Source organism: Gobius niger (assembly GCF_951799975.1).
Source record: "Gobius niger genome assembly, chromosome: 12".
NCBI lineage: Eukaryota > Metazoa > Chordata > Actinopteri > Gobiiformes > Gobiidae > Gobius > Gobius niger.
In genome coordinates this window covers 9415168-9487256 of record NC_136863.1, presented here as the reverse complement: position 1 = coordinate 9487256, position 72089 = coordinate 9415168, and the positions used below count along the sequence as shown (strand labels likewise).

At 41.6% G+C, this 72089-nt stretch overlaps 3 protein-coding genes across 11 annotated transcripts; all 3 read left to right on the top strand.

Annotated features, from left to right (window-relative positions):
- The first annotated feature begins 32804 nt into the window (after positions 1-32804).
- On the top strand, positions 32805-37589 carry skor1b (SKI family transcriptional corepressor 1b). Of its 8 annotated transcripts, none has more exons than XR_013793470.1 (8): positions 32805-33014; positions 33431-35046; positions 35147-35240; positions 35564-35665; positions 35745-35806; positions 35889-35963; positions 36640-36714; positions 37002-37063. XR_013793470.1 is itself a non-coding variant. In XM_079568105.1 (8 exons), exons 2-8 carry the CDS (start codon positions 33445-33447, stop codon positions 37094-37096), a joined length of 2100 nt encoding a protein of 699 aa, XP_079424231.1. In that variant the 5' UTR covers positions 32805-33014; positions 33431-33444; the 3' UTR covers positions 37097-37589. The 8 variants fall into 8 exon arrangements, 6 of the variants coding, with proteins under 6 accessions (XP_079424231.1, XP_079424230.1, XP_079424229.1 ...); XR_013793471.1 differs by having other exon boundaries at positions 36999-37047; XM_079568105.1 differs by having other exon boundaries at positions 35745-35798; positions 36999-37589.
- Positions 37590-37868: 279 nt separating this feature from the next.
- Positions 37869-45673, top strand: pias1b (protein inhibitor of activated STAT, 1b). The gene is made up of 14 exons (XM_079567498.1): positions 37869-37898; positions 38892-39324; positions 39892-39976; positions 40062-40109; positions 40210-40300; positions 40382-40516; positions 40594-40699; positions 40782-40855; positions 41213-41373; positions 41783-41916; positions 41984-42149; positions 43370-43506; positions 44030-44067; positions 44141-45673. The coding sequence occupies exons 1-14, from the start codon at positions 37875-37877 to the stop codon at positions 44465-44467; spliced, it is 1959 nt and encodes a 652-aa protein (XP_079423624.1). The 5' UTR covers positions 37869-37874; the 3' UTR covers positions 44468-45673.
- A 1200-nt stretch (positions 45674-46873) lies between these two features.
- Positions 46874-53923, top strand: morf4l1 (mortality factor 4 like 1). Of its 2 annotated transcripts, XM_079568070.1 has the most exons (12): positions 46874-47006; positions 47532-47578; positions 47666-47733; positions 47826-47912; positions 48232-48309; positions 48398-48423; positions 49606-49697; positions 49788-49889; positions 50218-50306; positions 50552-50724; positions 52528-52612; positions 53612-53923. In XM_079568070.1, the coding sequence occupies exons 1-12, from the start codon at positions 46967-46969 to the stop codon at positions 53694-53696; spliced, it is 972 nt and encodes a 323-aa protein (XP_079424196.1). In that variant the 5' UTR covers positions 46874-46966; the 3' UTR covers positions 53697-53923. The 2 variants fall into 2 exon arrangements, with proteins under 2 accessions (XP_079424196.1, XP_079424197.1); XM_079568071.1 differs by lacking the exon at positions 47532-47578 and having other exon boundaries at positions 46880-47006.
- The last annotated feature ends 18166 nt before the right edge of the window (positions 53924-72089 follow it).

Here is a 72089-nt window from a genome sequence, read left to right as displayed (position 1 = left end):
GATTAGCATGTTTGCCAATACAAATCTTTTTCTGTATTTTGGTCTGCTGATCACCGGAGAACAAAAAAAGGGTAGTCTGCCCTCTTGTAGCCTTTAGTATAACTGCATTTTCAAACAAAGGCATTTTTTCTAGGTGCACGAAATTTCCAGTTGTACAACAAAAAACTGGCTAAGGGGTGTAGAGTTATAATAGCTGAACTTTCACCTTAAAAATAAGTTAAAATAATTAAAATAAGGAGACAGACAAGCAAATGGACCTATGTTCAACAGTCAAAGCAGCAAATACCTCTTTCCTTTTAGATTGGATTAGTTTATTGGAACGAGACAGTGTAATTTCATAAAACACATGATTATACAGTATATGGTTAAAAATGCCAAAATTATCCAGAAAGCATTATTTAAGTTAGGTTAGTATTGCATACATCAATCATGACATATAAATAACAAACTGTCAAGTAGTGTAACACACACAATTTCTGCAGTTAGAATAATAATAATAATTTAAAAAAACACTTCTACAGTACAAATATACATTTACAATACAGCACAACAGGCTTGTCTTTTACTGTTGGCAGACGTAAATGTTTTTTCCTTTTATTTAGACCTGCAATATGATATTTTGCATTGGCAGGCTTTATATTTGTCTATTTGTTTATTTGGTCGGGACAGTGCATGTCAATGAACATACATGGATGCATGCATGTAAACACGCCGCGCCAGATTGTAGCCAAAGGTTAATTTCCAAACACACTCAGTCAGTAGATTGTACATGTTTTTAGTGGTGGGGAAACCTATGCAGACACGGGAAAAATATGCAACCAGGGAACTTCGAGCTGTGAGGCACGGGCGCTAACCCCTGCACCGCTGTTGAGCAGTTCGGTATAAGGAAATTTCTCCTCTGCATTTTGGCCTTTAACCAGTCCCTTGTGGGAACCCGTCAGGAGCAATGGGCGACCACAATACAGTCCCCGGGGACCCATCTCCAGATCCTTGGCAGGGGTACTTTACCTGCTGTACATATTTGCAACATTATCAGTATTTTTACATACATATTATTGTCAAATCAAATTTTCCATAGATTCTGCATTCCCCGTCACATGAAAAAGTAACATGTTGTAATTTCCGCTGGTCCTTCCCATGTGTCTTTCGGACGGTCAGCTCCACTCCTGCACAATAAGCAGTGACCTCCTCAGAGCTCTCCGCCGGAGCAGGATTTGCATTAAACACATTGGCTCTGATGCTGCATGCAAACAGAGCGCGTTCCAATCTCTCTGCAAATGAGCTGGGCCCCGCGTAATGGTGCGGCTCCTCGGGGGACGGCGGCGCGGGGAAAGCTGCTGATTGAAGGAGAAATGTAATACAGGTGTAAAGAGCTCCTGATAGGGGTCTTACACCAGGGTTATGCATTTTAACAGTCATATACATACTCGATTTGTATGAAAGGAATGTGCTGGCGAGGTCTTTTGGTCTGCCGAGATTTGAGACTTACTTTCTGCTGGGCTGCGGTTAATTCGGGCAGAAAGGAGGACTATTATGGTGAATTAATAGGAATTAGAGGTTCAAATTGGTTAAGTAAGCACTTCATTAATCGTGAGTGGATTGCGGTGGGAGAGTTTGATAGAGGCAAGAGGATGGGGCTCAGAGAAGGAGGAGAAGGAGTGTAGTGCTTTGAGATGCTGCATAAGGCGATTTACATTGCTTACAACAAACCTGTCTTAGATATTTTAATAGGATGAGCTATTTTACTGCTGTCTGGTATTGTAGCATAGCAGGACTGTCCCAGGTTTGAATCTTGTTCTTTATGGATTTGTCTCTGTGGGGTTTGCTTGTTCTTATTCTGGCCTTGCTTTGTTCTCGTTATATTTAGATTTTTTATGACCAAAATCCTAAAGCTTAAAACACCACACCCCGGCAGCTTTAATTTAACAATAGCATCTTCTTTGATATGAAAGTGGGCTTATGATATTTGGCTTTTGTTAACCTCAGTGTTGATATTTTTTATTTCTGATTTAAAGTATTATTTATATATGGAAAAGACTGTTTATGAGTGAGGACAATGTGAGTCAGGATTTTGGATTTGCTTTGAGCGCCCTCTGCAGGCAACAGTGGGAATGTAAAAACAGAAAATAAAAGGTTTCATTTTTTGCTCATGCTAGAAAAATCAATGGTGCACCAATGAACACACTTTGAGCTTGTAACTGCTTATAATGGGTTTATTGATGTAGCAGTGTGTAATCTACATCATGGACTTAGATAATGCGGAGAACAGTTTACTTTATGCTGCCACAGATGAAATGACCTGAATTAACAGAATTGTAAATGAAGTGACTTACTATTCTCGGTTTGTCTTTGGTGAGGGAATAAAGATATAACAGGATTAAAAGCTCAAAGTCAGTGTTGCATGATATGTCCTCTTTAATATGTTCTTGTGTCATATCATTGTAATTACACTCATTGGTTATTTCAGGGTCTACTCTAAAATTACCATAGTGTCTGAGGCTGTGGGTCCTCAACAAAGAGCTAATAGCGAAGTGTTTTCTGCGCTCCCTCGTAATAATGAGAAGCTGTAGTAGCGGCCTGTCCCCTCTGGCTGAGCAATGCCTCCACCTCTCCAACCTCCTGTACTTATTGTCCAACAAACGGGAATTTAGCAAGCAGCGCTTTCGGAAAGTGGATAATTGTGGGTGCGATCGATCGAAGTAACAGAGCAGAAAATGAACTGAAGAAATCTAAGAACATGGGTCAAATTGAGAAGCTGTTTTACTTCATGAATGTCTCTGGTGGTTATTGCAAGGGGCGCTTGTACTTTTAACTGAAGCACACAGTGTGTGTGCAGTGTGTATTGGGGGGTGTTTTGGGGGGCAGTATGGTCCTATGACAGCGCTGGGGGGCACTGGGATGGGCCCCGTGCCGTGACAGTGATAAATAGGCCTTTTAATAACAGCTGCCCCCCCAGCCAGTCCAGTCAGTGTCCTCTGAGTATTTATGCCTATGTTTATTTATGCACCCACAGTTCGCAAAAATCACCACCGCAGGGTCCAAATCACTCTTTCTGTGGGGGGTCGCAATGGTTTCACTTTGGTGTAGGTAGATAAATGCAGTATTATGGATTTTTATCAGTTTTTACACTGTGTTTAAATGTTGCTCTGTTCTCTGTAATACTTTGTTCTCTATGAAACATGGACCAGATACATTTTAAATGTTGTAATTCATGCCACAATTGTTCTCAACAAAACTTTGGGCCAAGAACATCAGAACAACATAGTCCAAACAGTGCATCAGACTCACTTTAGAAATCATGTTTGATAGCTTACACACAGTCAACACAAAGTGCAGCGCTTAGATGAGAAAACTCTTTGTTGATGAAAAATGACTGGGAGCCGCCACTGTGCGGTCGTCCATCAGCCGTGTCACTGCCTCGGCCCCGGGGCCACACCGGGCCCCTCTCATTCAAACCACTTCTCTCCGTTTAATTGGTTCAATTAGTAAGTATCCATATACATTTTCTGATATGCATTTTTCATGTCTGCTCTCAATGCTTGGTTAGAAAAGAGCGACTTCCGGCGATGATTCACCATTTGGATCAATGTCAGGGAGTCTAAACGATGGTGCTAATTGAGTAATTAAAGGCAGATGTTGGAGCAGGAGCCACCAGCGAACACTTCGCTATGTCCCACACACCCCTCTAAAAGAGGATCTGTTTTGTTCTGTGCAGTGGCATCAGGGCATCTGCATCAGTGGCTCAGGTGGTTTAGTTATCATCGTGTTACCATAAGGTTGGCACAGTTTGATCCTATAGGCAGCTGCGGCCAGTTCACACTGTTGTGTCTTTGGGTTAACCATGGATATGGTGAGGGAGTGATTTGTGGTAGTCGGAGACTGTTGGAGTAGATTTACAGTCATGTTTTGTCAGTCAGCCCCAGGGCAGGGCAGTGGTTGTTTTAAAGAATATTGTAATGTAAACTATCATTGATCAATAAATGCTCGATTCAGAAATTGTTCGCTAGTGAGACACTGTCCTCTGGAAGGACATGGCCCATTGGTCTCTGGTGACCTCTTCATTTGGAGTAATGTAAACTCTCCAGTGCTGAAATCAGATTGAGTTCGCTGCAAAAAGAGCACTGTTTTTGTGGTTTTGACAGCTGTGGTGATTGGAGTGCCTGCCGGGCTGAACAAAGTGTAGATCAATAACTAGCAAATTTCCTATTAAAGAAAAATGACTTGGACATTGCTGAGAAATGGCCTGTGGCTCTGAGCGTTACTGAGGTCTGAAGGTGGAGGCTAGGGACACTTCCACTATTAGCTAAAGTATGTGTCAGTGAGAGTCAGAGAAACCAAGATAAGTATTCTCCAAATAGTATGTGAAGCCTTTTTAAAAACTTCTTTCATTTCATTTTTCATTAACACTAATCAAATTATAATTTTGCTCAGTTAGCATTGTATCACTTTGTACCTTTTTTGTGATGCTCCAGCCACAGTTTAAGAGCCACTAATAATACAAGTAAATTTGTCCACAGATTCTTCACAGCTATACAGAAGGAAAACAGGTTTTTCTATCCTTTTTCTGTTCAACCGTAGAAGTCAGATTCATAAAATGCTGTAAATTTGCAGTGCCACACATTCATACAAAGTGAGTGACCTGTCTTGCCCAAGGACACAATGTCAGAAAGCACTTGCTGAAACTGGGGAGGGGAGATTCCACTCTACGACCTTGGGCTGTTATCGCACAGTCAAGTGAAGACACCAGGACCGCACTCCGGAATGTATTAGATTTTGCACTGGTTTAATTTGTTTTAATTAACGTTTAGCTTTAACTAAAAGTGTAGTGGAAGTGAAAGCCAAGCTGCCAGGCACAGCCATCAGTGCTCTCAACATTCAGGGCACTTCCACAGATAATGACGCTGCAGCAAATGGTCACCGAGCGTAATGCCAAATCTAATTTAAAAACACTTGCTAACACTAAATTAACATTCCCAGACATCAACATCTCTTCAGCCTGGAGACAGTTGCAAAGGCAATGTTTTAATGCTGTTTGTCATTTAGTTGAGATTTTGAATTTGTAAATTTATTCAGCTTGAGATGAAACCAATCTGCTCGCCTTTCTACTGGAAGCCTTAGTGTATTTTTACATGTTGGGATATGTAAATATGCTTGAGTTTTGTTGAACATTGTGCGAAACAGTGAGATTGTGTGGTCTCCTCACAGCTGCTCCTCTCTGTTCTTTCAGCTCAGAATCACTTTCTTAATTCCCACAGCCACATCTCAATCAGACTGCCTGCTAATTTGAGAGTCACCCTCATTTCATTTTAAACGATTCATTTTTGGCAAATTTGTAAATGGCCCCGATGTGTTCTACAATTTAGTCAATTACTGTTTGAGCCGTTGGGACTCCAGGGAGCAGCAGCATGCACCGCCTCCGGCACGGCGCAGTAATCGCTTCACAAAAGTTCGCTGCATTTCTTACGCTCTGTTCCACTTATTGAAATGTCAATTGAAGCCAGGACCTTCTTCTTCTGCAGCTCTCCAGCAGCCGCCTCTCCCAGAGAAGAGTCCTTCAATTTTTAAAGAAATATTTTCTCCATTTCAAGCTGTATTTAAGCTTTTCAGCTCATGTCTGTTGGAATCTATGAGTTAATCTTCAGTGTGGCCCGTTTCTGTCATTCTTTTAATAAAAATGTTAGGTGAACTTTTTGTGTACCGGTGTTAATTATTAATTAGTGGCAAATGAAGAGATGACAACAATCAGATGAGGTCTCAATGAGCACTAATTAGGAGAATCCCTCTGTATATGACTAAACAGTGTGACCTGATGGCCCCAATTAATGAAGTTATTAAAAGCCGGTGTTTGGCAGATCCAGGGCTGCTGTAGCTCCTGGAAAGTACATCATATGTGTCTGTGCTGCGCAGTTCCTGCACACAGCAGCTGGTATTTCATTCAGCTCTGAGGCCTTAGGTCTTACTCAGGGGTTCTCTAACTGGGAGCTGAGAGCGTTGACTAACCCACAAGCCAGTATGGTCAGCAAAAAACAACCAATCATGCCATTGGCTGTTTGTTCTGTGTACTATAGTTCAGTTTTACACACTTGTCCTGAACACCTACTGACTATAGAGACCTAAATGTGTGTTTGATATTCAGGGTCCATAGATTTAAGCTGAGAATTGTGAATCTGCTGTTGTCTGTGATCCAACTTTGTGCTTTTTAAATTAACCTCTGATGTCACACAAATGTGAATCAATATGTGCAGAAGAAGAGTAAACTGTATGTATCAATCTCTGCATACTGCAACATCTGGATTAGGCCGAACAATGCTGAAGTTGAATACCGGGCAAAACATCAAATCATTTCACTTTTTTTCTTTTACTTTGTAGGGCTACAACTATTGGCCGTCAATGGGGTACAACTTTTTGGTGATTAAACAGTGTGATAAGAGTTCCACGCAGATCTTGTTTACCCACATCGTGTCTGCACATTGACTGACAGCACCTCCTTGACACATTAGCGCGTGGCTAACTCCTCACTGCAGAATGCAAGACCCCTCGCTCTATATCTATAATTAACTTTGGCCCGTGCCCATCAGCCCCCTCCTCCCAGTGTCATTCAGTATGTATTAAGCTGTCAGGCCCCCCACTCATCCCGCCCCGCCCACCGCCTTCATGCCACAGCCCAGCCTATTAACTCCTATTGACTGTGACACAAATGTCCCTCCAAAATGAGCAGTTCCATATCGATTTTTGGTCGCGCTCTCTTCACTTTCCCCTTTCACTGCGCCGTGGGTTGAGGTCTTAATTCTGACTGATTGTAGACTTTGGTGGGATCACAGCTCTTCTGTCCCGGGCTTGTTCGCTGCCAGGCCTCGATAAGACAATTAAAAGACTGGAGTCCCCTGTGTCCCGGGAACGGTGGGGTCAAATTTAGCCCGCCCCTCCTCTCTCCCTCCCTCGACATATTGAGGCGATCAATGTTTCAGGACAGGAGCGACATCCCCTCTAACTGCTGTGGCCACAATGAAGTGCGACAGCCAGTATCGATGTCATATCAACGGTGCGGCTTTGAGAGAAAAATGATTATGTGCTGCTGGGATCAGATATTGACACTTGGTGGAATAAGGCTTTCTCCCCGCGGAGCGCCATAGAGGATAAATATTTATCTGCTATGTGTGAAGTATAGAGTGTGCAAGTGTTGTCCCTCTGTGGAGCTATTAGGGCCAGTCTTCTCTGCCGCTCATCCATGACGCGGCCCTTCCTTGAGTTTTTACAGGCAGCGTGAAATTGCCTTGGCTGTTGCGTCTCCGTCTGAAGTTGATAGTAAAACATGTTGTAATTACATTTTATGGCCCTCACTGTGGAAAATCCAAATGGCTGCGGAGTGGCCATCATATTGTGAATGCACGTCGACGAACAGCCCGGAGTAGTCAAGCGTTCACACAAGTAAAAGTACCAAGAGCCTAATGATCAGTGAACGTGAGGACGAGCCGCCGCTGTAAGAGTACAGAAACAAAAGTATTTACGAAAACTGTATTTGTGTTTAAATTGTCAACATGACCAGTCTGTCGATGTGCCAAAGCAGCCCATGCTTAAAAGCAAATTCAAGGAAGATCGTATTTCCCATCTTGTTTCTCTCTTTTGTCTCCTATCTATTTGGACTGGGTCTGTTAAATTTGCATCTAAACTAGGGAGCTTCCACCGTTTTTACCCCGTGAGCTACTTTAATATAACAGAAACGGTTGAATGAAGAATTTGGTGTACTTATACCAAGTTATTGTATTGATGTTTCCTACATTTCCTATTCCATTGGTGATATTTCAACACAGTTTTAAAGAAATGATTTGGGTTTCCCCTTTATACCTGACTATATTTACAATCTGGGCTTAACATTTGTCCATTCTAAACTGTCGCAGCAGAACCATACTCCTCTTCACCTCTCCATCTTCTTATATGTTCATAGATATTTTTGAGTGTTGTGTTTAATTAGTTGCAAGTTGGCAATGTCTTGCAAACCAAGCATTGTCCTCTCATCTTCCTCTTGAATGCTTTTGATCCATGTCCTTAGTCATTTCAGCCTCTTTACAGCTGTCCGCTGGTGTTTCCATGTGAATATTGGCACATTTAACTCTTAAAAAATACTTTTCAGGTTTTTACTTTAGACCCCCAGCCATAATCATTTTTGTAATGTAACTTAATATAAGATATGTATCCACAAAATATCCTTATGTTTTGATGATATTATAAAATGCAATTATACTAATTATACTCCTTTTGTACTGTACAAAGGTTACAAAAGGGAAGGAGGGGGAGTTTCACCACAGACAGACAAGTTTGGTGATGGAATATAATAATAATCATGGGAATCTCTGTGATTTGGTGGGCTGTGGTATTGAATGTGGAAGAAGGAGGAGAAGGTTTGACATCATCACATGGTTAAAATCATAGAAAGTTGATTTTGTCAGCTGATTGTCCTGATATTTATTTCTACAGACATTTGGCCCTGCTGGGTGATGTTCCTTCTTGCTGTTGCAGAGCCTGCAGAGACGTATTGACTTTCTCAGTTGGCAGTGATTGATACTGACTGGCTCGAACCCTTTGCAAAGCCTTGAGTGGGTCCTGCTAATGCTCTGTGCTGTTTATGACGCCATAATTAGAGAGAGCAGAGGGTCTAACTGCCGCGGCCCGCCACGCTCCAAGTCAATAATGCAACAGCCACCACTTCTCACACAATCGAGGCGTGCAGAAAATCCATAGCGCTCAGTTTATGGCAGTCTTCTCAGCGTCAGCCCCTGATTTGTTAGTGTTTTGTCCTCTACTATTAACTAATCCAGCAGAATTGATTTCACGGCTTTCTATTGCTACAGTAGATTGCTTTCAGAGGAATGGCTGTGTGCTTTCCTCTGGTGGTGTCTGTCAGACTCCGCCCATTTCAACATGTCCGAATGCACTTGTCTTTGTAATTAAAACAGTATTGCTTCAAGGGCCGTCAAAAGAGTGCGTGTTATTTAGAGCCATAAAAGAAGCATGTCTTTGTCGTTTGAGGTAAACATTGTGAAAGCGTCGAAATCCAATCACAGCCTTTGGTTTGGAGTCGGTCCCCAGTGCAGCCACTGTCAGCTCATTGATGCCTGTTTCTGCCTGTTCTTTTACAGTTTTACAGCAGCCATCGTTGTGACATGCTTCCCTTTTAAATGGACCATTAAATCAGTATCAGTGGTTCTTAACTGGTGGGTCGGGATCCAAAAGTGGGTCATGGAAGCATTTTCTGTGTATCATAAACCTTTCTCAGAGAACAGTTCTTTCAACATTATTATCCACTACAAGTACAAAACGCCTCATGAAACTGTTAAAATGACAGTTGCTTAGGAGTTTGGATCATGATTTCAGCAGTAGGTATATTTAATACTTAAAGGAACAGGCTACCGTTTTTCCATACTGAGATATGTTCTTTCCTGAGCTTAGACGAGTTGATGCGTACCTGTCTGGTCTTTGTGCGCGCCCATGGAAGAGCGTGGTCGCTTCCAACTTCACCCCGTTTGGAGCTATAGGAATACATTGGGAGAGGCCAAACGCTAGCAACATCTTTGGTCTTTTTGCGTGACTAAGGGCAGACAGTACTTCTATTCTGTGATACTTTCTTACCTGAGCTTAGACGAGTTGATACATACCTGTCCGGTAGGGTGCATCAAATTAACATGGTGAAATTTTAATTCCAAAATATCAATTTGGCTGGCATTGCATTTTGTTCCTATTCATATACAAATGACTTTTGCAAAGTTTTGTGGAAATCCATTGAGATTTAGGGGTACCAACTAGCACGTGAACTTCTGTAAAATATCAAAAAATGCGCAATTTTTAGTCTATTTTCCAAAAGGTTGACCCAGAAAGTTAAAATAAGGTTACATTTTACACAGAAACATGTTCTATAGGGTAACTCAAGCAACATTAGTGTGTCTGTCCTTTGGGTAACTTTGGGAATTTCTTAGAATTGACCTTTCTAGATTCTTCATTTACAACAGCTTATAGACAAATGAATGGAGGGCAATGGGACATCCTCGCATGGCCTGTGAACCTTCCCTGTGGGTTGGATCCACACCAACATTTTTGTGTTTCTAGGTTGGCTAGCCTGTATCAAGTTTGTTTAAAATCTGTCTTATATGTTGTGTAATTCTGGTCCAAACACCTAATGGAAATCACGGACAGACATGCTAGATACAAAACAAAATGTTTTGGGTGCCATGTTGGAATGGATGATCCTTCACATTTTTCTTTGTCACTTTATTGTTACCATAGATATAATATACAAGAGATAGCTGGTGTTCCATTCAGCCCCACTCACAGTTTTGGTCCCGAGTCATCTGTGAAACTTACATGGATGCTTCTCTGAAGCCTGTTCCTTAAAATATGTCACCCAGCGTTGTCACATGGGGCATAGCGAGTTATAGAAAAATATAAATCATTGCTAGGCTTTTAAGCTGTTCTAGGGAGGTCTGAAGTCCCAAACAGAATCCTGTTTACCACTCCTGGTCACCAGAGGGTGGTACTACAGCAATGTCAGCTCCATGAGGACCATAGAGAAGGGCTTTCCTCGGCCATTGAATTGAGAAACATTAAAAAAAAAAAAACCCTAGTGGAAAATCCATCCATCCATTTTCTTCCACTTTATCCGGAGCCGGGTCGTGGAGTCAATAGACAGAGAAGAGATGCCCAGACTCCCCGATCCACCCAGACCTCCTCCAGCTGTTCTGGGGGGACCCCAAGGTGACACCAGGCCAGCTCAGAGACATAGTCCCTTGAGCGTGTCCTGGGTCTGGGCCTCCTCCCAATAGGACTCCCGGGTAACTGAGCTCCTCACCCTATCTTGAAAGTAGCGCCCAGCCACCCTGTAAAACTCAATTGGGCCGCCTGTATCCGCGATCTTGTCCTTTCGGTCATTACCCAGATCTTATGACCATAGGTGAGCGTGGGAACCTAGATCGATCGGTAAATCGAGAGCTCAGCTCCCTCTTCACCACAACAGTCCGATACAGTGACCACATCACTGCTGAAGCACCTTTTTCATGGCCTCGGATTTGGAGGTGCTGATCCTCATCACGGCCACTTCACACTCAGCTACCCAGAGCACTCTGAAGGTCCTGATTTTGAGGCTCCCAAAACGGACACCCTCCGCTTGGCAAGCGTGCATCGCAAGATCTGACAGCTTAACGCCAGTGATGATGCCATCCTCACTGGTGATGCTAGGGCCCAGAACAAAGACCAGGCTGCGACTGCTAGTCTGGCTTGGACCACTTGGTGAGGGCAGCATCTTAGCTGGATCCTGGGGCTTTGTTTGTTTGTTTGTATACGGTATTGTCACGTAGGGAAATTTGTCCTCTGCATTTGACCCATCTTTCAATGCCCCTGGGGCAGCCCGTAAGGAGCAGTGGGCAACGGCAGTGCCGCCATGTGGAGCCAGGCTGATGGTCAGAATCACTTGGCTGAAGGATTCACCTATTATACATGTTCTTTGTGGTAGTGGAAACCGGGGTACCCGGAGGAAACCTATGCAGACACGGAGAGGGAGAACATGCAAACTCCACACAGAAAAGCCCCATACGGGTGGGAATCGAACCCAAGACCTTCTAGCTGTGAAGCACGAACGCTAATCGCTGTACTACCGTGCCGCCCGTTTGTTGTGTTGTAGAGTGCCTTAGAATGAAAATGATACAAGGACAATATCGGATTGGTATCTTAGCATACCTAATATCACTATGATGTATTATGCATGGAAAAGTCTCAAATCTAAGCTCTACATAGTCAAATTCATCAAAACAATGAGAACCTACAACAACATCACTATCAGAGTAACTAGCTGCACTCACAAATAAATTAATGTGAATTGAACAGCTACATTGCTACACTCAATAAATATGAGACCTCAATACTCTGAATATGATATTTTCTCTAAATTACTGTTGATGATAAGTTCGATAGCTTTGCTAACATATTTATGTCCGGGTTCGATTCCCACAGAGGGACTGTGTGGAAGTTGCATGTTCTTCCCGTGTTTGCATAGGTTTCCTTCGGGTACTCCGGTTTTCCCTACCACTAAAAATGGAGGATGGGTCAAATGCAGTGAACACATTTCTCTACAGACATTAATAAAGCGAACTTAGCGTAACTTAACTAGCTAACTGTTGCTAGCAAGCTAACCTTAGATGTAGTGAGCACGAAATACCTCTAAATATGACTACATTTCACTAAAAGAATTTCAATATACAAAGAAACAACTGCTGATATGATAATTATGTGTAATAAGAGTACACATACCCAACAAACACTTATAAATACCTTGTAAATTACCTCAGAGCTCTATGGTGACCGGTTAGCACCATTGCCCCTTTATCCACAGAAACACATGTGAGTTGGCACCCCTAAACCTTGATGTACTGAAAAAATATTTTGCATGTGTTGTTAAAACATACATTGGAACACTTTTGGAACCCAGCCATATCAAAATTCAAAAAAAAAATTTTTTGATGCACCCTACGTCCGGTCTTGTGTGCGTGCCCGTGGCAGAGCTTTGTAGCTTCCAACTTCACCCCCCTTTGGAGCTACAGGAATACATTGGGAGAGGCCAAATGCTAACATCATCTTTGGTCGTTTTGCATTACTGAGGGCACGCACAAAGACCAGACAGGTACGTATCATCTCAGTATGTAAAAACGGTGGCCTTGCTTAATCTCAAAGTTCCCAAACAACGTACACGACCAACCCTAAACCTTATGTTTGACTCTTTTTTCTCACTCTCATATTTGCAACATACCTTCTATATGAGTATTTTTTTACCTGAGGATTTGTCAATACAGTAGTTTAAATATATGCCACATTAAATTCTTTTTAGGGTCAGGGCTTGTCATCCTCAGGTTCCTCGGGTATCTGAGGATCTACTATCAAGTATAGAAAAACATAAAGATAGAAAATATATTGAGTTTGCTTTCCTGTTTACATTTTACTACTTATACAAATTACCTTTATATATAGAGTTTGCTTTCCTGTTTACATTTTACTACTATACAATTACCTTAATATTTGCAGAATGTGTACAATCAATGTGTTCATAAATCAATCCGTTGGGTTAAAAAACATTACTACAACAGTATGAGTTGTTTAGCCAACACAACTCAACAAGCTTGTATTGAAACGTAGATAAGCCTAAGAACTGGCACTGCAGAGTCAAGTCATTAGAATGGATTGGAACTCATGCATAGAGTTTAAAGTGCAACTCCATGCACCTCAGTCGATGCTCTTCTCTTCATTTGTTTTAGTATTCACCCAAAACAAACCCCCGCATGACCTTTATGTCGTGTCCGTGGTCCATGATAGACGCTTTTGCCACATTGCAGTCTGTGAATGGCTGCGACAGGTTGGTCATCTGACTTTGACACCATCATGAAGTCAGTGAACTGCAAGTCGTCTTCTTCCTTTATTTGAGACAGTTTGCTCAGTATGGGTTTCGGACTGGACGGAGAGGCCTGACAGGTGATCTGAGTGATCCGTGGGCCCCGGGACACTGACCCCTGAAACTCTCCTCTGCATCTTATTTACATCAGCCCTGCCCGGGCCCCGCGCTCACATTAAGTATTGACAGCGTTTCTAAATAGAAGCTCAGTGTTCCAACATGAACAAACCGCAACTCGTCCACATCATTTACAAGACTAATGTTTCCAGTAGAGTTTCATTTCACTCAGAGTCTGCTTGCCTGTCATTTTAAGAAGCTGTAATGTTTTGTAACGTAAACATGTAAAGCAGGTCAAGGTTATTCATTTCTGTCCTAATTTCAGTGCATGCAAAATTCTATGCTACTCAACTGTGTTATGAGGTGGAACTCGGTGTGAAACATTTGTGAACCACTGATCTCCTATCTCTCAGTTGAATATGGAGGACCGCTCAACTGCGCAATTAATCAAAATCGAGAAGTATTCAGCACATGTGAGTGGAGTGGACAGTAGCTCGGCGAGCATTATCTGTCATGAATAATCTAGACTCCAGGACCAGGCACCCCATCCTCTCCGGACCTGGGGATAGAATGTTTGAGTCTGTCCCCTGTCCCACTGGCTTCACCGTCCGTGTGGAAACCCAACCTGTGTGAGCGCATGGGTCTGGGTCATAATTAAATCATCAGTGCAGGGCGTGTAGAGTGTGGTGCAATGGGAGCCACAGCAGGAGGCGAAAGGCGAGTGCGCTGCAGCGGGCCCTGATGACAGCACATGGACAGAGCCCGGACAGACGGCACTGTGGGGGGGCACGGAGATATAGAGCTAGGCAACCATTAACTGCCAAGACCTTATCTGTGACTTACTTACTCCAGCGCTAAGATTACTTACAGAACTGCTTTTGAGCATTGTTGACTAAATACAATTAACAGCGTTGGTATACAGTTTTGCGGCGCTTGCAATTAAATACTTCTCACACCGCCACTGTTTTATTGAATGCACTGCAGTGTTTTGGAAGGATTAATAGTTTTCTCAGGCATAAGTCTTTTTACAGTAACTCTGACCATAGACACTCAAAGCCACTTTACAATTTGGTGCATTATTCATTCACTCCTCTTTTTTGGTCCACCTCGGAAGTGAGAACTGCCCTGGATCAGACTGACAGCAGTGTGGATACAATTCTGTGCCTAGAGCGCTAACACTTATAAAGTAATTCATGCGTCTAAGTGAAATGTCTTCCTTAGGGGCTCATTAGTGGTGTGAGTTTTGAACTGCTTACCCACCATTACATGCACTAGTCCAAAAGTTATTTCTTTCATCTTTTAACTCTGTTGTAATGTTGTGCCCTCAACTATCAGACACTTCACCTGGATGTCATATTATGCTTCATCAGCGCAAGTGTAAGAAATACTTTTTTCTTAGTAGTAGAGCACTTTCATCTCCCACAGAAAGTGCTGCTATCTGTTATTCCTGGATTTTGTTGAATAATGGGTCACCTGTAAGTGCCCCCCCACATTTTTGAACCCATTAAATAGTCACTGGACCTGCTCTGAGCCATTGTGATCTCAAATTGCATTTATTACACCTTTGATTTGCTGGCATGCTGTTAGCTTAAAATGGCAGCTTGTAATTTAACATCATCTTTAAGTCCCTCTGCTGCCATGAGACACTCCAAGCAACGCACACTATGCTTTGTAGACTTTTTAGAGCATTTTACCATGTTACAATGTGGTTCTTCAATCAAAAACATACCTGGAGTTGTGTTTCGAGCCACTCGCACATCTTTGAGTAATCTTTGGATATTCTTAGCATCGCGGCGGCAGCTTCTAAAAAGCTCCTCCTGAGGTCGCACGTGTCCAGGAAATGCTTTCCTCACCTCTCGATCTGTTGATAGGCTTAATTCTCTCATCGTGAAGTTAAAATATTCGACACAGCTTTACTACAGCCACACTTCTTTTTTCTCTCTTTATTGAAACTGCTACACAGCAAAGTGGATGTGTGGGAGGAGGTCACGGTAGCTACTGGATTTTTTTTTTTTTAACAAAGTGTAAGATAGTGATAAAGATGGGTTTGACATTATTACCTAATGCCTGAAAAAAACGAAAACAGAATAGTCCTGTCTCAGCAAGTGTCTTTTCCGCACACACATTCATTTGAATTATGAAAGCAGGTTTTAAGCCATGCATCATACAGTATGTCCACTTTAAACATATCGCAAGACTTGTAATGAATCCTCCACATAGAAACAAATGCTCCCGTCTCCTATGTTCTCCCTGCCTCTGATGTTGAGTGGCTGTGGCACCGCATTTGTAATGGAACTGCACCCGACGCGGTGGATATTGGGCCAAACGCGCCGTATTGAGGAGGCCGGTTCCAAAGGGCGGCTCTAATTCGACCTCTGCCGCGCTGCTCTGATGGTGTGGGGTGCTTCGGTCAGGGGCTGATGAATGAGTGTGTTCGCGGGCAGATTGTTACAGTTACACACTAATTGAGGGGTCAGCACGGGGAGCAGTTGTGGTAATTGAGTGTCCTCACTGTTAGCTTAGCGGCTCTGTTGACCCAGACTCTGCCCCGGCCCCCCATCTGACGACTGTCCTCTGTCTGCAAGCTTCCTCAGGCTTTTAAAGAATTTTATTTTAGTTCCGGGTCCAGTGTTAAGCAAATTGTCAAAACCTTGGACCAGAGTTATATTGGTGGGCTTTCTAAATAAAATGGACTTGACATTGCGCTGACCGTAATCTCTCACCGCCACCTTTTTTTAACCAAATAAATAAATGCCTGTTACCGTTTTGAATGGTCTAAGAGAAAGAAATATGTTCAAAAGGAAAGTACTGCACTGTTATGGACCTTGAGATTAAACTTTACACTCTCAAGGTTTTCGTTTTTTGGAGGCTAACACATTTCATATGAAACACCTTGAAAATCCAATGTAGCTTTTACAAATGAGCAGTCATGATTCGAGCTAACAGCAAAGTCAGCTTATGTCGGTATGAGGTGAGCTGAAGAGTGTCTTGTTCAGTTGTGTGTGTGGGAGAAGTTAGTTTAGGCTGCCTGACAGTAATTTCTCAACGCTTCTGGGGACATTTCATATATTATGCTTCTTTTGCCAAGGTCTGGTGGCTCTTGCTTTCATTTTGCCTACAGTGCATTTTGGATTATACTTTTATTGACAGTAACGTGAAACCTGCCTCTAAATTGTCCCTTGTCGCGAATGTAAACAAAGATTCAGAGGAAAACGAGTATTAAATGCTCAACTACTGTATCTGTCTTCTTACTCTCCACTGTCAGATGAAGCTGCAAGAATTACACAATGAAGCATGAGTACAAACGATTACTAGCAGTTACTTTGAAATAGAAACCTAATTACTAATTTCTTCTTTAAAAAATAGATTGATGAGTTAGATTGAGTTACTTTATCACAGTATTTAGATTCAGCAGCAGCTGCCCACACCTCCACTACCTAAACGTATAAATGACAATCGCAAGTGCATTTTAACAGTAACATCAACAACGCAACACAAGCTGTAAGCTGTGAGTTATCCTCTTGCTGAAAACATGACTTATCTGTAAATATATATTTTTACTAACAAAAATGACAAAAATAGTAACTCGCAGTGACTTAGATAAGTAACTTTAATCTGATTACTGGTTTAATGCGTGAGATTGCTCGTTACTGAAAAAAGCAGTCAGATTAGAGTTAAGTGTTATGTGCATCACTAATCCAATGATACACTTAGTACAAAGTCTAAAGCTGCACAAAACATAGTTGAGCTTAACAAGAATTGTATCTTTTACAGCTAAAAATGTAACTATCTCAACCTGTTATATGCACTCTAAAGCCGTTTGTCAACAATATGGCGCTGACTGTTTTGTATAAATCATGGGCATTGCATAGCTTGGTTTGAAATAACCTGCTTCTGCCATATTATTAGACTGTTCCAGGTCAGTCCGTGCAAAGCAACAAAAACACAATACGAGATTCATATTGCTCACTATTGCTATTTTTTTTGGCAATTATTGGTGCAAAGACATCACATCTTGTATCATTGTAAAAAATGTGTCCAGTTCCCATAAAAGTATCACGCTGGTAGCTTTTCGTGATACCCAGACTTTGTGTCGTTTTTTTTTTTTTAGTCTGTGAAGGGGGAAAAAAAGCATATCTGGGTTTGGTGACCCAGCCGGCTGTGCAGTGTTTTGCAGATGGCGCTAAGATGGTTATGGTGTTGAAGCTGAAGTTTAATGGGTGTTGCTGGCCTGCGTGTCCACTGCTCCTGAGCATGTGCCGAGGCGGCCATGCAGCCTCCACACATCCATTTACACCTAATGGCCGAAGCTGCGGACGTGGCGAGTTGTGAACAGAGGCGCGTCTGTGTGAAAAGCTACAAGGACAAATGGACTGCGCCTGTAATGAGTGTGGGCCAGAGGGAACCAGGCTAGTTAAAACTCCGAGTTGGCTTGACTATTTTGTCCCCTGTTCCCTGACTCTGTGCTGCACCTCTAAACTGCGATGTGTCACTAAACTGCGGTAAGGGTCTCGGCGGACGCGGTGAGAAGACTGAAGGCGTGCATTAAACTCTGCTTAAACCCACTTCAAATCAATGGTGCTACGCTCCGGCAGCTACAAGCAACACATCAGTCTGTTGCTAACTTCAGTTGTTTGACTTCTTTCTGATAGTTTAGAGCTGGGTTACACATTTAAGGTTCTTGTAGTGGCCTTTTTTTTTTTTGCCACCACTGAAGATAAACGCAGCCATTTGTGAAGAAAAAATACAAAGCACCACAGTCATCTTTTTTAATGACCTTTATCTCTCTTTTTCTCTAGATCCAGACCCCAAAAGAGCCCATATTGTATTGTTTTTAGTATTAAAAACCAGGACGCCAGGAGGAAACTCACGCAGGCACAGGGAGAACATGCAAACTACACACAGAATGGCCCCACCCGCCTTTTGAATCAAACCTCAGACCTTGCTGTGATGCGAGAGCGCTATATTCTGTGAGAGCGAGAAACAGGTTGAGGCAGCAGCTAACAGTTAATGCTCAACTGCCTCTGACTTTCATGGCTTGACACAAGAGGAAATGCGTTGTGCAGCTTTAAACGCTGTGTGAAAGCTGTGTTGATCCTATATGCGTTTTCTTTGTTTACTTTGTAGCTTGTCCAAGTCTCTGGACAGACATCTTTGCTCTGCACTTTTCTCAGTCCGAGATGTCATTGTTCTTATGCTCAGAAATGTGAGTGTTGTAATTACCATTTGCACAAACATGACAGCGGCTTCATTGATATGCCGCGGTTGATCATTCTGAAGCCCAGCAGCGAGACAATAGCCGGACCTCCAGGGGCCGCTCCGCTCCGGGGACACTCTGCTCCACCTCCTCCGCTGCTCGCACAACAAAAGCTGCCCGTCAGTCAGCACACGCAGCGCTTTAATTAATTCTCACTCAGAGGCGGCCGGTGCTGATGCTGACCCCAGATCTGCTCATGAATGTAGCTTTGTAAAACCGGAGCTGTCACAGGGTCAGCACAGAGGCTCCTGGGTAAGAGCCTTGGCAAAACACTGGACTCCAGAGGACCTGGACATTGTTCACAGGCTTGTGTGGTGAATACACTTGTGAGAGGTCAAGAAAGAACGGGAGGGAGACATAGAGCAGAAGTACTGATTATAAACTCTTCTGCAAACTGGCTCCAACTTTGACAGTGAGAGCAGCTGCCCTTCCTGTCACAGGTGTGTTGCCCCCGTCACCATTACCTCCTTACCAGGTGTCAGTGACCAAACCAGCCCCAAAAACATTTACGAAACTGCCCTAAACCATAACCTGCGGACATAACATGGCACAGCTGTAATTTCCGATGTATTATTCTTGTTTACAGAGCCTCTTTGCTTGACCAATGATCCTGACCCGTCCCCTTCTCTCTAACACACTTAAAAACAGCACTAGGGGCCGCGGACGTGTCATTCAACATGGGGATTTTTCTTACGAATTAGGCTGTAATGACCATATTTTACATGGAAAATAGCTATATGCCAAACCCCGGACAAATGCTAAAAAATGTTATCAAACAATTTGAAGCTGGCAACCCTGCCTCAGATGTTTCTCCCTGCAACTTTCCGTTACAGGACACAAATGACTGCAATGACTCCGTCTAGTGAGAAGCTTGGCCTTAGCTTTGCAAAAAATATATGTACTGTATACAGTATTCTCGTTTCCTGAGTTGCACTGTTGGTAAAATATAACCAAAAAAAACATTTTCACTGTATTCTCCTCAAAGAGTCAATGATGAATAACAATAATTATGTCTTTATTTGTTTCAGCTGCTCTTTTATGCTGTGCAAATAGAAATGAGCTCAATCAATCAATGCAGCACAAAGTTTCACATCAAAACAGTTAAAAACAAGACAACAACCCCCACTGTCCTACAGAAATATTGAAATTAAAATTAGAATTAAAAGCTCTTAAAAGCTGTCCTAAAAATGAAAACTATTTAAAAAAAAACATAAATAAAAGCCTATATTAAAAATGTATAAGGAATCATGTTAAAACTAAATAAATAAATAAAAACTGTTAATTAACAGATGCAGGTATTTTTTTTATAGTCCAAGCTTAATTTAAGTAATGAAGTGAAACAATGTTAAAGTATTTAGTTTGATTTTGTCATTTATGTCGTCACTAAGGGCTAAAGCAGTGAAAATCAACACCAGTCTGTCATCTGCATGACTGACTTTAACTACTGCTATATCTGCCCTCAGACAAGTTGTAATATTAGCCACTGTAAGTCTGAATTATTTACTGTGCATCTCCTGGAGCAGCAGTGTCTTCCTGTCTGTATCTCTTGGCCCCGGCCCTGGACGTGCAGCAGTAGATGTTTTCCGCTCTGTCTAATGGAGGAGCATTTTGTTCACAATTAAAGCGTGTCCCCGTGGGTGCAGGGGCCTATAGACTTGTGGAAATACTGCGGCAGCCTTGGGGCGCAGGGAGCCGTGTCACTCACATGTGTGGTAATAAAGAGGCTCAGCGGAGATTCCCCATCGCTGTCTGAACACGAGCCACTGCCCCGAGCATGTCTCATCTCAGAGCGCTGTCACTCCTGCCTCCTGCATCTATTAACACTCACCATTATCATGCTAATCTACATTGTATGATTACATAAAGTAATTTATGCACAGCCTCTGAAGGGATGTGTCCGCCTATTGTTGAATGCTTTTAAAAGGAAGCCTTCGATCTATAAATTTGTGTTTGGGCTGGTTTCCTTGAAAGTTCAACTTCTTAAGTGCTTTTATTGATAAAACTACTCGTACGGAGAACTCGTAAGAACTGAAGACCTAGTGAGAAAATAATGGCAGGAGCCACAAACAAAGCCATCCTCCAACTTCCTCACAGTTGTCCATATTGTAAATGGAGCCATGTGTTTGTGTTGGAATCAGGGCAGAGATGAGTTCTCTTCTCATTTATTCACAGCTAGTGGAGTAATTAGGAATGCAGAAGGCTGTTAAATTAAAACTGAATTGCACTTATTAACATTTTAAGTACCAACCCCACCCTCTTTAGACACTAAACAAGGACAGTTTGAGCTGTAATGTGCCTGAAGAGCACCGCCGAGGGGAGCCTTTATGTTTCTCTAAAACAAAGTCACATCTCCCTTTTGTTTAAACAAACCAGCATTTAACATTCAGCCCGATGTGCCCCTCTCCTCACTGTCAGGAGACTCCGCGGCAGAGCTCAAACTCACTGCTTAATGGAACACTATTTGTGGTCAGATTGGATGGCTAATGGTGGTCCCTGTGAGAGTAACTCTCCAAATTAAATAGCATGGATTCGCATCTGTCAGACAAAACCAGGGGGCTCTTTGTAATCAATGACCCAAACCAGGAGATGCTCTGTGGGGGCCAGTGCCGTGAAAGGGCCCCAAGGCTGGGGGCCACTCACCTGCCCTCACCAACATGGTTCTGGCAGTGACTGGGTTAATGCACATTTATAGAATGGGTCAAACTACTTAAGCTGGTCGCTGATTTATAATACTGGAGCAGGATGTGGAAAAACTGTGAAGGGAATTCGTGTTTGTCTAAGCAAACATTGCCGACGGTGTTTTGTTAAAATGTTGAACCCCATTAATTTTATCACTCCCCCTCTCTCGTTTCTCTACGTCTTTAAATTTTGTTTGGAGGAGAGACTAGCAGGACCTCCCGCTGCTGTAGAGAATTTCCTTTCGTTGTTAATTTTCCCTGCTCCATATGGCGCCACAGACACGTCACCTGCAGGCTGTAGCAGGCTGTGGTTGGGAGTAGCAGACAGGAGCAGGGCGCGTAGCAGCACACATCCTCAGGCTGGGGCTGTCATTTCTACAGCTCTGTGCATCTGTCTGAGCCCAGAGAGCCCACGCGGCTCAAGAATCTCACAGTCCAGCGCATCAGTGCACTGCACACAGGAAAAGAGAGCACTTCCTCTATTGTGACTGGTCGAGTCCCAACAGTCTGCTGGCTGGTGTCCCTGAGTGTGCGAGTGTGCATGTGGCTGTGCATAAGTGTGAAGTGCTGCAGGACTGGTCTGCCTGTGGCAGAGCTGTGGAAGAGGGGTTGCCATCATGTCTTGTCATTGATTAGAGAAAGTGCTTAATTCTTCACCCCATGTTGTGATTCATTAGATTGTGTGTCAGGAGGTAATGAGTTCTACTGTTCACATTCACATCTCTGATATGTCTCTAATGTGCTCGCCAGCAAACTGCTCCGAGTCTGACGACATTTCTCTCTCTTTTCTGTGGTTTTCATAGTTTGAGATTAGTTGTTTTCATGTCCACTTAAATGTAATCTCTACTATCGTATACACAAACCGAGTGATGCTTCATTCACGCTCATTTTGTAATATGAATGCAACTATTTTTAGTTATAACCTGAGCAGGATAGTGATAATAATGATGTTGAACTCAGTAATGAGTGCAGGAAGGCCCAGCTCACCTCTGCCCAGACAGTATGCAAAAGGACAATGGAATAGATAAGAGATGTGAGCAGTAGCTATGGGGCTAATTCTATAATTGCTAACCTTTTTATTTCTCTTGTGAGGCTCAGTGCTGTTCCCTCAGCTCTTCTCTATGTCCTTATTTCTCTGGATTCACTCACATTGAGCTCACTGATTTCTGCTTTCCATTATGTCTGAGATGAGGTTTGAGGTTAGGGCTGTCCGCTGCCTCTGCAAACTTGTGAAATGTGCTGATAACGTCGGTCAACCTCTGAGGGAGAGTTTGTTCAGGGTCACGGCTAAATCTGACTGCCGCGGGCATCCGGCCAAACCATAATTCCAGCAGAGACGCACTGAGAGCAGTCACCAATACACATGTCCACCAGCACATGCGTGTCCACAAGAACATACATTCATGAACACACACATCTAGACACACCCACACACATGTCCAACAGTGCCCATATGCACACATGTCCACAATCAGACCAACTCAAACACAGACAGGTGAAGTCTCTACTTCATGCACTATTTTATTGTAGCCAATAAAAATAATGCTGTAAAAGAATGTGCTGTTCCAGCTTTTCTAACTCAACTGTTGAGATGATGTTCTTTTGTGAAAATGCTGCATTTAGACACAATCATGTTAAGACATTTTGCCTTTTGTGAGCTGCGGCTCAAGTGGCTATAAATATGTAAATTACATTTTTTATAGCTGATTGCCGAATATTAATCTCACGTCTTAAACCAAACGAAATGAGAAAGTAGCAGTTACAAAGTGTGCCTTGTATTCATCTTTCAATGGGAAAAGCAAAGAGCTGGAGCTGTTCTTTTTATTACGTCTTAATGAAAAAATGTTATTGACTTGAACAAATGGAGAATACACCTGGAAATGTATATTAAAGCCCAATCCAATTTCTCTCTCGCTGTAGTTTGCAATTATAGTTATTTCAGCAATAGTGGGCAAATTAATTTTGCGTGCAGACTGATAATTTTGGCGTAGTAAGAAGAATGGATATTGTGCTGGATGGGGGTCTCTGGGTATTTACACGACCAGAGAGCACAGCTTTATTTAATTGAGAGAATGAATCAATAACGGCTTTAAGGCTTTGTCAGTGAAGGCCTAGCAAAATAGGGGAGTAATTTACTGTGGACAGCGCCAGCCGCGAGCACCAGCTGTAACAAGTCCAGAGGAGGCGGCGGATTTAGAGGAGCTGAGTGGACACCAAGTCACTTTTAGATGCATTTTGTCTGGATTTTGTCTGTTTTTGGTTTTTAGGTCTTAAGGTATGACGAGGTATGAAGTCTGATGTTTATATATTGTTCTCATGAATCTTACAGAGAGATTTTTTATTTTTTTTTACTCTTGGTATTTTATTGTCCTTGACTCATAGACTTCATTGAACAGGACAGTAAGTAGGTGACATGAGTGTAACAACAGGGAGAGACATTCTGCAAATTGTTGGAGCCAGGATTCATGACACTGAGACCAGCATATGTGTTGTAGCCTAAACTGCTAGTTCAAGGCCAGTGCCTCTCAACTGGTGTTGCTTCGGGACCTACAAAGACAAGCCTCAACCCAAAAACAAAATAATACAAAAAAATGCACATTGGCCCTGTTTTAGTATTTTATTTCAATACACAATATTTCCTAAGAAATACCACAGATCAGCTGATTGAAGCACTGATCATGAGGCAGATGAAAAACAGAATAAAACTAATTGATCAATAGTGATTTTTGGTAAATTCTTATTTGTGAACCCCAACCCACCAGCTGAGAACCTTGAGGTCTATTGTTTGCAAAGGATATAACTAAAATTTGAAACTAGTCATTTCTATTAGAAACTTCGTCGTCTACTACTTTTCATCTCAATTTGTGCATTGTCAGTTGCTGTTTTAGAGATTAGACTTGCTCTCTTGTCTCTTCTTTTATATTCACTGCACTTTTCCTCTTTGATTTTTGACACGGCTTAAAATGGTTTGTTTTCCTCAGTTGTTTAAATTCTTCTCTACTCATTATTTTTAACTTAAAAGGACTAGATACAATTTGGCCATTTTATGCTCACTACTGCCATCTCAGATCATACGTGTAACTGCACCTTCTATATTAAGCTTGTGCATGACGGCACTTCGGACCGAAGTAAAACCTTTTTTGAGTGACAGTGCAGGATTTTAGAGGCAGTTGTGGTGAACAGGACATGGCTGGAACATGTAGGGGGAGGAAAATACATAATTTTGACATTTTTAAACTCCGTATAGTCCCTTTAAACTGCTTTATTTGTTTCTAGTTGTAGAGAGAAATTCTTTTTGTATATTGTAAAAGCAGGCATTTTTGACAAAAGACCATTTTCCATGTAATCATCAAGTATACTTATGTGTGTTGTTGCTAGCATTACGTTATAGTAAAGCTTCACTTTGCCTGTGGTGAAACGTGCTTATGAAGAATTGAAATGTCAGAAATGCTTAGGAAAGTTGGCCCTTGTTGTTTTAGCATTTTGTTCATAATGATCACTCCTTTGCTTATTGTAAATGTTATGTGAGTTGTGTGTGAAGCTTTGAGAGTTCAGTGTAAAACATGTTGGTTTGGTCATTTCATTCCGCGATCACCAATTAGTCCTTTTCATCATTTCCCACCTTGTTTCTTGTAGTGCAAAGGAACAGTTCCAGTCCAGCGTCTTGACTTCTTCTTCACTCTTGGATAGAGGTTGGTACGGCGTCGCCCTCTCCGTGCCCCAGCTCCATCTGAGTGTTTCTCTGAGTGGATTCACAACATGATTTCATCTGTACTTCTGCACCAAATGAGATTTTAATTGAAAATGAGCTCTATCTTGAGATGTGCGGCAGGGGAATATTTGCACATGCCGAAGTCGTCACACTGTTCTCTTTTTCTCAGCCATTTAGCAAAGATTGTGCATTTCTCAGCGCGCGCATTTGCAGAAAACAGAGGTTAGCGAAATTAACATGGGCACGTCTTTGTTTTGTTGATGTTGCCGACATACGGGCACAGATTGCCACGGTAATTTCTCGTGTCCAAGGGGCTCATTTTGATTATGACGTGCTAATTACATATTGCCCTGTGTTATAGTGTCTCGTGCCTTCTCTGTGCCGTCTGTAATGTGAGTCTTTATGAGTTGGCGCAGAGAAAAGCCAGCGCGGCGCGTGCCTCCCCTCCCGACGCTCCGCTGCCTCCCTGTAAACTTCCTAAATTGAGTTTCACAATAAATAGATGCTGGAGCCTTTAACTGCCAGCATTAGATTAGATTCCATTAGATGTAATAGAAATTCTCTGTCTGTAATATTTCCATAAGAGTTTGAGGCGTTTGATTAATCGGACCACATTTTATTGCATTAATGATTTTCGCTCTCCACACAGGCGGATGCAGTCTCTCTCCCTCATTCATCGTCAGCCGTTACTGCGATGCATTGTTGATGAGGTGAGTCCCGTCTTATGTGCTTTCACTCCTAAAGTCATTGCTAATGGACTGGAAACCTTATATTTTGTTTGCTAATGAAGCAGGGAGTGGCAGACAGCTCCGGTGGCTGCCTGCAGGTTGGAGCCAGCGGGCCGCGCCGCGCCGAGGGAGGGCTGCGCAGTGTGGCTGTGCCTGGGTGTTTAAATGAACTAATGCATTTGTTTAAAAAGGTCTGCCCCGGGAATTTTAGACTGGAGCTTACACACCACACACCACTTTCTTCACACACACATACACACACACACACATGCACACACGCACGCACACACACACACGCACGCACACACACACACACATGTTATTTTGACGAGCACTAGACCTGAGCTGACGTCACACAATCAAGCTTGTTTTTTGGGTATATTATAACAATATAGTTTGTAATAATTGCACACCAATAAATAAATACAGGTTATAAAGTTTTGTCTCATCACAACATGCTCTCATTTGTTCATATCCTTTGCTTCTCCAAATCTAGTCCATCTTGCTCATCCGCTCTCACATCACTTGCTCACCCCTCGCTGCCGTACGTGAGCCTGTTGTGAAGCTCTGCTGTGTTTTTTAGGGGGTGGTCACGGTTGTAGATTTGGTGCTCCCGTTAAATTAGTCTGTAAGTGTTGGTGCATGTCAGGGTCAAAATTAAACTTTTCCAGGAAGTGCTCTATAGTTCACTTAAGCAAAACTCACCCTTGAAGGCCTTAGACCTTCACGAGACTTGCTCTGATTATTACAGCACACAATGACCTCTAGATATCGTTAAAATACTGATAAAGAAAAAAGAAAGTCCTAGATACACCTTAGCCATGTTAGCAACAGAGAAGCCGTTTCGATTTGCCGTAGAGAGTACCTCTTATTGCATCTCTGCTAAAAAAAAAAAAAGTGCTGACACTTTGCAGACACTAATAGTTTCACCCATAAAACTCTTCGGACTTGACAGCTTGATCCACTTTTAGCCGTCTGCTGTTGCTGCTGTTGCCCAGTCCACAGTGAAGCCATCAGAGCTATTCTGAGCGGAGCCGCTCCTCCTCTCTTGGTTATCTGGGTCATGTGCCTTGACTTCCTCCAAAAATGTTGCTTCCTTTGTGCTCCCTTCTGCTACGGCTTATAATTAAACACACACAATTATCCCAAACTTAATGAGATTTCCGAACAGGGCCTTTATTTAAGGGGTAATGAATAATATTTGAATTGCGTATGTAACTGAGAGCTCCAAACGTGCTTCTCTCATCAGCTTTAATTACTAAGACACTGTCCCTAAGCCTGATGGCAAAAGGGCCAGCAAAAATGTCCACTGTCTTGGTGTGTATTGTTACATTATTTATTTGACACTTTCTACGAAGACACAGTGTGAAATATCATTGTTTTTGTTAGCTCATACCAGCAAACATCTTAAATAAGGGTTGTATTGCTCACCCGGTGACCCCAAGTTTGTTGGTTTGATCCTCAAAAAAAATAAGGGCAAGGCACTTCACAAGTCTATAGCCTGTCATGTATCAGCTCAACTATGTTACATTATCTTAGCAGTGCATAAATCAACCTCTTCTCCACATGGTTCTCTATGGCAGTGATTCTTAACTGGTGGGCTGGGACCCAAAAGTAGGTTTGCGAGCCTTTTTCAGAAAACTTGTATTTTAATGTATACTGTATATACTGAAAAAGTATAGAATCATTGCTTAAGTCTGTTATAATGACTGTTATTGGGTTGTTGTTTTGTTTCATAATTTGGGCTTTTTTGGCTTATTCAACAGCAGTATTTGGGGAAAAGACAATATTTTACATGATATTTTCTAAGTCTAAGTTGTATTTTGGCTGCGGCCAGGGTGATTTTTTGGGTCCTGGCGCCAGACCAGTGGAGAACCACTGCTCTTTGGTGCCATTCTATTGAGGATTTCTATTGAACCATGCCAAGGGTTGTTACTGGCTGCAGGAACTGGTAACATCTACAGCGCACCAACCTGAAAATGCCAACATGGTTCTCTGTCCTTAGGCCCTCTTTAGGCATAACCCTACGCCATCTAACACACGCTAACAAATTGTTTCTCTCTGCAACATCCTACTAGAGTCAACCGTGAGGCTCTCTTTGGGGGCCTTTGGACTAACCTGTTGTGTTTGCTAACATCTGCGCCATTGTTTACAGATGTTCTGACTTTATTTACACCATTGACTTGGCTCCAGCACATGTGGCTGTCCACTAAATTCACCCAGACTATTATTAACCTGGCCCCTCCCAGACTTCACACTCCGCAGAGCAACTGTTTCTGGGTCATGACGGTGTTCTACTCCGTACAGACTGGAACAGCTCACTTTTATGGCAAAAATCAACTCTCTTAAATTGTAGTAAGTGCAAAGTTTTCAATAAGATCTATTCCTATTTTGAGAACAGTCCAGGCTCAAACAAAAAGGAAAACTCTGATGATCATTATGCACATAAAAGTGGACTCGCTCCCTTGATTGAAATTTGAAAAAAAAAAAAAAAAAGAGAATAAATCTAAATGCTACACTCTTCATTTTGTACTTGTTCTTGACCTGTTTTCATTCCCTATGTACTGCTGACCTTTGCATGATATCTAAAAAATTTGAAATACAAATAATTTGGAAGTATTGTGTCATTTCAGCACCATGGTCAGCTCCTCAGCCTAATCTCAATCTTAATGCATTAGTCTTATATAGCGCTTTTCCAGACGCTCAAAGTCGCTTTACAATTTCGTGCATTATTTATTCGCTCCATACTCGGGGATGGTAAGCGCGGCAACCAGTCGGCGCCATCAGCGACCACCACCAACCACTCACTCAAACACCACAATCTTGTTTCATGCTTCACAACTCTCTATGTGCTGCCGAAATGTCCATGTCCCAAAACTGCCGCTCCTCCATTTGATGTTGGTCAGACATGAATCGGTCGCATTCACGGTACGTCACAACAATGAACCCCTCAATGTACCAGACTGGAGGTCGAAACATATGATGACAATCTCCATAACCCATGTGGCTTCTCCAGTTTGTGTCAATTGGCATAACATCTAAACTTTAATATTTAAGAAACACAAAACACAGGTGGTTTATGCTCAACATCCCCCCCCCCCCCCCCCCCCCGATACCGGTACTTTAACTTTTTTTTTGGGATACCTATACTACAATATTTGTCATCTAGAAACAGAAGACAGAACAATAATGTTAATGTATTCCATAAAAGATTGTTTCTTTTTTATTTTTATCATTTCTTTTATCTGAAACAACGAACTTAGTGCTGTTCCTGGACCCAACAGGCATCAAAGCTTGGTCCCCCCAATTTTTTTTTTTTTTTTCGATACCTGCTTTCGGTACTTTTATTATTTCAATACCAGTAGTACCTAAACTTTTTTTTCGGACACCCTACTGAAATCGTAGCCCTCGTCCTGTCCACATTAAACAAAAACTGAAGGCAACCTACAGATGATGTCACTGCATGGCCACAGAGACCAAATAAGTGTCAATAGTGAGTTACAAAATCTGTTTTTTTTTTTTTTTTTGAGAGGAGACACTACAGGCCGGATCTTTTTTCTTCTTTTTTTTTCTATTGTGGCAACTATGGTAACCGTGCTGAATTTTGGACTTGGGTTTCTGATTAAAATCTCTGTAATGGAGAAACCTATACACATGAGGGAAAAAGCTGTTACAAAGTTCAAAGCCTCCTCTCTCAGCAGGTATGAACTAAGGTCACATGACTGTTTCCTTTCCAAAAGTGAAGACAATATTCAAAATGATGTGCTTATCGTTGGTCAGATGGAAGGACTTTCAGCCAGAAGATGAGTGCGGCAGGTTTGTGAATCCAATCACTTCCAAATTAAGATCAGGGGAAGCATTTGCAGATTTTCTCTGTAGATTTCTTGCTTTGGTAATGCATTTAGGTTCCTGGTTTAGACATAATATAACCCAGTTTAGATTTATTTTACTCCCTTTGTAGACGCGGGTTAGTACTGATTAGATCTTGATCTAGACCGTGCTACTTGAGAGCTTTAATATGTTATGATGTGATAGTGGTGCGAAAAGTTTGGGAGCCCCTTTTATGTTTACCCAAAAGTATAATTATATGCAAATCATTCCCATCGTGAAGCTTATCTGTGTATTCATAATAAGCTAAAACCAGTTGAGTGACTGCCTAATTTCGTCACAACAAATAAGAAAACATTAGAAAAAGAAAAAGAAAAAAAAAATCTCGTCGCTTTTGTCATGTAGAGGCGCGTGTCGGTTTCAGCACCGCGGACAGCTCCCCGGTCTGTCGCGAGTCCTGCCCTTCCCCCCCCCGCCCGTGCTGTAGGCCCTATCTATCTGTATGGAAATGTGGGCTCCGCAGCTGGAATCCGACACAGCACTGTCATCTCCTAATAGTTATTGTGTGTTGTGTTCGGCCCGCTCCGTACAAAAGCCTGGCTCACGTCGCCTTTTGGTGGTAATGCCTCTCCACCGCCCCGGGCCACACACCTCTGCTATCATTAGGATAATTCCCTCTGCACTTGACTCCTCATTACAGCGGAGCAGCAGATAAAGACAGATCTCAACACGTCTTTATATGAGAATAGCTCACAACTTACACTCAACTTGATGTGGAGATGATCAATTTTCATTATAGCAGCACAGCTTGAAGACGTTGTTCCGTGATTTTGTATTATTAACACATTCACACATAACACATTCAGAGGCACAAGTGAGTTATGGTTTCTTGTTTGCACTGCGTGGTTTGGGGGAAAAGAGCAATATTTGATCTTGAATATCACAATGAATTTGAATTAAAATATTACTATTTATTTTTGTCACAACATTTTGCCAAAAGGTCTTGAAAATTGCAAAATCAGGACCAAAATGAAGGCAAATTAGATATATTATAACTAAAACAGAACTTTTGCACGTTTTTAAGTTACCATCCATTTTCCCTTTTGGGCTGCGTTGGATTTATTATTTTGGATGGAGTGCAATATAGTGTGGATGCAATTGGATATTGTGTTACCACACACTGCCATAATGGTAAGTAATATCGCACAGTCCTATTATAAAGTAGTTTAGCCTGTGTATTTCATGTTTAAATATAGGCTACTTATTTTATTCATATTTTAATATAAATTAAATGACAAAAAATTAGAAATAGTGGCAAATAATTTGGATAAATATTTCCCAGTCAAATGAGGAAAAAGGCTACTATCATGATAAAAAAATATATATATATTGTGCATTTTGATTTATAGAAACGCTGTTGCTTGATGACTGTTTCTCGCTGTTTATGAATTAATGAATACCAGCACTGCCGCCGCCCCATTCCTCCTCGACGCACCGTCATTGCCCCTGACTTTTAGCACCTTTGTCTCATCTCCCACGGGCCCCGGACCCTCTAAAGTCCCTGGACCCCCATCCCGCTGACAGCAGATGTGTCCTGCCTGCGACAAAGAACAGCATCTCCTCCGCGCGCCCTCCTTTCTGACACACCTCATAGTGACACGATTGTTTACATATTAGCGGCATTTTGATAAGCATCTAATTGTGCAATATTGTACTATTCAATATTCATGTGCTGCAAATTGTATATGTTATTTGGGCTTCATATAAGTGCTACAAAAACAAAATCCAAGTGAAAGCGAATAAAACCTCCTCTGATGCGTCAACATTGGTGAAATGGGATACAGTTGAATGGGCCTATACTCCGTGGTCGGGCCTATACGTTCAGTATTTCATATTTATTTATGTAGGCCCTATTTATTAATGTATTAACATGGCCGAAACATATACAAGAGTTTCCCCCCACTATATTATTATTATTGTTATCACCAACCATGTCCTAAACGCATCACCAATCAGCATCATCACACGAAGTTCTTATGATGAGAAAATGTTTCATCTTTTGTATGAATAAACAGTCCGTGACCTGAGGCTCAATAGAAGTCCAGCCAGAAAATGTTCTCCATTTTGTAGACTAATAAACCCCCTTATATGCGCATTCATCAGTCTTAATGCATCGCTCTATAATTTTCAACCTTATTAATCACCCTGTATGCAATTATTTAAGAATACAAAAATGAATCTAGATTAAAAATCCTATCACAGCCTCAAAACAATTAAAAAGTCAGGTGAGATTTCCCCAGAGCCACCACTTTACTGTGAATAGAGCGTTCAGGTGATTATCAGACTTTGAAGCAGCGCTGTGATTAACGCAGACACACTTTTAACCGGCCCTGGCCCACCGGCTCCTTCTGAGAGAGCCTTTACCTAAACAGGCTTAAGAGTCGGTCTACAGCCGCAGGCGTGTTGTTTATGGCGACTGCGTGTAGTTCGATTAGTGACTTGTAATTAAGCACTTTTATCAGCGCGGCGGATGAGCGTTGGAGCAGATGGACGGTGGGACAGAGCTTTGTTTTCTGGTGATTCAGGAACAGCACTATGGGTAACATTATCCATTCTGTTTTATAATTATCCCTTGTCCCCATGATAATCACAATAAATAATCTATCTGCCACAGGCATTTTGTTGATTTAGCTTTAATATTGCGTAATGACGCATAACGTCTCTGCGCCCGCTGCTGAACGCATGCAGGGGTAAAAAGACCACGAGGTCACGTCAGGCGCTCACCTTTGGAGCAGCTGATAATTGTCAAGGCGCGTGTAGGCAGCGTGGAAATCCGTGGGAACTTAGCACGTGACAGGGACCTGTGTGGCGCATTCATCACGGCCATTCGTCCAAGCGCAAAACAAAGTGTGAGCCTCCCCGCTGTTCCAGCACTCTGCCAAATCCCACGATATGCACCGCGTCAATAAGCGTAAAAGAATTGATTAGGCTCGAGCTAGACGCGGTACTGACACAATGACCATAATGAATGGCGAGTAGTGTTTGAAAACTGAAGCTGTGCCGCGCGCTGCTGCAGGCGGAGTGGAGTGCTTTAAGTTTCTGGCATCACTTGATGACAGTGAGAGTGGGCTGTCCTTGTGCCTGCCATGTGGATCTAACCCTGTTGCCGCTGCATAAACATTACGGTGCGCGCACATCAGAGGACAGACGCACAGAGACGCGCGGAGAGGACAGGTCTGCTGTTGAGCGGACATCTTTACCGCGTCCACTGCTGCACCCACAGTGAGACCTTGCCTTTCAAACGGACAAGAACCGCAACGCGCACAAGGTGAGTCTGAACAGCCTGCTCTTCTGACACTTTTCATAATGAGCTGTTAGAGCAGAAACACCCGATAAAGATTTTATGTTTGCGCTGTTTAGCGATTAGTTTACGTATTTGCTTCCCCCTGCAATTACTGTATCGTTGTATTTTAATGGTAAAATGATCTTTTTCTATAGTTAGCCAATGTTCTTTTGCTAGAAAATAATTAACCAAATTGCGCTTCTATTGATATTAACCTATAGGACCCTGGATTATTTTTGGAATGAAAGTGATGGTTGATGGCTAAACTTTTCTTGTACAATATTTTGTGAATAGTTTGTAGCTTACATTATCAGCAGGACTTTAACTAAATTGCTAAAACCATTTCCCACAAATGTGCGAATAACAAAAATGCCATATTAATAATAACTTTGTGTTGGCAGCTGCGGGCCTCAGGATGGACTCGATAGTACGGGACAGCGCGGAAAAAGGCACCAAGGAGCCGGTGTTCCCCGGTGCTAGCCTGAAGCCGAACCAGGTGTCCGAGACTGTGTTGTATGGGATCCCCATCGTGTCCTTGGTCATAGACGGACAAGAACGATTGTGCCTGGCGCAGATATCCAACACGCTGCTTAAAAACTACAGTTACAACGAAATCCACAACCGGCGGGTGGCCCTGGGGATCACGTGCGTACAGTGCACGCCAGTGCAGCTGGAGATCCTGCGCAGAGCCGGAGCCATGCCCATCTCGTCCCGGCGCTGCGGCATGATCACAAAGCGCGAGGCCGAGAGGCTGTGCAAGTCGTTTCTGGGTGCGCACGCTCCGCCAAAACTCCCTGAAAACTTCGCCTTTGATGTGTCCCACGAGTGCGCGTGGGGCAGCAGGGGCAGTTTCATCCCTGCGCGCTACAACAGCTCTAGAGCCAAGTGCATAAAGTGCTGCTATTGCAACATGTACTTCTCCCCAAACAAGTTTATCTTCCATTCGCACCGCACGCCTGACGCCAAGTACACTCAACCGGACGCTGCCAACTTCAACTCATGGCGGCGGCATCTAAAACTGACGGACAAGGGCTCTGCCATGGATGTTCTACACGCGTGGGAGGACGTCAAAGCCATGTTTAATGGTGGGAGCAGAAAAAGGACCCTACCGTCCAGCTGCTCCGGGGCCTCGCTTAAGACCCAGAGAGATCCGGGATCCCCGGACATCCCAGCTAAGATTTTGAACTGCGAGGACAGTCGGAGTGGGTCAAGCGCACGGAGCTATCCGGTCATTCCCGTGCCCAGCAAAGGTTTCGGGATGTTGCAGAAGATTCCACCACCCCTCTTTCCTTCACCTTATGGTTTCCCCACGTTTGGCCTCTGCCCCAAGAAGGATGAGGGACTGGAGCGACCCGCGCTTCCCGGGGTTTTGTGGCCCGCCGCTGCCAAGGACACTTACCCGCCGTTCCCTGTCTTCTGGCCATTGCCACCGTACCCTCCACCCCATGGACACCCCCCAAGACACGTAGACGTAGACGTGGACGTGGACGTGGATCACAGCATCGACCGCAGCACTAACACTTCCAAGGACAGTGCACTCGCGGACAATGACAGGTGCTCGAGTACGCAGTCAATGCGTAACGAGGACGAAAAGTCCGGAGACGAGGCTAGATCCACTGAAGGCTCGGCCTCACTCGCACCGCGAAAACTCAGCTACGTATCGGCATTCAGGCCTGTCATCAAAGACGCTGAGTGCATCGCGAGGCTGTACGGGCCTAGGGGCGCATGCCGCACGGGGTATCTGTCCCCGGACTTTTTAAGCGAGAGCTCAAGTTTCAGGAGCACTTCCCCTTGCGTGGAGAGCGAAGGAGAGACAGACGTGGACGTGGAGACGCACAAAGGTTCAGAGCACGAGGAGCCCATGCCCGTGCCATCAGTGTGTCCCAGCTCGTCCCCCCCGGGCTCCCGTGCGCCTGAGAACAAACACGACAGCATCCTGCAGGAGGCCCCGCGGACAGAGGCCCAGAGCAAGCACCTGTCACAGGACGGTCACGTGATCGCCGCATCCTTCGCAGAGGTGAGGGCATACATCGTCCTAAAACTTAATATTTGAACTGGTATTATCTGGCATCATTTATCATTTATTCAAGCTCATACGAGGTCTCTCTGTCCCGCAGGTTTACTCGGCGGAAAGAGCAGAGCCGCAACAAAGGAGCAGTCCATATCAGACAAAAACGTACCACAGCACACTGCAGCTCTCCAACGCGCTTGGTGAGACATGACATGTAGTTAATACTGATAATGGCATATAATAATTGTAATGATTAGGCTATTCTTCAATATTATTAGGTCTATTATTATCAACCTGCTTTTATAATTTCATGCAAAATAACAAAAAGTGCATAATATTAAAAGCCTAATAATAATAATAATAATAATAATAATAGTAGTAGTAGTAATAATAATAATAATAATAATAATAATAATAATAGTCATCATCATAATAATCGGCCTAATAATAATAATAATAATAAAAATAAAAATATTATTGTTATTGTTATTATGATAATTAAATGTTTCTGTGTCACTGTTAGATGAAAGCGCCAATAAAGAAGAGCCGTCCTCCACGGTGGAGATAGAGACCAAATATTTCCATGAACAGAGCGGTGACGAGACGCAGCAGGAGCAGGACGGAGGTGAGCCTCAGAGCCGCATTTTTTTCTCTTATTAATGTGAACACGAGCAGACAACAATGTGACCAAACATCGTTTTTAGGAGAAGAGGTGGATGAAGCCCCCACACAGAGGGACTTGCGGAGTCTGGCAAAAGGTAAGATGGTGTGTAGCCTATTGTTGTTATTGTTGACGCATGCAGTCAAGTGTTTCAAACAAAACATAGTAAGAATTTCATTTTTTTCAGAGGAACTACAAAAACAGCTTATGGAACAGGTGGAACTGAGGAAGAAGCTGGAACGAGAGTTTCAGAGTCTAAAAGGTAAATCTGCCGCAAACAGAAAGGGGAAATGACAATAATTTAGGCTTCAGTAGGCAGTGGTCCTCTAAAATAATGAAGCAGCCACAGAGCAGACTGAGCATCTTAAGTATTGTAGCCTGATATACAATAATGGTGGGCATAAAGTTTGACCTGCTATAGACAGGAAAAAGATCATAATAGGCCAATAATAATAATAATAATAATAATAATAATAATAATAATAATAATAATAATAATAATAATAATAATAATAATAATAATAATAATAATAATAATTACTAGAAGTTATTTATTTAATTGAATTTATATTTATTGGTTTATTTGATGGGACAGTGCAAGTTTATGAACACGTCACATATTTAGAACTATCTGAATGTAATAACTTTTAAACCCAATATTTTCAATTGTAGTTTATGAACCAACATTTTTTATATTTCTGAAATTTTTGCTAAATCTAACCAACGGCGCCGACCTAATAATTTCAAAGAGCCTATGAGGTGATGAAATCTAAACGCATGTCCTCGGTGCTATTTGAGCCTATACGTAGGCTTTCCAAGTGAACACCGCCTCCTACTGGCAAATTGATGAACAAAATTGCCCCAAACATTTCTTTACAAAAGCTGCTGCCTGCTGCTGACTTATTTGTCTGTGCCTGACGCAGTGTGGTGTTGTGTAGATAACTTCCAGGATCAGATGAAGAGGGAGCTGTCGTACCGGGAGGAGATGGTGCAGCAGCTGCACATCGTCCGAGGTGAGACGGATTCAACCTTGTAAGAATTAATTTGACCAGTGACCACAAGCGCAAATCCCTAACCACAGGCGTCATCATAGCTTGTGTTTTCAGTATTGATATTAGGATACTCTATTTGCCTAGCTATCTGTGAGTTTGCACTTCTCCTTGCCTGTGCGTTAAAGTTTAAGCCCTAACTTAGTTGTCGTACCTCGGTGCAAAATAGCCACTCACAATGATCTATGTGTGGCTGTATCCGAGTGATGGGTTTATATTGCATTATTGATTGTTTGTGTTGCTCTTAGAAGCTCACGACGCGTTACATCATTTTTCGTGCAAGATGTTGACTCCACGGCACTGCGCTGGCACCTGCACCTACAAGTCTCCTCTGATGCCGCCATGACGCACAGCAGACGTCGAGAACATCTACCTGCAAGGCCTCAATACGGACTCTAACAGGCCTATTTACCTGTGACATTTGTATACATATTCTTCATGTCAGTGTTCTTTCGGTTTTCATTGACTAAATCATCAATATTTATTTTCTTGTGGCAAAGTGCAATGACAATATAAATGTACGTTGTAACCCTGTAGGTCCACTGTAGGCCTATATTGTAATTTGTTGTTTTTTTCTGTGACACATTCTCTCTCAATTTCGATTACCATCCTGCAGTAGTAAAGGCTTGCGGGACAACGTTAGGATAATAAATGCACTTTATTATTGGGAAATTAGGAGGCACACTTTGGACTCTCTTGAATTATCTTTTAAATGTTAAACCAATGCCATTGCCTTTGAACGTGATTAGGCTAAGGAAGGCAACCGAACCTTGCACCGACGTGTAGATCAGACAAACTACTCCAATATTGTTATTATAATGAATGAATTTTGTTTTAATCTTGACAGAATAAATGGTCTTTATCAAATAAAGTTCTTGTTGTAACACTTGGAATGGAAACATAAGCAGTTTGGTTTTGTCAACAAATACAATCAAACCTTGGAGTCAAATTAATGGAAAGATTAAATTTGCTAAATCAAAAGTATAACATTGTAAAATGAAAAGCTTAAACAGAATCTGGCTGACAACTGATTTACGCGTGACGTTAGCGCCCCCTGCCGGGTTTTCAGAGAACTGGACCGTCCCTTGGGGATGGCTGTTGCGCATGCGCATCAATGTAACAAGATGGCGGAGAGTGCGGAACTGAAGGTAAAGCGATACTTCATATTAGCTTGAAAAATATGGGCCCAGCGTAGCGGTTTAGGAAATTCAACACATGCGGCTAGTACACTTTAACAATAAGGATGTATAAAATGAGAAAATTGTCCCTATTTTCTTTGATATTAGCTGAAAAGGGAAGCTCAGGCAAACTGTTAGCCTAGTCGCGAGCTATTAGCAATAGCTTTGTTATTGTTGCTGAGGGTCCGTTAGATTCTTTGCGGAGCTTCTGATATGCCGATGAGCACTTTCTGTAAAAGATATGTAACATGTTTGTGCTACGGTCGATCACTGAATGTCCCAACAGTGTTAAGCCACTGACAATTCAGTATTTCACGTGAAACTTTATGGTATGCGTCAAACAGGCTCTGGCTAATCACAGGAAAACAAGCGAATGTTAGTTAGCAGCGTAAAAACGGCGCGTTAGATGTATAGTCTGAATGCACAGTGTCTTTACCCCATAAAAAACACTTTGATGTGACATCGCAACCAGTCAATATTTAATAGAATTGGATTGTAACTCCAGGTGTAGCAGCTGAGAGGCGCTGACTGATGTGAGGTCTGACAACAATTACATCTGTCAAAAACAGAGCAGTCTGGGTTTTTTCTCTCCGCTGCTTTAATCCCTTTGTTTTGGTCATTGACCATTTTTTTTTATCTAGTAATCTCTACATAAACGGAAATTGAAGTTTATGTTGTACAGACTTTCTCTGTCTAGTTGTATTATAATTTGTAAACCAAATATATAATACCTGCTCCCAATTTCTAAGGTAAAAAAATAGTTCTGCGGTTTTGTTGAAGTCTTATTTTATGATTAAGAAAATGTTTCTCATTGGAGCATTTGTCCTCCTGGAATACAATTGTAGCAAACATGCAGAAAACACTGACCTAAAGTCATCCATGTATGTACATTACAATTAATTAACATATTAATGTGCTTTAAAGTCAACTTAGGTTTAAAATGTAATCACTCTCTTCCATCAGCAAATGGTGATGAGCCTTCGAGTGTCGGAGCTCCAAGTGCTGTTGGGATATGCAGGTCGAAATAAACATGGACGCAAACATGAACTTTTGACCAAAGCTCTTCACCTGCTCAAAGCGGGCTGCAGTCCTGCTGTACAAATGAAGATTAAGGAGCTCTACAGACGGAGGTTTCCCACCAAAATGGTTTCTCCAGTGGACCTGGCCCTGCCCGGCGTTCACACTGCGGCCGGTCTGCCTGCAGGCCTGGCTCAGTTGGGCTTTGACGGTCACAGCTCTCCGTCTCCTCTGCTCCCAGTCTCTTTGCTTGGACCCAAACATGAGCTAAGCCTGCCCCACCTGCCTTCTTCTCTGCATCCTGTTCACCCAGATGTCAAGCTCCAGAGGCTGCCTTTCTACGACATGTTGGATGAGCTTATCAAACCAACCAGTTTGGGTAAGTCTCGCAAATGTTCACATGAAGCGTTTTCCTACCAGCGCAGTGTGATAAGTGTAAAGTTTTAAGCCGGAGTGGATATTACACTACATTATATATTCCGTGTTTTTCAAAGTGACAGAAAAATAACATCCTTTTTCATTTTTCTAAGGGGTTTGTGTTGTATGTTACAGTGTGAGCTTGTAGTTTTATATAATTTCAGACCACAGCTGTGAAGTAGGAAAAAATCTTTGTTGTGCATATCCTCACCTCCTCTACTTTCTATGTTTTTACTAGGACATCCCAGTGTGAGCAGATGACAGACAGATGAAAACAACTGTTCTTTGTTTTGAGTTTAAAGATGTCCCATTTATGTTGCAATGGGCCTCACAAATCTGTTTCTTTAATCAAACTGATTGCAAGCAATTCGGACACTTGCCGATCAGAGGATTTGGTCCATTTGCAACCTATGAATAGATTAATGTATAGCACACATTAACCTTTTGTTTAATCAGAACTGTGATAGCTCAAGTGGAATCATATCTTGGGTTTTCCGTAACATCCTTTATCTAACATTGTCTGTTTCAGCCTCGGACAGCAGCCAGCGCTTCCAGGAGGCCTGCTATGCTTTTGCATTGACGCCACAGCAGGTTCAACAGATCAGCAGCTCCATGTGAGTCACCCACTCACTCAAAGATGTATAATGCGCTATTTGTGTCTGTTTTTGAAAGAATGACCTTTGCCTGTGTATAATTTAGGGACATATCTGGGACCAAATGTGACTTTGCTGTCCAAGTGCAGTTAAGGTAGGTTCAGCTGTGAATGTTGACAATTCTAATATTTGTTTAGATATGTGTTTGCACAGAACATATTTTATAGTATTTTATCATTACTGTTTTTTTTTAGATTTTGCTTATCAGAGACGAGCTGTCCACAAGAGGATCACTTTCCTCCCAACCTCTGTGTCAAAGTCAATGGAAAGCCGTGTAACCTCCCAGTAAGTGAATTGTGTTGTTGTCACACCTGCCCTTCTCCAGTAATCAGTAATCCTCGGTAATCCTGACTCATCCTGTTTCAGGGGTATCTTCCTCCTACCAAAAACGGTGTTGAACCAAAAAGACCCAGTCGTCCCATTAACATCACCTCTCTGGTGCGGCTGTCCACAACTGTTCCCAACACTATTGTTGTGTCATGGACGTCGGAGATCGGGAGGGTGAGGAGAGTTTCCTTACAGACGGTCTTTTGTGAATCGCTTTTGTTCCCATTCAACCCTGTTTGTGTTTTGTGTAGAGTTTTTCCATGGCTGTTTATCTGGTTAGACAGCAGTCATCCGCAGTGTTGTTGCAAAGACTAAGAGCCAAAGGAATTAGAAACCCTGACCACTCGAGGGCTCTGAGTAAGTCAAATTTCCTCTAATGTGTAATTATGTATGTTCTGTCTTAATAATAGCATTCTCACCTGCTGTTTTTCTCTCAAAGTTAAAGAGAAACTGACAGCGGATCCAGAGAGTGAGATCGCCACCACCAGTCTACGAGTGTCACTGCTTTGTCCTGTAAATACAATGTTTTACTAAACTAAAGGGCTTTTGTACGGATCTTACACTCACACAGAGGCAGACAGGCAACTGAGAATTCTGACTTTACCCACTTCTGACTTTGACAAATGCCCTAAAACAGCACTTACACGTGTAATTACAAATGTGGTAATGATTAGAGTACTCTGCCTTAACATACAATTTGAATGACGTATTCTAGTAATAACAGCCATCACAGAGAAGTCTGAATGATTAAACTTAACTTTTAACCACTGCTTCGACACTGAGCATTCGTGGATTACCAACCTATAGGATAGCTTGTTTGGTGTTTTGATATTTTGAATGTCAGCCATAAACCAGACTTTTGTTCCATAGCTGGGGAAGATGCGGCTGACAATCCCTTGCCGGTCAGTGACCTGCTCACACCTGCAGTGTTTTGATGCCACACTGTACATCCAGATGAACGAAAAGAAGCCCACTTGGGTGTGTCCAGTGTGTGACAAAAAGGCTCCATATGAACACCTCATCATTGATGGGTAAGGGCAGCTGTGATATAGTTTATGCTTTTCTCTGTATTTGTGAGGTGGCACTGGATAATGCAACCCCAAGTAGTCCTTGTTTAGGGAACTTTCACACCTGCACTGTTTGGTCCGGACTTTCTGACTTTCCATATAGTTTGGTCCAAAGTCCCAGATGTGAATATTTCCGCAGACTGTGGCTTGGACCAAATAGAGTGGTCTTTGGTGCAGGAAAGAGTCTGTGTAGATAAAAGTCAAGGTTAAAACAGCTGTATATTCAGGAAGTGACATACATGTTATAAAAAAAACTACTGTTAGATTGATAATATTGATGTTATCCGTGTTGGTAGCGTAGTGCATGGTTTAAAGGTTTTAGCATAAAATTAAAAACATTACCCTTCACCATAAACATTACTTTGTTTTGCAGGTTGTTTATGGAAATTTTGAGTAGCTGCTCTGACTGTGATGAGATCCAGTTTAAAGAAGACGGAAATTGGTGTCCAATGAGGTCTAAGAGAGAAGTGCAGGAAGTGTCTGCTGGTTACAACGGCGTAGACACAGGTAGGATCTTCACGTCGGTCCATCATTTACACTACACAGTGAATTGACTTGTGTTTCGTTTGTGCAGATTTATCACGAAGCGAAGCCCACGAGCAGAAGAGGTCCAACGACAACAAGAAGAAAGTGGATGTTATTGACCTGACCCTGGACAGCTCTTCAGAGGAAGAGGACGAGCCCCCTATGAAGAGGCCCTGTCCCTCGCTGTCCCCAGTGTCTCCGCCTATCAACAAGGGGTAAGTCTAGTAAACATGTAGCCTCGTTCACTTATTGTGCAACGTCGCTCTCCTCGACAAGGGGAAAAAGAAAGACAACTAGCAAAAAGCCAGGGTAGTTTCCTGGCTACAAGGTGTACAATTGACATATACCGCTTATTTATTCTGTAAAATATTAAATTGCGTATGCTATGCAGATGGTGTGTCTTGTCTCTCGTCGGCCAAATCAGCAGCTAACAGTCTGTTGGCGTGATGTTTAGTATCTGCTCGGCTCACACAGGGGAGAAGATGGTCCTAAAATAATATCTGCTCCAACTCACTCGCCCCCTTACTGAAATGCTCCAAAGCTTGATGCTTACTTTGTAATGACTAGGGCTGGGAACCGAATGTGCATCAGCATCTGCCATTACAAGAAGCCTCCGAATAGTGCAGGTCAGTTAGGAAGGGGGTAGGGAAAGGAGCCTATATGCTTCCTATCATATCACCTTCAGCATAGGGACATATGGAGATTCCTCACCAGCGGTTAGGAGCTATGGGCCATCCCATAAGTCATCGTGCCGTATATCTCTGGTCAATTATCATTTCCCTACATGTTACGTCTGTCTGTACGAAATGAGTACAATGGTATGGTAAGACCAGGCTAATCACTGTGTGTTCATGCTGCACCTTTCTCTGACGATGAACCAAAGGACAGGATTTGGTTGAATATTTGACCAGAGCATTTTTTTTATTTCTGGGATGAAGCTGAAGGTGTAGAAAGTAAATCTGAAACAGCTTTTTTATCATCGTCTGTTTTCTGTGTGGCTTCATATTGTTATCGCGGTTCATTATTGAGTCATTAAAGTCAGTGACCAAATAGCTTTTGTGAAACGTCTGTTGGTGATGTCACTTCCCCTGTTGTTTCCGCCGCTGCGTGAGGACGGTCAGATTGTGCAAACGCTCCTGAAGCTCTAGTTCCTAACTGCATAGGGATCTAACAGTTGACCATATCATATGACACGGGATAGGAGCTAGGATCAGGACATATGAGCTATTTTTCGAGGAATTCAGAAACAGTCTTGGTCTTTAAAGACAGGTAATTTTTTGGTACCTGCTTTTGCTTTTATTATATCAATACCAGGAGTACTTAAACTTTTTTGATACCATACTGGTGTTGTTTAACAGTGCCAGCCCTAGTGATGACAGTAAAAAAAACTCCAACTACTACATTTCCTGAGACTAAATGCGTGTTGTTTCACTAGAGTGTTGAACTTGCACCAGAGCTCTCCCGTGGCCAGGGCTCCCAGCATGCCCCCAGTGGAGAACAGCTACATCCCTCCTCCCCCACCACTCATCCAGGACTACCGCCACTACTACCACACGACCAGTGACCTGCCGGGTAGGTGACCTGAGAGGGGAAACTCTATAAATGCTATAAATTTTATAAATACTAAACATTTCAAGCCTTATTTTCACAGTGAAATGAATGATTGAAAAAGGGAAAGTGTTTTGTATTGTAAATCATTTCTTGTGCAATAGAGTTCTTTATCAAGACATTGACATCATGACTGTCAGCTTAGACTGGACTGTGCAGTTTAAGTTCTTTTTTTAAATTTACTGGTCTCAATTGATGAGATGGAGAGTTAATCCTGAGCTAACCATCACAAATGTATTTAATTTGTTTCGTCAAGGCAAAGTATAGAGGCATTCAGATGCTAGAATAAGGATGATATATTAATTGTATTTCTATTCATTGAATAAAAGATACCTTTAATTACTATTACTCTATATTGCACCGCCTGAGTGTTTCTTGAGAGCTGATGGATCAGATGACTTTCTCCATTGTGAGATCAATAAAGTAGTAATACATTTATTATTGCGAAATTGTTCACAATGTTGTGTTTTCTTTCTCTTTGTTCCAGATTTAAATTTCTTCTCGTTCCTTCAAGGTGACAGTCAGGTACGTCCTTTCCGCACATGTCTTTCTGTTTGTGCTCCAGGTCCAAAGTGTTAACCCTGTTTGTGTCCTGCAGCATTACAACATGGTGATGGCTGCGGCGGCTGCGTCTGCCTCCACCTCTGAGGAGCACGAGCTGCTGCTGAGCCGCTTCCTGCCTTACAGCTCGGCTCAGATGATGAGAGAGCAGCCGGGCTCTGGGAGTAGCTCTCTGGGAGTGACTAACGGCAGCAGTAACAGTGGCAGCAGCTCCAGCCTTGTGTCCTCCAGCAGCCTGAGAGAGCGGGACAAAGACAGGGAGCGAGACAGAGACATGCCGGGGCTGTCCCGCTCCTCTGTAGAGGCGGCTGCTGCAGTAGCGGCTATTTATGGATCTATGTCAGACGTCATCTCTCTGGACTAGAACTCACAGGACTGAATGAACTCTGGAGGACGTTGTACATAAAGAAGAAGATAGAATACAGCGCTATGTACAGAGAATAAATCTATTTTCAATGGGACTGATCATGTACATAAACGTAGGACGCTTGTTGTCCAGTGAGCTTCTTCAGTTGATATTTTTCTGTGAACACTGAAGACTTTTTCACACCTCCCCATGTGGTCCTTGATTATTCTACCTTTTCTACTCAGTTTTTATAGTTTTGTTTCAATATTTCACGTCAATGGCATTACTTTAGTATGATGTTATATTCTGCACACTCGCTTATCGTTAGCTACATGTAGAATGTGAAGAAAGTGGTCGTGCAGAGGTAGCCCATTCTAAACTATATCCTTTTGTGGTATGACTGATCAGGCCATTCTCATGTTACAGAAGCTTCATCTGTCAGTGCTGATATTAAATTATTTTCACATATTTATGATACCTGTTATATTAGATTGATGCTATTTTGGACGCATTCCCTCTGCCTTTAGGAATATTTCCACTTGATATGCAAAAGAAAATGGCATGATTTTCCTTCTCCATGAATGTGATCAGTCACATAAGAACAAATCTACAGTCCAGAGCTTAGCTGATCTGCTTTATGTTTTAAGGTCATGTAATTAAGGAGCAAACTTAATGAAAGTTCACTATAGCATTTGGTTTTATGGCCTTTTCGGCGAAACTCAAAGACTTTCAAGCCTGACAAAGAAGGAGGGAGGAGAGAGGGTGATTTCGAACGTGTTGGACCTTAGCACTTGCTCTATTTTACCGGAGGTGATTAATTCATTCAGCTCTAGAGACCATTGTGGGCTTTGCATGTGCAGGCAATCTGAAGAACTGCTTTGTAATTCATGATTTCAGCTGCAGCGAAGGTAACGGACATTTTGGACTCCAAGCCATTTGTTTTTTCTGAACACCTCCCTGCATTATTTGAGTTGTGCTTACAAGATTTATTTATTTACTATATATTTTCAGCATATGTTTGATTTGTGAACATGCATTGCTGTCATTGTATGCTACTTTTCTTTTGTAATTCTATAATTAATACTATTTAAAGATACCGTTGTCTCACATGTATCTTGTTAATGTTGTTTGTTGGTTTCCTTGCAGATGATGCCATGAACACAGTAGAGGTTTGGTCACTTGTGCTTTTTGCACCAATCACAGACTTGTTTTCAGAATATAAGAGCATTGATACTTTTTTAATATTTGAATTTCCTAGTGACACAAATTCAAATTGAATAAATAAAGCAAAAGGTTTGTTCTGCTTATAAAGGCAAATAGAAAGAGCTTATTCATATCAACCAATATTGACCAAATTAACTCCATAAACAAAAATGTTCCTCCTGTTAAAGAAAAAAGTGCTTTTATAGTACCATTTTGCTTTATTTCTCAAGAGCCGCTGTTTCTCTGCTCATTAACTTACGTCCAGCAGTTCTCAAACTGGACGTGTATTGTCCGTCCATCCATCCATCCATTTTCTTCTGCTTTATCCGGGGCCGGGTCGCGGAGGCAGCAGTCTGAGCAGAGATGCCCAGACTTCCCGATCCACGCACACCTCCTCCAGCCGTTCTGGGGGCATCCTGAGATGACACCAAGCCACAGAGACATAGTCCTTCCAGCGTGTCCTGGTTCTTCCACGAGGCCTCCTCCCAATAAGACATGCCTGGAACATAGACTGTATCAAACACCTCTCGAGGGAGGCGACCAGGAGGCATCTGAAACAGATGCCCGAGCCACCTCAGCTGGCACCTTTTGATGTGAAGGAGCCGCGACTCTACTCCGAGCTCCTCCCGGGTAACTGAACTCCTCACCCTATCCCTAAGTGTACGTCCAGTCACCCTGTGAAGGAAGCTCGTTTCGGCCACCTGTATCTATGATCCTGTCCTTTGGGTACTGGTTAGACTTTATTCATGTATTCATTCATAAAGTCACACCTGACTTAATTACATTAAATTTGATTCTCTCTTTTTTTTAAATGAATAAAGTCTATTAATTTCATTTTAAATAAAGAGAGAATCAAATGTATGCTGAAGGTAAGATATTTTTATTTTTAAGTATGGTATGGTTATGAAAAGTTAGAAAACCAGTGTCCTAGTCTAGCTTTACCAACAACCATGGACGCAGCTCTTTTCACACACACCCACACACGCACGCACGCACGCACGCATTTTTGAATCCATGCAACTCGTATGTCTGCTTTCTCAAAATGACAAATTTAAAAATCCACTGTTCTGTCATAAATAATAAGCCTACGAGGCATCCTCCCCTGTGAACTTATTATTATTAAGAAAATAATTATTTAATTTATTTATTTCACACTTCCTTTCCTTTCTTTTCTTTTTTTTCTTTTTGACGACTTACGTCGTCGCGTCGTCATTGCGTCAGCGCGTCGGCGATGACGTTTATAGTGAGCGGCGCCGTTTCAGACTGTAATGGGAGCTGGCGATTTTTTCATTATTTTGATAGTGTGATCCTTGAATGGCGCCGAAACAGGACCCGAAACCTAAATTTACAGAAGGTAATCATCTGTCCGTGTGGAGAACGGGGCTGAAGGGGGTGCGCGTATGCGCCGGTTTGACCATCTGCCTGGCAGCAGCTTTCTTCTCGAGAGCCGCCATCAGAGCAGAAAGCATTACCTTATTGTTACTTTGTGAGCAAAATACTTCACTCAACACTTTATTCTTAAAACTTGTTGCGCAGCACTGAGGATTTGCTCTTAGTCAGTATTTTTTTTCACGCATTGCAATAGAAGGAGGTGGTGAAACATTGTAGATTGTCATTATGCTGTAGCTACAGCAGCAGCTTGGCCTCCCTCCTCCTCACCACTGTCTGCTGCTCATTGTTTGCTCAATGTACAATGACAGCCACTTTCGTGTCGATGCAGATCTTTTATCACACAATTTCATTCGTGATTGTTATACTCATCTTTTAAACGGGACTAATGAATGCACAACGGGCCTTCTCTCAATTTGTGGTATTGCACTGCTTTGTTGTTGTTTGTTCTGACTATATGATTCTGACCATGATAATCTCCTGTTCGCAGGTGAAAGAGTGCTGTGTTTTCATGGGCCATTGCTTTACGAAGCTAAGGTAGGCAGTCTGCATGAGCTTAAATAATGAATGAATTACCCGGTATGTGCTCTAATTGATTCTGACTACTGTTTTCTCTCTTCTCAGTGTGTTAAAATAAACATCAAGGATAAGCAGATCAAATATTTTATTCATTACAGCGGGTGGAATAAGAAGTAAGTGAATGCTCGTTTATGCATGTATTACTGCACCCATGGTTTGTCTTTGTTGATTGATTTTTGACTAATGGAGCCTGGTATTTTTGCAGCTGGGACGAATGGGTTCCTGAAAGCCGTGTTCTGAAGTATGTGGACAGCAACCTGCAGAAACAAAAAGAGCTTCAGAGGGCTAATCAGTGAGTGACTGTGCAGTGCATGTTCATCATTCTTCTTTGAGTTATACATGGCTTACGGCACAACTAACTGCATTTGAATTAGTAAATTGTTAAGGTTGCATATATTTAGATGATGTCTGCATGTTATTGTATTTAGAGATTTTGATATAGTCAACTGGAATGGGTTGGGTGAGTTAAGGACGCTTTGCTTTTATCTTTCTAAACTTCTCCGTGCTCCAAATCTAAGAGCAAGAAGAGGATGTTTAATGTCTCCTGTAATCTTGTTATTGATTTTTCCCACATAAATCACAAATCTTATGTAATGTTTGTTCTTCTCTAGAGACCATTATGTAGAAGGAAGAATGAGGGGAGCCGCACCAAATAAGAAAATTCCTGCCCCACCGCAGAAAAATGAAGTGTGCGTGTTGACTTTGACTAATCTCAAATACATTTTGTTATGGATGAGTTCACATTGTTAATAATTATCTTACATCTTTACATTGCAGGAAAGCCAAAAAGAACAAACAGAAGAGTAAGTACCATTAAGTTGAATGTATTTATGTCTCTACAAAATATGCATTTTATGTTGTAAATTAAGTGGGGAATGAATGGGAAATATCAGGGTACAGTGGGTTCCAAAAGTATATCCTTCTACTTATTTTAAAGGAATAGGCCACCGTTTTTACATACTGAGATATGTTCTTACCTTAGCACAAGTAGACGAAAGACGGTGTTAGCATTTAGCCTCTAAAATGGGGTGATGTTAGAAGCTACCAAGCTATACCACGTTTTCCCAGCTACGTGAAAAGTTACACGATCCAAGTACAGTTAAACAAAATTAAACATGCCGATTTTCTAAGCAGATAAAAAGGGAACTAAAAAGGGCCTTGTAAGGCACAGTAACACCTTAGGAGCACTTGGACGTCAGAGCAGTTAAGTCGAAGAGCTTCTAAGCCTACGCCTTACAATATAGTACCCCTTTTTATCAGTTTAGAAAATCGGCTGTACTTGGATTGTGTAAAGGTTCAGGTAACTGTATTTAAATAGGGAAAACGTGGAACAGCTTGGTAGCTTTTAACTTCACACCAGTTTGAAGCTATTCCTTTGCTGGGAGAGGCTAAATGCTAACAACATTTGCGTGACTGAGCACGCATAAAGACCAGATAGTTACACATCAACTCGTCTAAGCTAAACTCAGATAAGATAAGATAAGCCTTTATTGATCTCACAATGGAGAAATTTACTTGTTATATTCAGCTTTTAGAAGCACTCAGGGTGGGCAAATAGGCAGGAAATGTGAGGAAAAAACAATTAAATAGTAAATAGTGATATCTTATATACTGTACAATGACTACCAAGGACTTTGTGGGGATAAAAAGTATAAACAGCAAGTAAGTAAACAGACTATTACAAAACAATTATAGTCAGTGTTAGCAGTGCAGGTAAGAACATATCTCAGTATGTAAAAACGGTGGCCTGTTCCTTTAATGTTCTGATACTAAAAAATGTCAGAATTTTTACACCTAGGCTTATGTAAAGGCTTTACTTTTTCTCTTTTCTCTTCCCTGTGTTAGTATTGATATTTTTTCAAAACTTTCAAAACATCTTTATTTTTTCATTGTAGTGTAAGAAGAACTTAATAAGATAAACATACATGTATTGAGGTGAGGTCTGAAACTTTTCTGAACCACTACCGTGTTTTGGCTTTGTGCAGCTCCTGGAGCCGGAGAAGGAACCAGCTCAGGAGGCGACCCGACCCACCCTCCGCGAAAGAAGAGGGCGCGGGTCGACCCCACAGTGGAGAGTGTAGGTTCACGACTCGCAAGTCCTTCCTCGAAATGTTCCTTTTCCCCCAAAAAATCCCCAACATGTAATCCCTCAAATGTGTGTCTATAGGAGGAGACTTTTATAAATCGTGTTGAGGTTAAAGTAAAAATCCCAGAAGAACTGAAACCATGGCTCGTGGATGACTGGGATTTGATAACGCGTCAGAAACAGGTATTTAAAGATCACATGCAAGCCGCAACAGTGGATAAATACTGTCGACTGGACTGGGTTGAGTTGAGGACACTTCTATCTTCATAAGCAACTTCTCACTCATGGTTTCACCGTTGTTCCTTGTCTATGTAAAGTGTTTTTGGAATTGTGAATAAATTGACTTGGCCCGCTTTATAACCACAGTTCGAACAGATGAGCCTGAAGAAGCTTCTTGGATGAGGCGAGAAAACATCCTGAACTCACAAACCCAGTCCAGTTGACGACTGAACATCCCTGCTGCTCTGCAAGTCACTTTTAGACATTCATATGATGTGTTTTGTCATTTCAGCTTTTTCATCTACCAGCTAAAAAGAATGTCGACGCTGTTCTCGAAGATTATGCAAACTATAAGAAATCCAGAGGAAACACAGACAGCAAGTAATTTCTCTCTTTTCTCGCTCTCTCTTTTCTTTTTCTTTTTTTTTACAACCGGGGTATCGGGACGAGTGGGGGTAATAACAAGAGGATGAAAATGAATACCATTTCAGCATATAAGCCTGTAGTCTGATTTTTAACAAAGCATAACACAGTAATAATAGTCTACTTTTAAACTCATATTTCAGTTTGCTGCTTAGGAATGTTTGCAAAAGTGAATGAACTGTGAGCTTTCTGTTTCCTCTCAGGGAGTTTGCTGTGAACGAGGTAGTGGCCGGGATCCGAGAGTATTTCAATGTGATGCTGGGCACTCAGCTCCTGTACAAGTTCGAGCGGCCGCAGTACGCAGATATTCTGGCCAACCACCCGGACACATCCATGTCACAGATCTACGGCGCCCCACACCTGCTCAGACTCTTCGGTAAATACGTCCTTTACTTTGATAATTAACGCCAGTGATGAGATCATTGTGAGATTAAAATAATAATCCACTTTCATTCAATAATTACAGTTAAATTTTCCATATTTATTTATATGTTGGTGTACATTTTCTACCATATATAACAGTTAGTATAGCCAGGAATATTGTCTCTAAGGGGCCAGGAAGCAAATATGATGAACAGCAGTCAATCCCTCACTCTAACCTTAGCCCTATAGTATATCCTATAGTATATTTGTATTGCCTTTGGCATATTGTTCCACGGTCGGGTCATGGGGTACATGTTTTGGAACAGTGGTTCTAAAGATAAGATAATCCTTTATTGATCTCACAACGGAGAAATTCACTTACATTCAGCATTCAATGAGAACACTCAGATTGTGCAAAACAGACAGGAAATGTGCAGTTAAATAGTAGAAAAAAGAGGTATCTTATAATAATAATAATAATAATAATAATGCATCGGTTTTATATAGCGCTTTTCTGGACACTTATGTACAATAAGTAAAAGCAAAAATCTTAGGGGGCAAAATTATAACAATAAGGATATAAGAATAAATAAAATAGGATAAAAATTAACTAGTGGGTATAATATATATATATTTTTTTTTCATATTTATGCACAGAAAAAGTAGAGTCTTTAGGACCTGTCTGGTCTTCCCCCGTGCCTTCAGTCACGTAAACACAGCGCAGACGGCGTTAGCATTTAGCCTCTCCCTCTCTCCACTATAGCTCCAAAACAGGTCAAGATAGAAGCTACCAAGCTCTTCCACGTTTTCCCTATTTAAATATGGTTACGTGAAGTGTTTCACTACAAAGTATAATTACACAAAATTAAACAATGTGGATTTTCTAAGCGGATAAAAGGGGGAACTATAATGTAAGGCATAATAATACCAGGAGTAATTTGGCATCCGCACAGTAAAGTGAAGATTACTGCGCAGTAAAGTGAAGATTACTGCGCAGATTTCGAACTACTCCTGGTATTATTACGCCTTACAATATAGTTCCCCCTTTTATCCGCTTAGAAAATCCACATTGTTTAATTTTGTGTAATTATACTTTGTAGTGTAACACTTCACGTAACCATATTTAAATAGGGAAAACGTGGAAGAGCTTGGTAGCTTCTATCTTGACCTGTTTTGGAGCTATAGTGGAGAGGGGGAGAGGCTAAATGCTAACGCCGTCTGCGCTGTGTTTACGTGACTGAAGGCACGGGGGAAGACCAGACAGGTCCTAAAGAACTCGTCAAAGCTAAGGTAAGAACATATCTCAGTATGTAAAAACGGTGGCCTATTCCTTTAAGGAAAAAACTATATTTTACATTATATTTTACAACTCTAAATCGTATTTGTGTCGCGGCTTGTCATCCCAGGGTCAGTGTGGGTCCCGACGCCAAACCAATTGCGAACCATTGTCTCAGAAAAATAGGTCTAATAAACCTCCATGTTTCCACACCATCCTGCAAAAAGACACATCCGGCGTAGCAGTGTATTATTGTATCATAAATTACCATAAAAAAGTACATCCATTCGCATTCAAATGTTGCAGAATGATGATATACAAGTGTTATACTCTCAATTATTTTTTATGAAAGCCTAAAGGATTCCCTAACATAATCATGCTCCACAACTTGGCCTCCCCAATGAAAAAGGCTTCTTTTGTGAAATCGAGGCATATTCCTCCAACATACTGTAAACCCGGATGTGTCTCTCACTGCACTATTGATTTTCCAACCTCTGCTGCGATGCTAAATTTTTCATACTGTTTTCCCCTGAATCCCAGTGAGAATCGGTGCTATGCTGGCATACACTCCGCTGGACGAGAAAAGCCTGGCGCTGCTGCTCAGTTACCTACAGGACTTTCTCAAGTAAGTGTTGCCTCACAGGGCTGCACTAAACATTAAGGCAATAAAGCAAAACACTAAATAGGACCATGTATAGTCCAGGCAAGTGAAGTATCCAGGTTGGTAAACATAATGCCCTATTAAATGTACCTCCAAACTACTACCCTTGATACATTGCACCAAAGTAGATTTAGTACAATGTAATGTGCTGTGTAACAATGTTTAATAACTTGTACCTATGGGTTAGATGCACGATGGAATAATATATGTAGTTTGTAGGTACATAATGCAATAAGACATAACTCTAGCCCTAAACCTAACCTTAAGCCTTATGTACCTACAAGTACTAATACACGTTGTTCCATTGTGTATCTAACCCATAGGTACAGGTTATTATGCATTGTTACACAGCACATTACATTGCACTAAATTTACTTACAACAATGTATCAAGGTACTGTAAAATAAAGTGATACCGACTCGGTGCATGCAAAGTGAGGTATGTATAGCCTTTATTTGTTATAAGTTTGATTATTATGGAACAGCTTGTAAAAAAAAAATCAATTAAAAATCTCAGAAAATGAGAATATTTTGAAAATGGACTTTAACAAACTTGATATACAGTACGTCACTTTGCATGTAATGAGTCTATATGGTATATTAGTTTCACATTTTCAGTTGAATAACAGAAATAAATGAACTTTTGAACTTTATATTCTAATTTTCCGAGTTTCACTTGTAATCCTCAGCTGTGTCTATTAACACAAATATCTTCCATTGTCTAATCCAAACTGCATTGGCTGTAAACTTGACCATTTTAAATCACCATTACGATTGTTGAAATTGCGTTTTCAATGAAACTCTGATAAAATGCCCAGCTCCAGGTCCCGCACACCAGTTTAGAGCTGTGGTTCTCCCTTACACATTACATTTTACAGACATAATCAGACCATACCACCCTATCATAAACCTATGTCTCAACATTATGTAGTTTCTTGAATGCCCTTGTTTTTTCTCCCTGCAGATACCTGGTGAAGAACTCCGCTTCGTTGTTCAATGCCAGTGACTATGAGGTGGCGCCCCCGGAGTACCATCGTAAGGCAGTGTGAGGTCCGCCGCCCCTCACGAAGAGCCTTGACTGTCGGATTTTAGACAAAGGAAGATCAGTGAAAGAAACACTTTTTGCTCAACTAATATCATTTTCTTTCATGTGGAAAGCAGTTGAATATGCACTTTCTGTGTGATGTTTTTGAGTACCACTTTTTAGTTTCTATAATGTTTTATGCCTGTTTGTCAAAGGAAGAACTAAATTGACCTTGTCCATCATCATTTTCTAGTAAAAGTTTTTTTTCTCAGTTGTGTGTTTTTCATTATCTTTATCAGTATGTTCAACTTTGAGCAAGAATAGGACTATATTATAACTGCTAAATCAGGAGTTCACCCTGGAGAGTTACTAAGGTGTATTTCAGCTCATTTGTTTGGGTTTTCTGCTTTACATTTTACTATATTTGCCAAAATGTTTGCTGATTGTGTTCAACATATAGAAAGCCTTTGGGGAAAGGGTTAGAAAGCGACTGCACCTTTATATTCCTCAAACATACCATGGTCAAAACGACACATTATCAGTGGGGATGTTCTTCTTTTCTTGCATCAGCAGGAAACACGAACCATATGATCACGAAATTATGAATATTTAAAACTAGTTCCACCTGTGGCACTCTGGGTCATCTGCAATTTAATATTTTATCATGTAATTTAATTTAAAGTTATGCTTTAGAAAGGGATTTACGTTTGTCTGGTTTACAGTTGAAAATCTGCTTCCCTGTGAAGCGCTTTGAATGATGTATGTGGGTAGAGTAGCTAAAATATTTAGAATTACGTTACTTTGAAAAAATTTAAAAAATAGTGATCCAAATAAATACTGAAAAGTTCTTGGAGAAAATGTTACTTGAGTGCTGTGAGTACTGAATAACAGGATGAAATTCTGATTAATGTTTCAACATAAATGATGACAAACAAAACTTGTAATAACAAAACACTATAAAAATGTATTGAAAATATATATTTCTGAAGAAAAAGGGGCAGAAAACACCAACTACATGTATTTGATGGTGATTTGAGGCTTTTGGTAACTTTAAAATTTACTCACTTTACTCAGTTACTCAACTATTTTTTTTTTTTTTTTTTACTCAAGATACTTCATAATATCACTCAAGTAGAAGTATAATGTAGTGGGTGATATAACTGCTCTAATAAGTGCAGTTTCTTGCGCCTCTGCATGAAAATAATATTTTTTTCTTGATTTGATCTTGAGCTCGGCCTGGTGGTACTTTGAAGGTGAAATATTTTCTGAGGTGGTGCTGGGTGTACTTTGATTAATGAATATAAAGATAAACTGATTACTTCTGATCTAGGCCTGTGTGAAACATCTCAATGTGGGCACAAACATAGGGGTAAACTCTGTTCCAGGAAAAGAGAACCATTCATTAACAAAACAAAAACACTTTTAGCCTCTCTGTTCACTGATAGATCTCCAACCTAGACTCTGTCATTAGAATAGAAACCATCTGTAGAAATGTGTTCACTCTGATCTGTTCACACATGAAAGAGCTCAGGCCTCTCTCTCCTGCAGAAGGAATTCACCAAACATAAACAGCACAGTGGAATAGAAGCCACGAGTCCATTTTGCCTCCAGTGTCTTCATTTTTTTCCCATTAACACAGTTGAGCAAATATCAAAAGCTGCACTGCCCACGCAGCTGTTCCACCGCTGTGATGAAATTAACAGTCAGACAGTGACACATTGTTTATGGATTATCACAAAAATGCAGAGTAATATGAGCTCACTCCCAGCTGTTGTATTCTGTAACTCCACCAGCAGAGGGCAGCCTTCACCGAGAGACAAAGCCAGAGTCAAGCAGCAGCAGAGACTACGTTTACCAGCAAGATGATGCATAAGAGTGACTTTACTTTGAAATCATTTTAAGGAGCAAAAAGTACTGACCAAAATAATCACTCAAGTAACAGTAAAAAAGTACCTGAGGAAATGCTGCTTGAGTACTGAGACTACAGAGTGACTCTTTGAGCGTAAAAGTCTGATTCACAATTCAGTGATGACATCAATTATGACAAACATGATGCACTGATGTTAAAACAACAAGAAAATCCTAGTAATAGTACTACTAATAGTATTTCCAAAAGACATTCCAGAAAAATATACAAAATAAATATATATTTTCTGAAGTATAAGGTGCATGAAACATATTACATATTAAAGATTTACACACTGAGATACAGGTTAGGTAGACTAATCTTTGTTTGTTCACTCGAGTAAGAGTGCCGATACGTTCTTATAATATTACTCAAGTAGAAGTAAAAAGTACCATATGGTAAAATTCCTCAAAGTACAATTACTTCAAAAAGTTACTCCAGTATACTGTAGGCTACATGTATTTGAGTAAATGGAGTACCTGCTACAAGCACCTCTGCGCTTAACTTCAATCAAAAATCTATCAGATGCAATGTTATAAATAAATAAAAAATGAATAAATATATTGGAATCATCTCGTCATCATCAAGTTTTTACGATACTCATTTTTAGTGACTGTAATTGGGTAAAGTTACTCTTTTATTTGAGGGTATTCATTAGGGCTGGGACAAAATATCGGTTTGAATCGCAATACTTTGTGCTGCAATACCAAGTATCGATGTTTTATCAAGTATCGCAATGTGTATTTTTATCATAAACTCCTTTGATAATGCACTTTTTAATCTTAACACAAAAATAAATGTCAAATAAACTTTGGACTGTTTACTTTTTAGACATTTAAGGTAAAACTATGACTAATCATAATTACTAACTGTATCGCAATACATAAAGGATCGACCCCTGAGTATCGTGATATGTATCAAATCGTTCCAGCCCTAGTATTTATACCCGCAAATAAACGTACTGTCCTAAAATCAAAGGAGTGCATCGTAGTTTCTCAATATTTACATCTTGGCTTCATCTACCAATGCACCCGTAACCCCTGCTCTAAGCAACTGCAGACTCAGCTTATCGTCTTGGCCAGCCCTTCTTACTTTCGGTGTTTGGAGTACTTTTACTTGAGTACATTTTTGGCTGCGCTCACTCCATCCCCTCCCTGTGGATGTCCAATCAAGAGCAGAACAACACTGTCCCATACCACCAGTGAGAGGGGGCTGTCTTTACAAGATGCAGAGAAGTTTTCAGCTGGGGATCAGCGGCCCGTAGCCGAGAGAACAGTGTGAATTATTTGTGCTGGCAGAGGTTCACAGACCCAAATATGCGCAGATCTGCAGAGCTGGCAGGGCCTCTCCGCTCACTCCAAGTAACGCCCCGCTTTCAGCATGTGTTCAGCAGCAGCAGCATTTTCTGGCTCTTTCACAGAGAGCATTAAATGGAGCTGTCAGCGCCTCCAACCGCTGTGTGGAAATGATTTAAGCCCTATATAAGGCAGCTCCAGTGCTGGGTTACATGAGGTGGACAGGGCAGGATACTGTGGGTTTGTCGAAGTGTCACTCAGCACACACACTTTAGTTTCCTGCAAACTCTCCAAACATAAACAAGACCAGTGGCCCTTCACATCAGGCATTACCTCAAAAATAATAGCTTTGTGGTCTCACTTAAAGTTTACGGCACAGAAGGAACATTGTAAAATTGTGAAAATAACACCATAACTTAGAATTACAAAGGACAATGCACATTGCAGCTCTGTTTTCATGTTATTGCCAAGAAAATACAAAGTTTACAGGACTATTACAGCCTTGATGCATGACTATAGTTAGGACTAGGGTTTTTGGTTATTATATTCCCATGAAATACATGTTAGATCCCTGCTATTTTCATATTATCATGTTATAACTGTGCTGTAAAGTTACACGCCGCAGGCTTTTCAAAATCCACCAGAATAAAAACCAAAAAGACAACAAAGTCAAGTCTTACTCAGATGGAAATCAGAAAAAGAACTCATATACAGTACTTGCACTAACCACTAAAATATTTATCATATTTACAGTCTTTGTTTTATTTGTAAACAACATTTTTATCAGTCAATTATTGATTATAATGACCAGGGACTATCAGAAGAAGCTGACCCATGGTTCAGGCTTCAGGACTGGAGGGGAAACAATTGGGCCAATGCTTATCTAAAATAATCTCTTACTACAAACGGCCCTTTTTCAGATTTATTTTTACGAACAATGGAAGAGGAAGCCACTAAATTAAAATGTTAGTTGAGGTCCAAACTCATTCCTAGCTTTTCTAACATATTTGTAGCATCCTAATTCTTCAGGGACAAGTTTATGGGCACATTTTACTACTTGCAAGGTCCCTTTTCAGGGCCATTTTCATAAAAATGCTACAAAGATAGCCCACAGGTTTATGACATTGACACAAATGCTTTAATTAGATGCACGTGTTCTTTTCCCCACAACTCAAACAAATGTCTGAGTTTACGATATACTAAAACTATTTACAAATCCGGTTATAGTGCCTTCAAGTCAACCTTACTTTATAATAATAATAAAAATAATAATAAAAAAATAAATAATAATAATAATAATAATAATAATAATAACAATAATAACAATAATAACAATAATAATAATAATAATAATAATAATAATAATAATAATAATAATAATAATAATAACTCAAAGACGCTTTGCATTGCATTATTCATTCACTCCATACTTGGTGGTGGTAGGCTACTATTGTAGCCACAGCTGCCCTGGGGTAGACTGGCAAAAGCGAGGCAACCAGTCTGCGCCACCGGCCTCTCCGACCACCACCCACTCACTCACTACCTTCGCCAAGGCTTCCTGGTGCTGCCAAACGGTCTCCCATCCAAGTACCGATCAGGCCCTTCCCTGCTTAGCTTCCAAGGTCTGACGAGATCTGGCAGAGCAAAGGCCTTTATACGTTTATGAAAGGGAGAATTTTCTCAAAAGGCATCTGAATTCAATCTATAATCACTGAAAACATACACATTTTATTGTTTCTTACATAATTCTTGCATAAAATATGTGGAAAATGTGAAATTATAAAAAGCTTACAGTATATGTGTGTTCATATTTATGCCTGCAACAAGAAACGTTTAAAATTAATCTGTATCAATATTTAATCTATTGTTCTTTATTGATCATACAGGCAGTCTTTCCACAGGAAGTGCAGTATCCCCCATAGTGACCGACCGTGGCCTTGTTCATATGATACTTTGTGTTTAACTTGAGCGTGAAGCAAAACACGGCATCACAAATGCTGTAATGATGCCCTCAGTCTGAGAAAATATTTGAACAGGATCAGCAGTCAAATAAGGCGTGCTATTATCCGCTCTGGCTCGCACCTGGTTTCGAAGTTAGTTGCTGTTTGTGCACTGCTGCTGTGTTGGTAAAAGCGTGACATAATGCTCTAAGTTGGACCTATAGGCAGCGTGTAACAGAGCTGTCATCGTGGCGGAGTGAAAACAGTAATAAGCCCATAGGTGTGCGTAGTTTGTATCTTGGCTCTGCTCAGGATGAAGTGAGTGACTGTGAGGAGGGCTCTGGCAGGCTGCCACTTTACTGCGCTCTCCCGAGGGCTCTTACAGCAGTCGGAGTCACTGCAAACGAGAATTACACAAATTAAAGTGGCTAAACGGCACTAATCACCGCACGGGGAGCACCTCTAGGGCTCATCAGGACTATTACTACTTCTAATGCTAATAATAAAAATAATACTTTTGATCAGACCTACTTCTATCAGTTCCCCCAGTCTTTATGTGTGGAGTTTACATGTTCCCCCTGTGTCTGGGTGTCATGAGTCAAGCACAAAATGTAGAGATGGGTGCCCTGGTCGCCCACTGCTCCTGATAGATTGACCCAACAGTATTCAAGGGTGGGTCACAAGCAGAGGATGAACTCCATTACAGAGAAGGTCAAGTTCATAACTTTACCCTGGACAAAGACGATTCATGTGCTGGGTCGCCTTCTGAATTTTTAGGGAGAATCGAAAAAGCACTGCCAGTCCTGCCGAGAAGCCCACCATTAGCTGTGTTTTCATTTATCCTTCATAGACAAAGCTCTGCTCTTTGTCCCTGTCACTCTAATAGCCACATTACATTACATTCAGCCACATTCAATCTGTATGTTTCATGTCACAATAACTTTTTTTTTTAAGAGTAAATGCACATAGTCTAAAGAAAAAAGTCTATATTGAGAGGACAGTATCACAACATGTGAGTGATACACGTATAAATGACATCATTAATACGAAAGCAACATCAGGTTTAAAGGTCAAAATAGAACATGATAAAGATCAGGATTGAAACCAGCTTTTTAAACAACCCACTTTGAATTTTATGCTCCGAAAGGAAGAAGATTGGATAAATTGCTCTCCTTTTTGCAGTTGTTCTAGTTTCTTGAGATGGATATTGCGTTAGCTAATGTCATGACATGAATAATTTTGCTACATGTACTGCAGACCAAGGTGTACTTTACCGTCCTAGCAGGGACATCTTGAGCAACCTGTCAGGAGCAATAAATGACCCAGGAACTCATCTACTGATCTTGAGCTATATTGGTCATTGTTACCCAGTGTTGTTGGGATCACTGCATAAAATCAACTGCTGATCAAAAGTAATCTGATAACTGATTACTAGTTACTTACGTTTTGAAAAAGGATGAAGCCAGGCTGTTTAGGTTTAGGCTGCCATGCCAGGAAAACGCCTTAAAGGTGCATTATGCAACTTTGTTTTGACCTTGTGGCTGCATGAGTGGTCAGCATGGCTTCTTTACTGTCCATCACAGTGGTGTCTAGGACGCTCCAGGATCAATTGTTTGGAAGGTTTTCACTGCTGACGGACAGGCTCACCAGAAAACCTTCAAAACTATTGATCCTGGAGCGTCCTAGAGACCACCGTGATCGAAAGGAAAGGCGCCACGCTAGCTGTCATACATCCGCTGGGTCACCACGTCAAATACGCGCAAATATCTTATAAAGTTGCATAATACACCTATTATGTTTGATGTGGAGTTTTTCGCAGTCTCAATGAACCACTATATGCTTTGGTTTAGATGAGATAAGCTCAAAATAATGACCGAATTATTAATTACACCGGTGCTACCTTTAGGTGGAACATTTAGCCTATTGTGCAATGTGCATGTTTTGGAGAACAGCCTCTCAGACACAGGGAGAACATGTGAACTCCACGCATGGGAATTAAGCCTAGGGTTAAGGCGAGAATGCTCACCCCTCGTCCACTGGGCTGTCATCTTACTTTAGATCACAGTGGTGTCTTGGTGTGGCTATACCTTGGGTCTAGAAGAGCCCCACTGAGTCACGGCTCCTCATTATCTTGTTAAGCATACATTTATCTGACATGGAGGACAGAAGGGGGGAGCGTGCCCTGGGATCATTACGCCTTCTTCCACCTACAGCTGAAATGAGGCAGCAGTCATAAAAGCAGCAGACTCTCTTTAGTGTCTGTGATTGCCCCGGACAGGATTATTAATCAGGAACTAGAGCAGCTTCAAAACCTTTGCTCTTGGCTCCGGCGCTTGGCGTTTTTCAGCTCACGCCATTACAGAGCGGCCCAGGGTCAGGAGGGCCGCGGCTAATTGGTTCTACAGGGTTTTGAATAACAATGAGCCAGAGTCCAATTACTGTAGTGAGGAGAGGAGAGCAGAGCGTTGAGAGGAGGAGGAGAGAGGGGGGCTGACTGCTTCGAAGCGGGACAGTTAATGAGATCAGTAAATGAGAGCGAAAGCTGGCATGTCCTGACCCCTCGCCCCCTTTCCCACATATACTTACTCTCACACTTGGGACACTTTCACAGAAGAGACGAGTGTTTTGTTGAGTGAATGAAGCTTAATTGTAAATTCACCCAGGAAGACTGAATTTACCGTCTCATTCCTGACTAATGACATCTGTCTGTAGCTGTCAACCAATCATTCAACCAATCAATCACGTTTCTATGAGTGGAATTACATTTTTTTTTTTGTCCTTCTGGGGACATTTGTGAAAAAAGACCGAGTTATAAAGCCTTTTCATCAACCGTGAACCAGCAGGTAGTTATTATTGTTTAGAAACTCCCAAAGAAAATGAGTTATAGGGCATTTAACTATGAATTCATCCTGAAAGACTATCAACCAATCCTGCAACTTTTATTTTAATCTCAAGGTTTTCATGTACATGCACTTTCTCTCCCCTCCTTCTTCTTCTTACAGTCGCACTGTTGCATCATGACTCTGACTTAGCACCAGCATCTTTGCTTCAGCAGCAAAACCATCAGCCTATTCATCTCATTTTTTCCACCAGTGTCCATGTTCAAGAGGGAGATATCCATGATTTGCCCCCTCCGTTTTATTGCTGACAATCTCTCCTTCCTTTAATATTTATCTATTTGAAGAAGCAGAGTTTTTTTTTTTTTTTTCCACATGCAGTAGAAAGTAGACATGCAAATAAAACTTCTGTTTCTCTCTCACATTTGAGGAAGAGGTTCAGAAAGGGAAGGGAAGAGTTCAGTTTCTGGTTGAAGCAGTCGGTTGGGCTGAATCTGGATCGAGGCTATAATGAAGTTTGGACTGAAGAGACTGTGAGATGGATGAATGAGATCTTCCAAAAGCATCTGTGTGTTTGTTTTTGCCATAGACTGTAAAATTAAGAATGGACTGAGGGTTTCCCCCATAGCGTTCAGCACGGGCTAGCTGAAGCTCGTTCATGCTGGCAATTTGACTGCATTTTTGGAGCCAGCTCCATTATTGGGCATAAATGAAAATAATAATATTAGGATAAAATTAAGACGATGTTAAGGCAAACACGTGCAGGTCAGCAAGCCTGTTTTCAATAAAGACTTAAAGAGGGAGAAATAGTTTCAATGGAAAGTCCATAGGAAGCAGGAACTTCCGGAGCCAGCCACCATTACTGGCGCTACAGGAGGAAGTCGGCCACATTAAACCCATTCTTAGTTTTACAGTTTTACAAGAAGAGACAAAACCACATCACTAAAACATTTGTTGTTGTTAGCAATAGCTTTGGAACATGAAACGGAAAAAGGGATAGAAAAGCTATAAAAAGCAATCATGGAAAACATAAAAGTATAGTGCATTGTATCACATTTTAGTGGGATTTTTCAGGTATTTGTTTCATTACTTTAAATAGATTACAGAAGAGCCAGATGGTAGAATTCAGATGTAAGCAGTCTCAAGAAGCCTGACCTTCTGACCTTCTATCACCCTCTCCAGCTCAGCCCACTATAACATTGTATCAAACATGTTTTCTTCCCATCTGACTCACAGAAAAATCACTGTTGTGTCTTGTAACACTTTTGCATATTGGCTCGTAAACCTTGTTCCCTTGATCGAGTAAAATAAACTGTCTGCATTATGACTTCACACGATGTCCTTGTGCCATTTTGATTATAATTTTTTTTTTCAATCAATTGAGCTCAATATAGTCAAAGAGAATAAAAATCATTCCAAATAACAGCATTCTAGGCACATGCCCCCCGGGTGTTACGATTGTAGCGGCACACAGCACATTTTATGCTAATTGAAGCTCTTTGTACAATAATTGAAGAGAAAAATTAATGTTATTATAAGGAACGGGCAAAGGGAAAGTCATTTTGAATTAGCTCCCCCCCCCCACCACCCACCCACCCAACATGTCTGCTCCTTCGCCCGCAGGCAAAACCACATTCCCCCACTGTGAAGGTCCATTCCTTTCTCCAGCGCTGCCAAAACCTCAGATTAATATTTCAAAACGTGTTTCTTGTTCTCCCCCTTTTTCGCACACTCAGTTCACCACTTACACCCCCGCCTCCCCCCTCCCCCCCTTTTCCCTCCCCTCCCCCCCTTTTCCCCTCTTCCCTCCCACAAATCCAACGCCGCTCCCTCAAATGGGTAATATTTCTCTGCCCGTACAGCCTACTTCATGTGTTTTGCTCCACTGCTCCCTTCAGTCCAATCACCAGGAATGATGGCGGTGGAAGGTCCAGGCAGCGCAGGAGTATAGAGTCAGGGGCACCGCATTGATTTTTAATAAGCACCTAAGGGAATACGCTTTTTTTCCCCGGTGCTCTCGTTCAGGTGCACGGCTCTAAATCACTGTCACACAAAGCCAGTATTTCCCATCATGCTCTGCCGCGGCTCACACCTGCTCTGTCCTAATTGAACAGATGATCTCGAGATTTGTCATGTTTATCTTCAGACGTTAGCGCACTTCCACGACAGATCGCATTGTCTTTTACTGAATAATTCATCCGAGCATTCATTTTCTTTGTTCACATCCTGGTATTTTTTTTTCTCCTTCTATTTTGAAAACCTCATAAGGCAATCGTATTCAAACCGTTTAGACTTTAAGGAGACACAGACAGAAGCAGGGGCAGGGGGATAATAGTGTATTGAATGGATAAACATTTGCCCTTTTAGTTTACTTGGGAGATGTATGTGAAGAGGAGGCTGCAGGGGCAAACGACTCTGCTGCTGCGGTGGATGGAAAAGATTGGTGAGGGATTGCCACATGCTGTTTAACATTTCACCCAATAAATAAGAGTAAAATAACTAAAAAATGACTTTGCTGATGAGCAACTCATCTTTCGTAAGCTCGTTTCCATGGAGATGTTGACTAAAGGCAGCAAAATATTAAAATGTTATAGGCTAGGTCCTCATCCAAATCCATTCTTTGATACTCACAGCAAAAATAGCATTTTCTGTGTCTGGCTGGTCATTGACAGCATGGTTTGTAGAGCTGCCAACAGTACAACAGTAATATTATTATTTATTTATTCATCCATGTTCATAATGCAGGGTCATGCATTAATTGATTGATTGAGCTGTTTACATTCTTATTCTTATAGTAGATTCATCCCAATAAGGCGCAAAAGGAGTAGGCTTATGTGCGCCTACACCTCATGCATCATTATTATTCACCCTCGTGCTATACATATTCAGTAGTATCTTGTTTGTTCAACAGTAAGACAATTCAGAATTCTTTTTGTTTCCATGCACAAGTATACACACAGTAACTTTGGTGCACTTGTGTATGAATTTACATTCAATCCCTCTTCCAACCATACAGCAATATCATATTGACTTGCATCATTGACATTTTACAGAACATTGTATATTACATAAAGGAAAGCATTGTACCATTCAGAGTATCTGTGTGATAATTCGTGACATGGAGTATTTCCTTGTGTTGTATAAATGAAGCCTAAGCGGTAATTCAACCTGGTAGACTAATTTCAGCATCACCTATACCTCTCAATGGTTGCTTCCGAGAGGGCCACACCTCCACCTCAGCCATCAGCGTAAGAGCCGCACCTCCGTAGAAGCCAATCCTCGCCCTCGGTCCCGTTTTTAAGCCCCAGCAATCATGGTTTGTTCGCTTCCCAGCTGCGCTGCGACCCACCTCCGCCCATCTCCGCCTCTACTACCTGCTGCATCTTCATGGGTCTTCCATACCACCACCAGTGTCCAGGCTCCGGGGAACACATCCCTAACTCCAAGCTGTTCATCCATACTGACTTTCATACATCGATGTCTACCGCCAGGTTCTGATCGCAAAAAGTAATATACATGTCAATAAATCTTCCTAACCGCTGCTTTTGTCTGTTTGAGTCTAAACAGGTTGAATACCAATCATTACTGGTGAACCATTGGACTAGTTGATTATGTTTTTATTAAAGTTGGCTATTACTATGATGGATATTATCGAAAGTTCTATTATCATAACAACTATGATTACGGTTTGATTTGTACTTTTATTTTTTACTATTTCAATGATTTTGTTTACTATTATAATAATAACAAGTATATTTATTGTAGTTATCAGTATTATGTTATTATTCCTTGTTGCTTTCTTGTTGTCATTACCATCTTCACAGGTATATTTGTGTGTAGGCATTATTTCATGGTTGGTGTTTGTGTCCTACTCTGTGTAGCGCATTAAAAAGCCATTAATATGTGATGATGAAGATATTGTCTTTTGGCCTTTGCCCCTCTGCAATAATTACTGGAAAAAACAATAACGATGATCAAGCGGCGGAGATCCATTCAACAATTTGTTACACAGTTTTGGTATTGAAATACATTTATTTGAACAATTTTCAAAAACATTATTTTCATTCTGACACACAATTTATATATTTTTTTCATATTTTTCAAGCTACATCTTCTTGTCCTTCTTTGATGAATTACCCCAGCAACCAAGAAACTCCTCTGTCTTACTGAGGTACACAAAGGTTTTCGCCTTGTGTTATCTGTAAACAAAGTCAATTTCTTGTGAATGTGTTCTGGTACCAACTTATTCTTAATCTTCCACATGGTCAACACAATTATTAATTTAAATTTGAACAGTTTCAGGTTAATAAAAAGATCATGAGTATGTTCTCTAGAGCAGTGGTTCTCAACCTTTTGGAGCCGCGACCCCCATTGTAACAGTTAAAGGGGTTTGTGACCCCCCGCCCGGGTCACACCGTGAGAAATCGGAAGATTATCCTACATAATTCTTAAAAAACAAAGAAAAAAACAAATGGCTAAAATAAAATTAATCAAATTACAAACATATAATGGCACTCTGGTAAAATAGCACACACATGCAACAATATAATATTATTATATATGTTAAAAAAAAGATTTTATCTACATGATCTGGCGACCCCCCAAATTCATCTCGCGACCCCCTCGGGGGTCCCGACCCCCAGGTTGAGAACCACTGCTCTAGAGCCTTTACAATTCTTACAGCCGCTTTTTGAAGCAAAAACATTCGATCTACTGCACTGTTGAATGCGTTTCCCCACACCTCGATACAATACTGTAAAACAAATGTGTGCCTTTAATGACAACAAAAAGGGTATTTAAAGGGATATTTCATGATTGTTGACATAGGGCCTCATTTCCTAGTTACCGTAGATATGCACTAGTCTAGCACCACTAAATTCTTCAAATATAGGAACTGCATGAATTAAAAAATATATATATCACCAGAAATCAACAACACTCTTGATTACTAGGAAATGAAACCCTATGTCAAAAATCCTGAAATATCCCTTTAAGCCTCACATGTTAAGCAGTTGACTGACAAATACTGCAGGTTGTGGTTGGGTGAGACTGAGAACATGGTGGAAAGTGAGGAAGTAAAAAGTTACAATACAAGAAAAAGGTACAACAATCTTTTTTTTTTCTTTTTTACTTTACTTAAAGGAATAGGCCACCGTTTTTACATACTAAGATATGTTCTTACCTAACCGTAGCCGAGTTAATATATCCCCGTCTAGTCTTTGTCCGTGCGCTCTGTCACGCAAACGGAGCACATACGCAGCCTCTCCCACATGTCATATAGCTCCAAAAAAGCTCACGATAGAAGCTACCAAGCTCTTCCACGTGTTCCCTATTTAAATAAAGTTACGTGAAGTGTTTTCATGCAAAGTATATTTACACAGAAATGTAGCATGTCGATTTTATAAGCAGATAAAAAGGGGGACTATATTGTGAGGCGTAATGATATAGGAGCAAAACGTCCGCGCAGTAACTCCTAAAGACTTCCCCGCTCACTTCCGTCAATAGAAGCTGTGTGACTTGTAGAGAGCTAGCAGAGAACAGTTGAAGAAGCGTCGATAACTTGTGAACAATGCCTTTTAGGTGCATCGTGCCGGGCTGTGATAAAAAGCAGAAAGTATATAGTGTAGTAATGTTTCACAGATTTCCAACTCACCCCGGACGACGACACAGAACTCAGGACCTCTACCATGAGGTAGGAATGCGCAAGCATTTCCCAAAACATATTTTCTGCTTGTTGTAAAAGGCTCTGTACAAGTCACGCAGCTTCTATTGACGGAAGTGAGCGGGGGGAAGTCTTTAGGAGTTACTGCGCAGACGTTGTGCTCCTCGTATCATTACGCCTCTTTTTATAGTACCCCTTTTTATCTGCTTATAAAATCGACATGCTACATTTCTGTGTAAATATATTTTGCATGAAAACACTTCACGTAACTTTATTTAAATAGGGAACACGTGGAAGAGCTTGGTAGCTTCTATCGTGAGCATTTTTGGAGCTATATGACATGTGGGAGAGGCTGCGTATGTGCTCCGTTTGCGTGACAGAGCGCACGGACAAAGACCAGACGGGTATATATTAACTCGACTAAGGTTAGGTAAGAACATGTCTCAGTATGTAAAAACGGTGGCCTATTCCTTTAAAGGTCCTATTCCTGATTTCCTGATCACAAACAATGAAAGAGGAAGCCACTAAATACAAATGTTAGTAGTGTTCCGAACTCATTCATAAATCTGACATATTTGTAGCATCTCTATATTTCACAGGAATGAGTTTATAGGCGAATCTCACATAATGTTCAGTGAAGCCATGAAAAGCTTAGCAAAGTTTAGTAATCCCTTGCAACAGGTTGAGGCGTAAATAAATGATTGCAGTTAACATTTTTGTCCGCATAGTAAACATTACACAAAACAGAGGTATTTCGAGGCGATTAATGGCTCATACTTAAACATGGCAGACTCACACGTCCCTGTCTCTTGCCTTGTTATTGGGGAGCACATGGACATAAGGCTATGGTTAAACGCAGTAATGAAGAGCTCCCGCCTGTGCATGCTCGGGGCCTTGTTATGTTCTGCGGACTTTGAACCTAATCATTGACCTCTGGCTGCATTTCGTGGGAGCTTTTATCGTAAGAAACGCTCCTGATTAGGCCCCTCGCAGTTACCACGGCAACCGGCGCGCGCAGGTAACACGGGGGAGCGACTGCAGAAGAGATTGAGAGGAGTCAGGGACGTGCTTGATACGGAGCCAGTGTGCCATGAGACTGCTCATTTAATGCGAGTGGGCAGGCCAATATGAGAAGTAACAAGACTATCAGCCGTGAGAGAGAGAGAAGAGAAGAAGAGGTGAAGAAGAGGAAGCCTGGAGCTCTTCATCTGTGGCACTTCATGGTTCCAGCGCGGAGACAACAAGTGTGTGCACATAAATCCTGCAGGCAAATTGGAATAGTATGACCATTCCAACGTGATCCAAACCAGCATTCTTGCAGATATTGGCTGACCGCTCAATAATGTTGTTCTCTTATGATGGGATTTGGACATTGCTACATCTCTATTATTGACATACAGCAGCATGTTTTAATAATGCGACTAGCTTGGATTATAAATGTGCTTTGAGCTTTTACAGTGGACTATTTACTCCAGTGATCACTGTTGTATTATTCAATTAAATGAGGTGGGGCATTTAAAAGGACAGAAGTAGCATAGAACATTCTTTCAACGGCACAGGACAACATAAAATTCAACATTAAAGGGACTATACGGAGTTTAAAAATGTTTAAACTAAGCATTTTCAGCCATGTCCTAATGTGTAGAATGAGCCTAGACCTAGTCACCAATTCACCACAACTGCCTCTAAAATCCTGCACTCTCACTCAAAAAGTTGTTACTTCGGGTCCGAAGTAGCCTGGCCTTAGCCATCCGTAAACTCTGGTCAATTATAATTTCCCTACATGTATATCTGGGTTTGATCTCAATGGCTGCGTTACATCGGTTAAATTTCAACCTGCCATTCAGCGAGCGGGGGAGGCGGGGCTTGCTAAGCATTTGCGCTGCATTTGCTGGCTGTAGTTCGGTTGTAGTTTGAAGGTAATGGAAGCTCTTCAATCCGTCCTGGCTCGGCTCCCAAATATCCAGAAATTAAAATTGAAGCCTTGGGATATGCAAGGAATGCCCCCAAGAGTTATGATAGAGTTATGATAGAGTTATGATAGAGTTATGATAGAGTTATGATAGAGTTATGATTGCTGCTTCACTCACTCGGGTGCATTACATACGTCACGACCAAACGCTAGCAAAAGCTAGATCCAATCGTTTCAAAAGAGTTCACCCCACCCACCTGATAATGGAGCTCAATTGTGAAAGTCCAGACCCTTGTAGGAAATGCAATGAGTACGAGGATATGGTAAAACCAGGCTAGGGCTGAAATGCCGTCATGCACGAGCTTGATATTGACACTGCAGTTACGCGTAAGACCTGAGGTGGCAGTAGTGAGTATAAATTGACAAACCTGCATCTCTTTAAAGGGACTATAAGGAGTTTAAAATTTTTAAAATTATGTATTTTCCTCCACCTACATGTTCCAGCCATGTCCTATGGTGTAGAATGAGCTCAGACCTGTTCACCACAACTGCCTCTAAAATCCTGTACGGTCACTCAAAAATGTGTCACTTCGGCCTGAATTGCCGTCATGCACGAGCTTAATATAGAAGGTGCAGTTACACATATGGCCTGAGGTGGCAGTAGTGAGTATAAAATGGCGAACTTGCATCCAGCCCCTTTAAAGAACAACTAACCCCCAAATCAACTTTTTTTTCTAGCTAAGTTGTATAAATGGGTATCTTATAGTGTTGTCTACGTGTATATGTCACTATTTTAACAATTTAGTGCAAATTTGTTGAAATCCTGTCTTTGTGTCCCAAACCGTCTGTGTGGCGCCATCTGCAGCGAACTGTCGGTACTGCATTTGATTTTTTGAATTCGGCACCCAATTAGCGGAGGGGAGAGAGATGATGTCAGGAGGCGAGAGATGATGTCACGGGCCCTGCCGCTCTGGGGTATAAAAGGGCTCAGTCTCGCTCACGCCCCCGTAGCGAGTTGGAGTTGGAATAACGAGAGAATATTTTCATCGATTGTCAGGTTTGCGATTAGTTGTCATAGCATTTAGGTAGATTTTATTAGGATAGCTTTTTTATTATAAATAAGTGTATAGTTTTAGTTGTGTTAGTTGTTGAATATTGTAGTTTTAGTCACTAGTTGCTTTTATTGTTAGATTAGTTTGCTCAGTTTAGCTTAGGGCGTTTGTTAGTATTGTTTTTAGTGGTCTATCGTGTATAATTTAATTGTTAGTTGTTAATTGTACTGTGTTAAGATGGGGAGGAAGTGTAGCGTAGTGGGGCTGGAGTTTGAAAAGACCATTTTACGTGCTGATTCCTTCGCCAACTTCACCGAGGTTGAACTGGGCTATGCTAGTCTTCTCCGTTTGAAGAGCGAGGCCGTCCCCACCGACTCTGCTGCCCCGCCAACAATGTGAGGTGAGTGAGAAAAATAATGATTTACCCATTTTGGATTTGGTAGTAATTGCATTGATTGTAGCTGCTGTAAAAAGAGGCACTTGGTTCACTCTGTCCCGGTCATTTCTGTCAGTAGTAGCTACTTTGCTCACAGATTGAGTCATGTACAGTATATAGAATTTTTATGTGCACGTCAGAATAGATCGTTATTGTAGTGTCTCAAACAAATTCGCCGTTTTGGCCTCTGATAACACCAATCACATGAGTCGTGTAGATCTGTTGAAAAAATATGGCGTGTAAATAGACACTGCAGCCTCAGCTCCAGGCGACGTGTCCCGCACTCGCTCACTGTGGCTGAGGAACAGCAGCCACCGGTTATAAGCGCGTCTACTCGCTGCCCGGGGCAGCCTGCTAATGCATCAGTCTGCAAAGTTACGCCAACACTGTGCGCAAATGTGCACGAGTCTGAGCACCAAACTAATCGAAGTTTGACATGACTGTAGCTTTTGACAGTAGCTACAAGCTAGCCTGTAAAGCTAACGTATAGCTAGCCTGTAAAGCTAACGTATAGCTAGAACGTACTGTGTGTCTGAGGCTAAACTGACCGGCTCCGTGCGCGCTCTGCTCCCGTTTGATGCTCGAATGCGGTCAGTGAGGAGAGGGCTGACCACTCCAGGTGGACCGGGTGGTCAGTGAGGAGAGGGCTGACCACTCCAGGTGGACCATGTGGTCAGTGAGGAGAGGGCTGACCACTCCAGGTGGACCATGTGGTCAGTGAGGAGCGGGCTGACCACTCCAGGTGGACCGTGTGGTCATTGGGCGCTCACAGATGTGAGCTGTTCTTACGTGGTTTCAGAATCAGTATAGTTGTTATTGCCATTGTTGTTGAACAGGTTCACAAAGTAGGATACATTCTGATAATTATGTTCATGTTGACAAGTTTTCTGAAGTGAACCAAAGTTTACACCTATTTGGACGCAGCTTTTCAAAATGCCAAACCATTTGGAAGTTTTTAGTAGCGACTGTAGCCAGAATTAACCTGATACAAATATTTGGTTGATCTGCTATAGGGTGGCATATTCTGAAGTATATCCTAGGTTGTATTCCTATAAATCATCAATACAAACAATGTGTTTGCATGTCACTTGTGTGTGCACTTTATAAATATTATTTATTGTTATGTTTTCAGCCAAAAGTGAGCAGAGAGAAATGTCCAGACTGATCCAGTCATTACAAGGCATGCAAGTGTCCAGGCCAATGTGAAGCCGAGCAGGCGACGCAAAGGTGAAATCTATTTATCCTTTATACAGCACTGTCATTTTATGTATAAAACAGTCTACACTTTTGTTTTTTTATATACTGTAGTTAGACACAAGTTGTGTAATTACTGCCATTTTAAACGTGTTTTTTTTGTTTGTGTTTTGTACAGCTACTC

Bases quoted from the DNA above. Each gene is read 5' to 3' on its own strand.
- skor1b (XM_079568103.1), top strand. From the start codon at position 33,445: ATGGACTCGATAGTACGGGACAGCGCGGAAAAAGGCACCAAGGAGCCG. The intron at 35,666-35,744 runs GTGAGCCTCAGA...CATCGTTTTTAG, and splicing joins GCAGCAGGAGCAGGACGGAG to GAGAAGAGGTGGATGAAGCC. The intron at 35,964-36,624 runs GTAAATCTGCCG...TGCCTGACGCAG, and splicing joins AGAGTTTCAGAGTCTAAAAG to TGTGGTGTTGTGTAGATAAC.
- pias1b (XM_079567498.1), top strand. From the start codon at position 37,875: ATGGCGGAGAGTGCGGAACTGAAG. The intron at 40,856-41,212 runs GTAAATACAATG...TTTGTTCCATAG, and splicing joins GAGTGTCACTGCTTTGTCCT to CTGGGGAAGATGCGGCTGAC. The intron at 43,507-44,029 runs GTAGGTGACCTG...TCTTTGTTCCAG, and splicing joins CACGACCAGTGACCTGCCGG to ATTTAAATTTCTTCTCGTTC.
- morf4l1 (XM_079568071.1), top strand. From the start codon at position 46,884: ATGACGTTTATAGTGAGCGGCGCCGTTTCAGACTGTAATGGGAGCTGG. The intron at 47,913-48,231 runs GTGAGTGACTGT...GTTCTTCTCTAG, and splicing joins GAGCTTCAGAGGGCTAATCA to AGACCATTATGTAGAAGGAA. The intron at 50,725-52,527 runs GTAAATACGTCC...CCTGAATCCCAG, and splicing joins ACACCTGCTCAGACTCTTCG to TGAGAATCGGTGCTATGCTG.